General features: G+C 51.6%; 1 long non-coding RNA gene across 19 annotated transcripts; it reads right to left on the minus strand.

Moving 5' to 3' along the window:
• Window positions 1-5064: 5064 nt before the first annotated feature.
• Window positions 5065-41875, minus strand: LOC106028006 (uncharacterized). Of its 19 annotated transcripts, none has more exons than XR_010042872.1 (11): window positions 41392-41873; window positions 36209-36503; window positions 35846-35918; window positions 32103-35755; window positions 30500-30733; window positions 28454-30398; window positions 27961-28103; window positions 26247-26325; window positions 14881-16574; window positions 13555-13743; window positions 5525-12973 (listed from the first exon to the last, which is right to left on the minus strand). It is a non-coding gene; the product is annotated as an uncharacterized LOC106028006 (long non-coding RNA). The 19 variants fall into 19 exon arrangements; XR_010042868.1 differs by adding exons at window positions 38070-38272; window positions 38352-38441 and having other exon boundaries at window positions 5529-12973; window positions 32103-36506; window positions 41392-41874; XR_010042859.1 differs by having other exon boundaries at window positions 5065-12973; window positions 32103-34177; window positions 35590-36503; window positions 41392-41875.
• Window positions 41876-71232: the final 29357 nt, after the last annotated feature.

A 71232-nucleotide genomic window follows, 5' to 3' on the forward strand; every position in this document is an offset into this window, starting at 1 on the left:
CAAGGGAGGCCGGATGGGGTGCTCAGAGTGGGAGCCCCAATCTGCCTCTCATAGTCTGACTTCTGGTCCTGCTGTGCCAGAGCGATTCTCCCCTGCCGTGGTTCAGTGCAGCACCCCACACACACGGGACGAAATGCTCCCTTTCCCCATCCCCAGGGAGAGCTCTGGCAGCTGGGCAGGTGGGCAGCTGGGCAGCTGGGCATCTGGGAAGCTGGGAAGCCTGGAAGCTGGGCAGCTGGACTAGCTCCATCCTTTGGGGAGTGACATGGATTCTGGTGATCGCCCTACACCAATCTAAGTCTGTGCCCTGACCCCAAAGTCCCCAAGGTTCTTGGCCCCTTTGCTTGGGCTTGTGCTGGGGGCTGGTGCCAGGACCCGGGGCTGCCACCCCAGGTGCTGCGTCGGGAGCCTCAGTGCTGCCAGCTCAGGCCGTGCTGCTGGACCCGACTCCTGCAGATCCCTTGACCTGAGTCAAAGCCACATCTGTGGTCACCAGCTGTGCTTGAGGACCATGCCACCCTCTCCTGGGCACCACAGCCTCGTGATGCACAGAGTCAGGTCCCAGTGAGCAAACTGCCAAGCGAGTACACGGTTTCCGGTTCACTTCTCTGCATTATCCCAGGACTCTGGGTAAACGGAAAACAGTAGTGGTTCTCCCTGGGGTTTCAATTGACATTAGCTGTGTTTAAATTAGTAAAACAATGAGGCGGGGGAGGTGGGAGGACAGCTCACCCTGACCTTGCCTCTCTGAGTAGGCACCCACCTTACAGCTGAGGCACAGAGCTGCCCCTTCAGGTAGTTCAGGCACCAGCTGCGGCTCCACTGGTATCTGAGTCGGGGCCCCAGGCTATCGGCTTCACGGTGAGCAGCAAGCATCTGGTAGGTAAATGAACCCCAAGGCTCTGCTGCAAACACTGACCACAGTCTGGGGAAAGGTTTTCAGCAGATTGCGTCTGAAGCAGAGAGGCAGGCAGAGGGTGCAGAGTGATGACCATGGCTCTCAAGAGGGGACAGAGTGGCTCAAACCCAAACCCACCTCAGGCAGGGTGAGGTTTGGGACAAAATGACCCGCGGAATCTTAGTCCATGTTCTGTTGCTATAGTAAAATGCCTGAGACATAGCAGTGGAGAAAACAGAGGTTTATTTGGCTCCCAGGTCTACAGCTCGGGAGACCAAAGGCATGGCTCTGGCGTCAGCAGGGGGACCCCATGACACAGAGAGACAGAGCATGCCTGAGGGTGACCCTTTCATTCCAGACCCATCCTGCAGCAGCCTACAGCTACTCTATTCATGGGTAAACCCGCGGGGGCAGAGTCCAACAACCGGATCACTGCCCCAACCACTGCCTCCAGACACTGTCCAGACATAAGGGTTTTGGGGATTTGCTTCCCTACATGTGAAACCTGGGAGACGGGATCAAAACCATAGCACTGGGATGGGCTGGCATGGTAGTGCAAGCCTGTAATCCTGGCACTCCTGGGAAGCTGAGGCAGGAGGATCACAAGTACTATGAATACAACTTAGTGAGACTCTGTATCAACATAAAATGGGCTAAGTGTGTAGCTCAGTCCAAAGGCCCCGAGTTTAACTCCCAGTACCGAAAAAAAAAAATGCCACAGCCCCTTGTCTGAGTCCCTAACTGTAGCTGTGGATTGCAGACCACAGGGCAGGGGACCTGGGAGCACCTAGAGAGGAAGAAGCCCATTGTTGGATCTGCTGCAGGGCAGGAGTGTTTGGGGGACGCTCCCTGTGGCTTTAAAAAGACAATTCACGTGAGGGGCCTCCAAACAGCAAAAAGATTCCAATACCAGGAACACCAGAACCAAGCAATTTAACTCCATGTTTCTGTTGCTTAGCTGTCGGGTCATTTTAAAATTCACTTTCAATGTCATCAGTCAAGGGTCACAACCTGTTTCTGTGTAGCAGAAAGGCAGCGGGGGTTAAAGCAGTGGGGAAACCCTGGACATTTCCAGCCTTCTTGCTTCCACGGGGATTACTGAAATGAGACCGGGGGCGTGCGTCTCACACCCCACACCACCTGGGGAATTTAAGCCATGTGGTTCATCACGTGTTTACTAAGCCCCTACCCCTGGCTTGCTGGTACCAGGCCTCATGATGCACAGATGACAGGGCAGGGCTAGGACCACAGGGACCATGAACCCTGCCCTGCTGTCCATCCGGTAGCATCTGAGAGCCCGCCTGAGCCGTCGCTGTCCCTGCAACCTGTGTGTAGAGGGATCCCCTGCTCCCTGCTCTGCACACAGGAGTCGCCAGGCGCAAGGCATTCACGTTGCTTCTCATTTCTGTTTCCCCACACACAGATCAGGCCAGCTCTGCGTGCTCCTGGCCTTGGGCTGCATGGAGAGCCAGCCCAGGGTCCCCACCTTAGCCTCCTGGGCACCCTGTGTTCCCACCTCACCCACTGGGGACCCCCAATCCAAGCAGTCAGGAGCAGGATGCTGGGTATTATCTCCGAATACCCACAGAAAGTTTGTTCCAGAGCACAGCAAGCGGGGCTGCTGCCTTCAGGAGTGCAGGTAGGGAAAACCACCTGCGATCAGAAGACCCAGAACTGGGCGTTGCAGGGATTTAAAAGCAGAAATGAGGAAGTGTGTTTGTGATGGTTAACACCTCGATGTTCCCCACAGCCTAATGTGCTCATAGGTAGGACTTTTGGAAGGGGATTAGATCTGGAGGACTCAGCTGACTGGCTGTTAGGAGCGGCTCTGGTTGGAAGGCGAGATCCTGGAATACATGGCTTGAGAAGGTTGCTCTCCCTTCCCCGCTCCTCCTATCCTTCTGTTTCCTGTTTGCCATGGCGTAAACAGCTCTCCTCCGCAGGACCCTCTGCCTGCCAGCTCCCTCACATGACCAGCAGGAAGGTGGTGCAGCCAGGCTGAGCTCAGGAAGGAAAGCCCAGTGGGGTGTGTAATGCATACTCTGGGAGCAGGGAGCCCAAGATCAGGGTGACTTCAGATCTGCACCAGCTCGCTGTCAGTAGAGGTATGCAGGAGACAGAAATAATAGATGGGCCAGCAGAAAGGGAGTCTGGTCCCCCAGGGCTGAGAGGAGATGACAGTGTGGCCAGAGTCTTGGCAAGGACACTGGGACAGGGAGTTGTGAAGGGCCAGAGGGAGATGCAGGAGTGGCAGGATCCAAATGTCACTGCAAAGAGTCCTCAGGGTCAGTGTCCACTGCGTGAGGCCAACATGAATGCACACAATGCTCCTGAGCACCAGCTCAGCCACAAAGCTGGTGACACCACCAAGCCACTGGGAGGGGGACCAAGCCCCAGTGCACCCCCATCCATGACAGACACCAGAGCAGCCACCCCTGCTTCCAGGCCCCCAGAGTATGGAAATGCTATGATGCCTGTGTGTGTGTGTGTACATATGTGCTCTGTGTGTGTACATGTGTATTGTGTACATAGACATGCGTGTGTGTGTGTGTGTGTGTGTGTGTGTGTGTGTGTGTGGTGGAGGGAAGACGAGAGACAGGAAACAGGAAGGGTTTACAAGGACGGGAGGGAGAGTTGCCTGTGTCACTCTGGTAATGATGGCCCTGGTGTCCAGGCTCCTAACCCCAAGGTCCTGGAGTGCCAGCCCTGAGCAGGCAAAGTTGCACAATATTTTGGCTCTATCTGAAGGCTCTGGTCTCTGTCCCAGGTCCCTGCAAGCCTGGGCTTCCATGTCATAACCACGTGTGCCAGCCTTCAGGCACATGGCCAGGATTTTAATGGCGTTCAGTATTTCCTGATTTCCCATGAATCCCAACCAGAACACAGTCAGTCACTCATGTGTTCATTCAGCAGACATGGGCTTTCCTTTGGGCACTGGTGCTGCAGCAGGGTGTGGGCAGCCGGGCTCCTCCTCCCAGGGTGTGCAGTCTACCACAGAGGTCCTCTGCCCCTGACTTCACCACTGCGGCCACCCACTCACCCTCTGCACATCTGGGCACACTGACATTGGGACACGTGATCCTCAAAGTCAGCAGCAACAGGTTGGCGCGTGACCTGACCAACACCAGAGCTCAGGCAGAGCCAGAGAGGACTTGGGTTGGGCTCTCTGCCTCCACACCCCAGGTTGTCTTTCAAAGATGGCCCCTCTCTCAAGCTGCTTAGCACATCCCACCTTGCTTATGTTCCTGGGAACTGGCCTCCTCCTCTTCTTCCCCACTGGTGCAGACTAAGACGTTCCCTCTGCACACATTTCTGAACATGAAAAGGTAGAGGGTGGTGGAAGCTGCCTACTTTGTCCCCGGCTGTTCTTCCCTGGCAAGGTGACAGTGTCTGGATGCCTTTTCAGCACTGGTGTCTGGAAGTACTTCCTCTGGCCCTGGCATGGCCTGCTGATCTGATGCTCCTACCACGCATGGCTCTCTGTGTGCACCCTGCATCCCATCTGGCTCCAGACGGGCCCTGTGGGCATTGGTGTCTGCACCCATCCCTCTTGCTATGCCTCCAGGTGAGATCCCCTCAAGGATCCCCACCTTACACCCAAGACCAAAGTAGAAAACAGGGGACAGGGAACAAAGGGCATCCAGGCAGCCTTGGGGTTAGATTCACGGGAAAGGCTTATCCTGCAACTGCCTTCCACCACATTTGCAGTGAGGGTCAGAGACCACGAACTTTTCCTTGACCTAAGAAGAATCTAACAAATCCCAGAGTGACCCTCTCCCAAGGATTTCAAAACACCAAGGCAGAAATGGGACTTTGCTGATGGCTTCTAGTTGAAAGAAGAGTTTTAATATAATCCTTGCTGTCCTCTGACTGCCTTTCTGATGAGCAACAAAATGTTTGATTTTCTTCTAATAGATTTGTCATTTTACTTCAAGTAGCCACTACTATTGACCCATGGAACCTCAATTTCAAAGCCATTAAAATCCAATTTTCCACACTGTACCCCCAAGAGATTGACTAACTTTCAAAGAATAATTCATTTTCTTTAAGAAAAATGCATATCTTTCTGTATTTTCGTTTTTATTCTTTAAACTAAGTCAGGGAATATTGCTGTCAGCTCTGCTGTTATTACTCTCCCCGGTGTCTTCCCTGCAGAAGGACTTAAATGCTCCTCTGACAAAGTGTGATTTGGCCACTGTGGAGTGAGGGCTGTGTTTATGTGGGGGAACTACCACTTACCGATATGTTATAAAGGACCCACTGTCATGTTCGCCATCCAGAAAGCGGGACAGGAGGCTCAAGGTTATTTGCTTTGGAAAATAACAGATGTGTCAAAGATGAAGCAGGGGAAAATGCTCCCCAGGGAAAACATCTTCTTGTAGATTTCAGGGAGTCTGAGACCTCTAAAACTTTCCTCCCCCCTCAAGTGCTAAGCGGAATCTCCCTCCTTGCAGTTCTGAGGATGGGACAGCTAATGGGATGTGTCTGGACAGCATCCAAGCCCTAGAAACAGGGATCCTAAAAGTCTGTGGGAACCCCCTGTGTGCCATTCCCTGCAGCAGTGAGTGCAGTGTGCGGTCCACAGAGTCCCAGGGGTCATCAGCAGACAAATCAGGACAAATCAAACAAAGCCTGAGCTCCTAGTGTACTACCAGTATCAATTTCTCAGTTTTAGTCAGCATGTCACGGTTCTGTGAGGAATTCACAGCAGCTGGGCGGGAGGACTGTGAGGATGCTCTTTGCTGCCCTGCAGCTTTCTGTAAATCTAAAATTATTTCAAAATAAGCGTTTATTTTGGCTATGTGCATTGTATGTATTCCAAAGGTCAGAGGCAAGAGGATTCATCCTGGGCACACACCACAGATCAGCCTAGGATGTGAGTATCCGGGATGGTCACCCTAAAGCTCTGTGGTGAGATGTCTTTAAGTCAGCTGAGCAAAGTTGCCATCAAAGGACTTCACCTGGATGCTGTCAGGTCTCTCTGTGCACCCAGCCCCCATGTCCCGAGAGTCTTTTTGTCTCTGAGTTAAGGACCCAGCCGAGATGTGCTGCCCCCTGGTGCCTGGACTGGGTCATAACACCACCCATTGTACAGGTGTTGGTCCACACTTCATGCTCCGCCATTCTTACTGGGTTATTTCCTGCAGGTCAAATCCTGACTTCTAAACGCCTCACTCAAAAAGAGCCTCATTCAAAAGGAGCAGCTTTCAGTGAAATGAGGGGGTTCAGGTTGGTCCTGGAATGCTGGCATTTCAAAGAGGCTCTGAGGAGTTGCACATGATCAAAAAATGGATGGGAAGGGAGACACTGGATTCAGAATCTCTGTCCAGCGGGCAGCGGAGATTGAGCAGTTGAAGCGTGAGACCGGTTGGGGGAAGGGCCAGTGTTTGCAAAGGACTCATTTCACAAAGATTTGGCAGGTCCAGGTGGATTTAAAATGGGACAATACACCCAGGAGGCACTGGCTCTCGGACCACCATAAATCTTCGTTGCCCTCGAAAAGATGAGTTTTCTTCTTCCTCTTACTTTCCGTGTAAAATCGAGCCAGGACTGCAGCTCAGCACTTCACGACCCTCTTTGGCCACCTTCTGAGCCTGTGAGCAGCACCCTGAGGTGCTCAAGGGGCCAAGCAGCATTGGAAATGTGGAGAGAGGAAGGGTCGCCACCCTTCAGCCTGTCGGGTGACAGCGGCCTGTGCCCATCCCGCACATCCGGGAAAAGGACCCTACTGTGCCTGGTGTGTCAGAGTGATGCTGCAGCCCACTGCACACGTGGGTGAAGCAGGAGCCCTGTGGAGGCTCAAGTTCAGTCTCTGGTACAACCCAAGGAGGGACACAGCTCTCTGCAAAAGCTAAACTCTTCCTGCAAAGGCCCCCCAAGCAGGAGCAAGCTAAATACTGCAGCACCCAGCAGCCTTGCTTGCCTGTGCCAAGGCGGGGGGCAGAGGGAGGCAGCACCCCACAGCCGAAGAACCAAGAGAAGCTCAGGGCTGGGCAAATGCCCACAGCACCCATGAACAAAGGCTCCTCTTGGCAGCCGAGCACTCCCTCCACTCTGGGCTCTGCTGTCCCTGGCATGCAGTCCTCGCCTCTGAGTGCCCTGGGCATCCAAGTTGCCAACATGAGTAAAAGACCTCACCAGCATTCAAGATGTAAAAGCCTCCTCCTCCAAAGGGTTTCAGGAGGTTTGAACTAATAAAACATAAGGCAGCACAACTTGGAACAAAGACATGGAGAAGGGCTTTGAAATGGCTTAGAAATGCTTCCTGAGGGTCTCTCGGCAATTGCGCAACACCAGCTCTCTGCCATGTGGTCTTGATTAAGGGGATGGTGTGTGCCTCGAGGGGTCCTGGCTGCCTGCGGTGAGTACAGAGTGCATCCCACACACTCCCAGGAACCCCACAAGAGGCTCATGTTGCAGATAGCAGCATGGGGTCTTAGCGAGATTAAACAGATTACAAGCCTGAATCTGAGCCCCGAGTTCACACTGTCCTGCAAGTCTAGGAACACGGAATGTCCCACCATGGTGTACGTCTCCTCCCACACAGATAACACTGGATAAATGCTGGGAACAGAGTGGTTCCAGCTGGCCCTCGAGGTGGAGCATCTTGTGTTACCAAGCTCCTGAAGGGCGGGGTGGGGGGGCTCAGGAGGGGATGCAGGCAGAGCTCAGGATCCAGCGCCTCCGCTTCCTGCTGAGCTCTTAGAAATGTGCATCACGCTGCGTCTGCAGGCTCAAGCCTCTAACAAAGTCGGAAATTTAAATTCTCATTAGGCAGAAGAGTCTGTTCCCTGCTTGGTTCATCTGGCGAGCAGGGCTGGAGTGAGCACACAATCAGCTGGGAAGGGTTCGAGAGCGCTGGGAGTGCGCACGAGGAGGCAGCTGTGGCGGACAGTTCCGCACCCCGGTCCACTCTGTCAAAGCATCTGTTTGCCCACACAGACACACACATCCTTACAGCACTCACACATGCTTACACACACAGTCTTCTCCCAAAGCAACATGTGTGCATGCAACCGACATTCCCACGAGGCCAAGTCCATCAGGATAGGATGTGAGCAAAGATTTAAATCTGGTGCACAGAAATCCCCGGATCCCGGGAGGCCAAGTGTGCATAAGTTTGTGGGGTCCTCTGCACCCTGAGGTCGGCACCTGCTGCACAGGGAGGAGGACGTTTGCTGGTGAGTGGCCCACAGTGTCCCTGGCAGATGAGACAGAGCCTCAAGGTCATTCCCTGGGCCACAAGCACCGTGCAACCCCAACCTCCAGCAGGCAGCTGCTACCAGGCCAGCTATGGCACTGGCGCCCCCCCCCACACACACACACATAGGCACCTGGGCCCTCACACAGCCCTCCAGCCCCAGCCTTCCTGTCTGTATTCCACATCTTCCCTGGGTCTCTCTTCCACCCCAGCCCTGCCGCTCAGGGTCACAGGGACTGGGACCCTTGCCTGCTTCCTATTACCTGACACCTCTCTGAGCACCGCTTTGAAACCAGCCCTTACTCATAACCTGCAATGGCTCCCTATTACCTCCACCCACAGATCAAGCACCCCTTTCAATGCAGGATTCCCTTTCTGTCTTTCTAGCAGACAGGTGCTCCAGCTCAGCAATGGTGGGGACCTCCGTAAGCAAAAGGGACACCATGCAAAGTGTCTACAGGTACCAGAGCCCGCGTTCAAATCCGAAGTTCCCTACCCAACTCTGACACTGCTGGCTCAGGTCAGGACCTCATGTAGCCAGGCCCCTGGGAGGAGGCGTCTGCCTTTATTCCTGGGTCCCAGGAGTGGGCTCAGGGCAAAGTGAATTATATTCCTGGCTGAGGACGGGGGATTTGTAAACAATAGAAACTTCTTTCTCAGCACTCTGGAGTCTGGGAATTGCAAAGCCAAGGTATGAGCAGACCTGGTGTCTGGGAAGGGCTCTCTGGGCGGGGTCTCCAGGCAGAGCTGCTGTGGCCTCCAGTGAGGAAGGGATAGGACAGTGGCCCCCTGCCGCTCAGGCCCTTTTGACTGTGTGTCAGGATCTGAGTACAGAGTGAGCTCTGGCAACAGAGGGTCCAGCACTCAGACCTCGGCATCCGTGGAGGGAGTGAAGCCGGGGTCCCCTGCACATTGATCACCCCCAGAAAGCTCCATCTAGGCCTGAGTCACCCGAGCTCAGCTCCTGTGTCTTTGCCTGCTTAGATCCAGGCCTCCTTTGAACAGGGTGCGAGAATCGCAAATCCCCAGTGTGGACAGGAAGTGGGGACAGTGGCTCGGGGATGCTGGCTAGGCAAAGCCCAGGTGCAGATTCCTCCTGTCATCAGCTTCAGGCCTCACCCCGGGGTGTTCGGGGACCCTCAGTGCGGAGGACAGCGACATGCTAGGCAGCAAAGGGAGGTGGGGTCTCAGGCCTGGGCCCACTTCCTCCTCCCTCTGTGGTGGGAACACCTGTCTGTCTCCCTCCTGAAGTGGGAGTTTGTATTCCAGTGCTATTCTCCACAGCTCTAAATGAGCCAGGAGTCTGCTTAATATTTTCAGTAAGGATCACACTTGGTAGGACAAGTGCCTTTCGAACCCCGGCGCCAGGAGCTGTGGAGTGGCATTTGAAAATGGAGATGTTCGACAGGATTCACGGCAGCCTGGTAAATGTCAAACATTTTATCCACGGGCAAAGTGGCATGTTAGACATATTTTCCTCCAAACCTGATTAAAACAGAAAGTGGCTTTTGCATATTCGTTTCTGTTTCAGATTATGTGTGCAACACGGGGAAGACAGAGCCAGACAGCAGGAGCAGGGAGGGAGGGGAGGCAGGGAGCCCCCCGGGCTAGAGGCACAGGCTGAGGGTGTGCAGACCATGGGTAGCAGCCTGCTCCGGCCCGAGGGGGACAGGGCTCTTTGAGCAGAATAAATACCACATCTCGGCCGGGCTCCCACTCTGGCAGCAGCTGACCCCAAGTAGTGAAGCCGTTCACAAGGTCATGACGTTTGCAGAATTCTCATGGCACCCAGTGGCCTCCCCAAGGCTCCTGCTCCTGCCTGGTTGTGGACTCACAGCCTGGGCTCCGGCCCCCATCATAAAGCACGAGGTCAAGCTGAACCCCAATCTGAACCCCTGGGGAGGGCAGAGGAAGCCAGGGACTAGGCCAGCCAGACCCGTGTTTGCTCCTGGGCAGCCTGCCCTCTGACCGATGGACAGCAGTGTCTGAAACTCATGGGGGCAGGTGGTGATTCCTGACTGCAGCACAGCAATCCTCACCCTAACAGGTGACCGACCGGCCCTGGGCTCCACCTGCAGTCACAGGAATGGATGCTGGGATACAGTAGAGCTGGTACCCACAGCACCAGCTGCCCAGCCACCGCCGTGGCCTGGTGATTGGGGCCCCAGAAAGTGGGTTCTTCTACTCTAGGAGCCTGGTGAGCTCCTGGTCAAGGTGGCACAGACTCCGTACCTGATCACCCTTCTCTTCCTGCTTTGCCCGAGCCCAGCTCCTCAGATGTGCTCACCTGCAAGGGGATGCTGGTCCGCTACAGGGCTCCACTTACACTGACTGCTTCCCACAGCTCCGCCTCCAGGTCCATGCATGGGGGCTGTGCCCGAGACAGACACACGCAGTACATCACTAACACACAGGGACGTGCACGTTCCGAGCTCACTATCGAAGGCCTGCCAGCTTTTGTCAGCAGGCACAGCCAGGTCTGTCCCGACAGCCCCTGCAGAGCCACGGAGAACACAGTGGTGGAGGCTCAGCCTGTGCCCCTGGTTGCCAGGGCATCGATGGTACTGCTTTCCTATCGAGAATCTATTCCGGATCCCATGCCCAGGCCCAAGCCATCCACAAACACAGCATCAGGATAGTTCCTGTCAGTATAGTTCTTTGAACTGCCAGGGCCGAGGTGAGCCAGGGGAGGCGGCCAGACGCAGTCACCCAGCTGCCTGGTCCCACCTCAGCTTTCGGCATCTGCGATGTTCCCATCATATTAATGTGCGGAGTGGCCTCCTGGAAAGAGGAGCCTCTTTCTGTCCTGTGATGTTGGATGTGGACTTGCACGTCGCTCTCCCCATGTCCCATTAAGAGGGAAAATGATCTGCAAAGCTGCCACTGGCTGTCACTCGAGGGCTCCAGAGACCAGCAGGCGCGTCCGAGGAGGCTCCCACGTCGGAGATCCCGGGCTCTGCCTATACAGGATCAACTCAGACTTTTAAAATGAGCTTGAATTTAACACGAAAACGGGCTCCCCGCACACAAGCTGAGTGCATGAGCAGCAGTGTAGCCGGGCCCTGGCACCCTGTTATTTTCTCCTGCCTCCGAGCCCCGTCAGAAGAGTCGCAGGCTGGATTGCTTTCTTCACCTCTGGCATTTCCGGGCTCCAAGTCTGCTCCTTCTCTCCTTGGGGTAATTTGATTTTCCTGAAGCGTTAGTTATTTAAAGGGGGAGGCAAAGCACGCCCCCTCCTTTTCCCGTGTGCACGCGTGTGTGTCCCTCTCTACCGATCTGGGTGGAAACTCAAGCAGCAGAGAGACACGTCAGGATGAAGAAATTTCTACGAAGGGTTTTTGTTTTTACCCTAGTAACTCAGAGAGGAAATGGGCACAGATAACACGTAGGAGGAGGAGGTGCTGGGAAAGGCTCACGGCCGAGACAGCCCAGCCACCGAGGAGCACCCGTGGCTGTCACCGCGGCACGGGAGTCCAGCTGGGACCTGCATGATGAAAACAGAGCAGACAGAGGACGTCCAAAGGGGTCCCGTGAAGCTGTCATTCTAAAAACTGCACACATTCCTAATTACAGTTGGGTAGCGAACAGATGTCAGGCGAGAGGCCTCACCCCCTGAAATGTGCCTGCCGCCCTCTGTGGGGCTCACAGGTGGCTCTCCAAGCAGAGGGCTCGGGTCGCCTCTCATCCCCCTGGTGGTTCTGCTGGGGCCTCGGAGTCTTCACCAAGCATCACGGCTACCACAGAGCAGGCACGGGTGTGGTGCTGCCGCTCTTACAGGAGGGGCCAGAGGCTAGAGGCGAGGGTAACCACCCCATGTGGAATCGGATGGCCTCGGTGCTGCGTGCAGACTGGGCGCTGTGTCCCAGAAGGACCAGGATGGGGGAACTGGAAGAGACTCAAGCCAGGGTCCTCGAGCATCCGTGTCACCATGGGGCTGAGCCTGGAAACTCCCAAAGAAGGCCCTAGAACTCCGCAGGCCTCCGGGGAGGTGGGCGTGGCCTGAAGCCGTTCCACTAAGTGGGTCTTTCCTCTCCAGTCCTGGAGGACCTTGGCGGATGAGCCAGTGCTTTGCAGAGCAGGACAGAGGAGCCCGGGGGCAAGGACACTGATGGGAACCACAGCCAGCACCCGGGCAGCAGAGAGGATGGCGTGGGCACACAACCTGGATCCCTCCCCCAGGGGACTCTCTGAACCTAAGGTCAGAGCGGTGCTGGAAGGGGACCCCAGGAGCCTCCTCGAGTGATGAGCACATGGGCATCCTTCCTCCAGCTGTGCCCGACATCTGCAGGGACCTCGCGTGGCTCGCTGGCTCTGCGGGTGATAGATGGCTCTGGAGAGGGGCCAGCAGTCCAGATGGAGGTGGCCAGTTTAATATGCAGCTTCTAAATCTGTGCAGACGCAGTGTTCTGTCACTAAAGATTCACTCAGACTCATCTTAATAGGAAACAGTATAACTCAGCCAGGCCCGTAATGACAGATCGCTCTCCCTCAAGAGGAACCTTCCAGCAGGAGGCCTGCCTGGCCTCTCGTCTCTCCGTCTGCAGGGAACTGCATGGGGTTAGGATGAGGGACTCTCACGCCATCATCTGCCCAGCACCGAGCCCCCAGAGTTTCTCAGACAGAAAGGAACCTGGGTCCCAGGGCTCGGGGCGCTGCGGGGCTCTGGGACGTCCTGGGTCTTCCGTCTCCTCAGCTCCTCCACGTGCAGACGGAACAGCCGAAGGCAACACGGCCGAGTTGGAGCCTCCGGCTGTGATTCTAGCCCACCTGTCCAGAGCAGTCCAGGCCAAGTACTGAGAGGCAGCCGGGCGTGAGGGTGAGCTCAGCCGTCCTCGGCACAGCAGTGAGGCTCCCAGGCTCCTCGGCTTCCTTCTCTGTGAAAAAGAGGAAGCGAGTGTTGTTGGACTTAAAGGAAGGAAAGCATCTGAAGCGCTGAGGACCGTGGCCAGCGTCCGGCACTAACAGCAGCCTCGATGAGCACTTCCGGTCAGGGTGACCACAGCTGCTCTCGGGTGCAATTAGAGGAAACCGGGAGCGAGTGCCCGCTTAGCTCCTGGCACACGATGGCTTCTGCAGTGTGCACCTCAGGCCTCACTCAGGTGTGAAGGCTGGTTGTGCCTCACTGACACAAAGTGGTGGCCATGGTTCCAGCCAGTGTCACCTGGGTCATGTCTGCCTGGTGCTTCTAGAAGGGAGGAGGGGAGGCAGGGAAGGCAAGCAAGCAGCTTCTAAACTCAAGTTGTGGAGAGTGTTTTAAGAGGGAGGTGGGCAGTGAGGGGCATGGAGCCCCCCGGGGTGACTGTCCTGGGCTCCTCCTTGAGATGGAGATGACAGCCATGCACAGGGACACTCAGGAGCAGGTGCCGCCTCTCCCTGGGGCATCCACAGCTCAGAGGAGGAAGAGTGAACTCAGAAAGACCCTGGCCCATGGGCACCCGGGACTGTGGACACTCACTGGTGACATCTGACCTAATGCTTCCTTCAGCTGATGTGACCTGGCTCACGCTGGGACCAAGTCAGCTCCCAGCCAGGCACAGAAAACAAAGCCGTGAACAAGCAGACGGGAACAGTCTCTGTCCTCCTCGAGGGTGACCTTCCAGCAAGCAGAGACAGGTGAGTGTGACACACAAGGTGCTTCCAGTTCCTGGGAGAGAAGAACAACGGGTTGGACCTATGGCATTTTAAGAGGCATATCTGGAAAATCTAAAGGAAGTGAGTAGATAGGTATCTGGGCAAAGGATATTATGGGCAGATCGAGTGGCTGGTGCAAAGGTGCTGGGGTAGGAGTCACCTGCTCTTGGGACCAACAAAGACGTGAGTGTGGTTGAGCAGAAAAAGGATGAAGTAAGAGAGTTTGGGGGGACAAAACCCCAAACAGGAACCAAGAGCAGCCTGTGGAGGTGGCAGGAGGGACAGATCCCGAAGGGTCTGACAGGTGTGATGTGCAGGGGAAGGGAGGAAGCATTCCGGGGTCACAGCAGCAGAGCGACCTGCGCTGACGCCAGCTCCGGCCCTGTGCTGACGGGTGGGCGTGGTGAGAGGCAGTCAGGCCGGACTGCAGGCCACGCTGGGGGCAGGGGGACTCGGGCGGGCGGGCAGGCAGCTTGCGTCCTCTCCTGAGCCGGGCCCTCCCCTCCCCTCCCCTCCATAAACTCCGGCCTTTAAACTAAGGAGCCGAGGAAAACCCGGCCGAGCCACCATTAGACACTGTTATATTTTTTCCACCTAATTGAGCACGTGGTTAAGAATTTAAGACACTTTATGGCACTTATTAATCTATTGGCAGTCTTTAGTTTTATGACAGGAACCACTTAAGAGCCAGGCTGTAAATGCTGGTTACCGACTTCCAGACCCTCGCGTGGATCTCAGGACCCGCACCCGGAGGAGGCGGGAAGGGAACCAGGCCAAGGGAAGCAAAGCGGCTTCCCAGGCCCAGCGGGAGGAGCCGGGGCGCCTTCCATGCAAATCTCCTGCTGGGCCAGGGGAGCTTTCTGCCAGGGCAAATGCGAGGACAGGTGTCCCGCTCCTGTCCGGCAATCCAGGAGGGCTTCGAGATACATGGGGAAGCGCATTGTGGCTTCCCAGAAGCAGCAGGGACAGGGCCAGGGGCCCCACCGTGTCTGCGAGCCCCACCCCGCAAGCCCAATGGAACCCAAGGCCCAGGCTGCGTGGGCAGCGGCCACGGGGCAACCTCAGACTTAGCACCTAGCAAGGCATGGGAATCCCATCAGGGTTCCTTTGTGATGGGGACAGACACGGGAAATCCAACCTCCAAACTCACCCTTCTGGACCAGGGACGGCCCCTGGGGAAAGCCTCGGAGGGGTGTGAGCCATCTGTCAGGTAAAGCCAAAGGGTCAGCTCCAACTTTCCAAGCCATGTGCCAACGGCCACCGCTGAATGTCACTGAGGCGCCCGTGACATACCACCTGCCACCAGCCCTCTGTGAGTGGCGTCGTTTTGCTCTGAAGAGAAGACCAGTGCTCGGAGAGCCACAGCCCTAGGATGGTCCCATGAGGGCAGAGGCCACATGCTCCTGGCTGCGAGGTGGCAGTCGCACCTGCTTTGCGGAGAGGACTGGGACAGGGCAGGAGCTTTCCAAGGAAGGGACCTTGCATTGGATCGGTAGGATGCAGAGAGAGGCCACAGCGTGACAACCGTCACCCTGCCCCTGAAGCCCTCACCGGAAGTCCCTCTCAAGCTCTGATCCTAGCCTGGGGCCTTGGGAGCCAGGGACTCTGGCTAGAGCTGCTGATTGGAAGCCCCGTCCCTGCCCAGGCGACACCTTCCAGGGGCCACACAAGTTGTTCAGGTCCTGATCGTCCCTACAAAACTGCAGCTTATAGTTCGTCTTCGATATTGCCTCGAGGTCGGAGTAAGATGGTCCCATGTGCAGGCTTTGGCTGGCACAGCAGTCCTGCTCCCCTCTGAGTCGCTGACGCAGGGACTCGAGCCACGGATGCTTGGAGAAAACTCGGGGGGCTGCTCTGCACGAGACCCCAACAGGTCCCAGCCTCTTCGGGCCCCGTTTTCCCGGCCTAGCAGGAAGCTCCTGGTGTGGGTTTGTGCCCCGTGGTTAGAGCTCAGCGCCCCTGAGAACTTTCTCCCTCCTCCTCTGCCCCAGTCATTCTCAGACTTCGCCACAGAACTGTTCTATTTCCAGTGAATTCACCTCTAATCTTCCCCAGAAGCTGCTGGGCACTTAGGGAATTAATTCAACTGTGTCTTATCTGCAAAGTCACGGTGACCAGTGCCCCGTGGTGGAAAATCACTCTCAGGGCAGACACAGTTCAAGGGAGACTGGCGAACCCCGGGAGGAGGGCCTGCCGGTGCCCTCGGGAGGGTGAGCTGGGAAGAAGCTGTGAGGCGAATCCGGTTCTGACAAAGAGAAGCAGAGCTGTGCGCAGTGCACTGAAAACACGGTTTGGCAAAAACACTTGTAAAGTGCCTGCATCCACAAAAACAAAAGGAACTGTGCCAAGGGGTGGGTGCCCTCGCTGCTGGACCTGGGGTTAATAGCGCTTCCCGGTTCTCCTTCTGCCTTCCCAGGTGGGCTTCCGGGGACTCCTGGCCGTGCCTTTCTCCACGCCTCCTTCCAAGTCGCAGCCCTGTAACTCGCCACCTCCGGGTTGAGCACGCTGGACAGTTTCAGGCCAGCAGGAACTGGAATGATCCATCTTTGACTTCTTGGAGCGCAAGTTCAAGCGTATCCTGAGTTCATCCGGACGAGTGGGTGAAATCTCAGCTGGGTGCATCGTCTCGTGGGACTCTGAAGCGGAGCCTCCAGATTGATGCTCCTTAGGCAGATCTCCTATTGTAAGATGGCTTGGGTTTGGGTGGGTTGAAGGCAATTGGGTGTCCTCACGGTACAGCTGCCGGTGAGGTCCAGTATCCACTAGGGTCTGAATGCTGAGGCCTCCTCCAAATTCATGTCCTGCCTTCCTCTCCCCGTGGTGATGATTTCAGAGGTGAAGCCCCTTGGAGATGATTAGACTATGAATAGGTGTAGGGCCCAACAAGGGAGACCTCAGAAAGCCCGCCCACATCCCCACCAAGTAAGGACACAGCGATGCAGGTGCCATCGGGGGTCCAGAGCCCTGGCCAGACAGCTATCCTGCCGGTCACTGAATCCTGGCCTTGCAGCCTCCAGAACCATAAGAGGTAAATGTCTGTGTTCCTCAGTTGCCAGTCTGAGATGTTCTTACACAGTGACCCAAACAGACGAACATAGCACCTTTATATGGATTTGGGGTTTGTTTTCATGAACTGTTTTATTTTCTACCCATTTATCTCTTGAGTTATTTGCATTACTTGTATTGACTTGAAGAAAGATGTGTATTACAGTGATGATTGATTGTCAAGCTATTAATCCATCTTTCTAGTGATATTTTAGATTTCCTAATATGCGTGATTCTGGAAACTAAACCTGACCCACAAGGTCACAGCCAACCCCTCTCCCCAGCCTGAGTTAATCTAAGAACTGGACCTGAACTTCACTCCCATTCAGGTCCCCAACACACACACACACACACACACACACACACACACACACACACACACATGCACACACACAGAAAAGCCATCTCAGAAGCAGGACTTTGGGGACCCCAATTTTGGTCTCGTTTATGGGTGATACATTGTGTCAACTGGGAAAGCTTAGACATTTAAGTAAGATGCTCAGCAGGGAACCGAGATCCTCACTTTTGAAACATCTTCAGCCTGTGCAAGAGGAGGGCACAGAGGCGCTGTGAGTGCTACACCCACCCTGGGGGGAGCACGTACGAAAATTAAATATATGAGGGAGGAAAGAGAGAGTTGCTTTCCCTTCTGCTCTAGCCTTGCTGTCTTGTGCCGTCTTGAAGCGTTACCCCGGTGCCCTGCCACCCCGCCTTGCAGCCAGCTGATTATGAACTGAAACCTCCACAAACAGGGAGCCAAATAAACCTTTCCTCCCTTTTGGGTTTTGGGAATTTTGTTCCAGGCGTGAGAGAAAAGTAACCCAGACAATGTCCAAGGCCAAAGATTCAAATTCCTTGGAGGAAGGGTGAGCCCAGAGCCCGACTCTTGCACAGGCAGTGGACAGATGTTCCTCATGAGGTTCTGTGCCCTTGGGACAAAGGTCCCTGGGAACCTTTAATCTGAGCCCAATCCCTGCCATGCTTGCATTGTTCTGACGGAGGAAAACATTCTCTCTGCAAAAACAGCCTTGTCTCTGGGCTGCTTCACAGTGACAACTACCAAACTGCCCCATATCAGAGGTCTTCAGGGAGCATGTCCACTGAAGGCTGGACCCTTTTCTGAATGCTCCGTTGTCTTTGTGTGACGTGGTCAGCACTGGTGCCTTGACGCCATCCCTCCCAGAGCACAGCTCCTGGTCATCTGTCTCCTGTCCTGCTGGAGACCAAATTCCAGGTGGAACTCTGATTTTATTTGCCCTCTTTCTTCTATTCTGCCTTCCCAGGCTTCCAATAAAACTGAGTCCAAGCTAGAAAGGGGCAGTGCTGACCTCTGGCGACCTGTCGACTCACGCCAGTGAGCCCGCCACACCTACAGCTTCCACAGCCACAGATGCTCCACCAGTGATGGAAAAGAGCTGCATCCATACTGAGAATGTGTGGGCTTTTCTCCTGCAGTTACTCCTTTAACCATATAGGACACCAACTATTTACGTGGCACGTACACTGTATTAGTTATTATAAGGAGCCTAGAGGTGAACTGAAGTGTGCATGAGGATTCTGTGGGTTACATGCAAGTATCACCCTGTGCGGGATCAAGCAGATGGTGACCCACAGATTCTGGTTGTAGAATCAACCACAGGGGAGCAAGGGATGATTGTCTGCATGGTGGGGAGCTTCTCCTGGCCCTGGGGCTTTAGCATCACACATACTGTGTAATACAGTTCCTTGGACTGAGGGATGTTCTATATAGGATGGTGCGCTTGGTGTTAGAGCTGGGCTGCCCTTGCCTGGACAGACAGCTCCTGGGAACCTGACCCTTGAGAATAGTTGACAGTAACATAACAGGTATTCCGGATTCCCCCAAGCACCAGTCCTGAGCAGCCTGGGAGTAGGGAGCCAGGGAGAGGAGGGGGAGTGTGACAGCTTGCTAAGCTCCGGCCTCGGGGACAGGCTGCCGGGAAGGGAGGATGGATGGGGAGGGAAAGGCAGGAAGTACTCAGAAGGGGCCTGGTGAGGGTGGCCCTGGAAGTCCTTTGGCCACAAAGGATGTTTACATTTTCTGCAGAGTACAGTAAGATGGGCCGGAAGCACTCAGCACATCGAGGTTTTTGCATGGCGAGGAGATGGACGGAAGCCAAGGAGAGGGGTGGCAGGGAGCGAGGAGGGGGTGTGGACCCCCTTGGCGGTCCCATGAGAACGTCTTAACAGCAGGTAGGACGGGGCGGGAGCCCCTCGGGAGCAGCCAGGATCCAGATGCCCGAGCAGCTGTAGGAGCTCCCCTCATTTGGAAGATAAGAGGAAACGATAAAGACCATTTTCTGGGAGAATCGGTAATGCCCATCCTAATGGAGGCTGAAGCCTGAATGCTGTTATTCTAGCAGAGGACTTTGTTTCTGTCAGTGGTTTTTAACTAATTACCATAAGTACTGTCCATTTAGAATTTCGCCATAATTTCAGCCCTATTAGTGGTAAGCAATGCCTTACAGTCGCTGCAAGCCACTGTTTATTCATAGAAGGAGACAGTCCATCATGGGCATTGTCATATCCAATGGATGTTTTTTGTATTACATTGTGTGTATGAATGAGCCAGAAGTGATTTGCCAAATAGGAAGTGCATTTGAAAACGACGTTTGAATTTTAAAAGAAAACCACTTGGTACTGCTTGAGTGTGTATATGGGACGCGGTGCTTCATGGTCCAACTTTCATTGTATCTTTCAGATTTTGCCCTAAGGAAATGTGGACCTGTGGGTGCTGGTGGGCTGAAACTTCGGAGAGGGCTCACGGACAGTGCCCCCAAGTCACCAGGGGACGAGATCCGCTGTCTGCGTGTCCTGGGGGGCACCTTTCACTGAGCACGAGAGTCTCTCTTCCTCACCTTTCATCTGCAAAGATGTCAGTGCCCCAGCCTGTCAATTTGGAGCCATCAGGAACCCGAGCTGGCACATTCTGCGGAGCTGTAATGCTTGGTTGCCATTAGGATTCGGAACGGTTGTTTCAGAAGCTACCAAATGGAACCGCACATCTGCGGGGACCCAGGGAAAGATCACCTCTCTCCATCTAAGAGCGACACATATGGAAGCAGACAGATGTTTCTGGCAGAGAGGGCCAGCCTAATTTGCAGATTCTAAATCTGCAGAGACACCATGTTCTGCCATTAAACATTCATCTAGGGCCATCTTCATCGGAAACAGTATAACAGAACAATGTACCTGGGTGACGAATGGGGCTTTTTATGCATAAAATATTAAAGTGACAGCCAGTGACTTTTCTCCATCTGATCCTTCATGCTAAGTAAAAAAGTTCTGTGTTTCCTCAAAGCTCAGTCATGCGGAATTTTACCTTGTGCTCAGCCTGTATTGGATAAGCTGCTAGAAGCGAAATGGAACGTACAAGACCCCAAGACCACACAGGGCCCCTTGAGCAGCTCCCATCAGGACATCCCGAGTGTCTCACCAGAGAAAGAACGAAGCAGCCTGCATTGCAGGCATTAGAGCTGGTTTTGTTGGACTTGCTTTAAAAGCAGTTCCATTTTTAAACTCAAGAATGTTGGACATTCTCTGGATGTTATCAGGCCATTCTGAAAGCCTTCTATATGCACTACCCTTCACAAAACGCTTTCTTATTCAAAGGTATATTTAATTAAAATCCAGTTTTATGGTGCATGCTCTAATTATTACTCTTGGCTCAAGGCTCAGACCGAACCTGCCTTTTAATCCTGCAACTCAAATTCTTTGTAGTTGTTTTTTTCTTGGGAAACCTGAATGTTTTCCAAATAACTCAGGCCTTCTTATATAAATTGCATGCTGAATTTTTTTTTGTAAGCATAAAAATGTAAATGAATAGAACACTGCACTGGGAACTTTTTATAATTCAACCACATTAGGAGACTTGGCTTGCGGAAAGTGCCGTGCTTGGGTACGATATATGTGTCTGCAAGAAGGATATGAAATTTTGGTGGCAGGAAGTTCTGCCTTTTATCCGGCCAGGTCCCATCACGGAGGTCGGGATCTGCACCCTAACACACACACATATTTGTTGATCTGCACGCAGATAAAGTTCTGTTCTGACACATAAATTGTTTGACCAATTGGTGTACAAGATTTCACCTTTGTGGGTGTAGATCCAGACACAGAAGAAAGTGAGAATCCCAAAGTCAATTGACGGCATCTTGATGGGGGGTCAGAATGAGCATTTAACAGGACCAGACTGGACATGTGGCACAGTCCTGGCCCGGGTGCGAACTCCCCGAGAGCTTTCACAGCTCCTAGGAGACCCCGAGCGGTGTCTTTCCAGCTGTCATGTGAACACCATGCTGGAGGTGCTCCAGCAGGACACATTCTCTGCGGGGCTCTGGAGGCAGACGTCCAAGGTCACAGTGCTGGCCGTGCCGCTCTGAGGGGAGGCCTCCGTCCGTGGCTGGCAGGGCCACCTTGTCATCCCTGTGTTCCCACGTCCTCTTCTGCACGTGAGCACAAGCTTGGTACCTCACCTACTCCTCCCAGGAACACTAGCTTTGTGGGCTCAGGGCCCAGCCTCAGTGCCCCAGTAACCTTCACCACCTCTTCAGAGGCTGCATCTCCAAGTATGGTGATATTAGGGGTTAGGGCTTCTGCATATGGGCTTTTGGGAAGACATGATGTAGTCCATATTACCCCCTACAGACCTTAAATTAAAATCTGTAGGAGTAAGAGATCATGAATGTTTTAATAACTTAATTCAAGTATGCTTCACACACCATAAAGCGTGCATATTTAAGGTTTACGATTTGATGTACGTTGACAGGTGCGCGAGCTGGGGAAGTCATCATCGTGGTTATCAGGAGCAAGAAGACCCACCCACTGCGCCCATGCCCCCCACACACCTCTGTGATTCCGCCTTCCTGTGACCCTGCCCTCAGACAGCCAGCGGACCTGCTTTCTATCAGTTCACTGATGATTTCCAAAAGTTTCTATGGAAGAATGTTTGGGGGTCTGGCTTCTTCGTTACTTTGAAACTCACCTGTGCTGTCGGGCACACCCACCACTCATCCTTTTGCTTATTTTAAAATGAAAAAAGAATAAAGACGATGATACAGAACTTCAAACTAGAACTATAGGAGATTAACAATGGCTTATATATTGCATATTGTAACCTTCACAGCAGTGGCTCGGATGACAAGGAAGAGGCAGGAAAAAATGATCACACAGTAAAAACACAAACTGTTCTTTTTGATGAACTAACAGATTAGCAGGATAATATCTTTCTCTATCTTCTATCGGTGGTAGACATCTTGATGGCAGGAACCGCAGTGTTTACACATGCGAGTCTGATTTATTTCATTCTTTTGTTCTGCTAGCCGCTGTATTGCATCCCAGCTCTCTCTGGTGACTGTTACTGCTCGGCCCGTCTGTTTCTGTTCCTCTAGCCTTTGACCTGTCCGTGCCTTTCTATTTAAAGTGGGTGTCTTGTAGGCAGCCCGCTGTTGGGACTCGCTTTTTCATCAGAGCCGAGTGTGTATGAGTAAAGTTCAGCTGCTGGGCAGCTCGGACAGAGCGGTGTTACTCCTCACAGTTCCGCAAGCTGCTCACAGTTCTGCAAGGCTGAGGGCGGGGTTTCCTCTGCCGCCCTCTTGCAGGGTGCAGGGCTCTGATCTCTCATGCCTTCCGACATGGTAGAGGGCTCCCGGGGCCCCCTTGTAAGGGCACCCCACAAGGATCCTACCTCATGGTCCCCAGGGCCAAAACTTTCTTCTAAAGACCCTGGCTCTTAATGCCATCACATGGGGGCTTTAGGGCTTCAACACACAAATTTTACAGAAACACAACAACCTAGTCCTTAACAGTAACAATGTCTACGCTTAGTTTGATTTACTTTTAATATGAATGTTAAATTTTACTTTTAATCATACTTTTTCCCAAGCTCTTTTAATCATACTTTAAACCATACTTTTAATATTATTTTAACATGATTATTAAATGTAAATCAGATACTTTTGCTTGAGTTTATCAACTTTTATTTTGTGGGTTTTTTTGATCTGTTTGTGTTGGTACCAGGGATCGAACTCATAACCGCAGGCTTGCAAGGCAAGCGCTTATACCGCTGAGCTAAACCCCCAGCCCCTCAACTTTTGTTTTGTATTCTGTGTCTGGTATCTGTCCTCCCTCTTATTCTGCCTTAGTTTGGATTAATGCTACTTTATCTTCTTTATTGTCTTATTAGTTTAGGGTTTTTCTTTTAGTCACACTAGTGTCTACAGTATATAAATCCTTAGCTTATGATAGCGTATCTCCTCCACTTGGTGCTATAAGGTACCAAGTGTAAGAACCTTAAAATACCATACACATCTCCTCCCCTTCCTGGACCTTACACTATTCTGTGCATTTGATTTTCTTATCTCTAATGCCCCTCAGACAGACCGTTACTGTATTTTTGCAGCTGACCTGATTTTCAAAGAGATTTGCACAACAGCAGGTGCACAGTTACTCCTGTAGTCTCTGCTGCCCTCCGCCTCAGGACAAGGATCCACACTTCTGTCGGGTGTCAGATTTCTTTGGCCCAAGCCCCTCCCTTTGGTAATTCCTCAGTGTAGTTCTGCAGGTGCTGAATCATTTCAGCTTTTGTCTGTTTGGAAAGATCTCTACTTTGCCCTAATTTTATAGACATAATTTCACTGGTTACGTAATTCTGGGCTGGCAATTTTTCAGCAGGAATACGAAGATGACCGCGTTTGACTACAGATCTGCGGGAACCCTATTTCTGCTTCTCGGGTACACGTGTGTCTAATGTGCTCGTTTCTTCTAAGGGTTTTTTCCTGTATCGTTGCTTCTGAACATCTTAATCGTGCTGTGATTTCATTTCATTTGTTAACACATTTCCTGGGTTTCGCATTCCTTTGAGTTTGTTGAGCTTTATGGGTTTGTGGATCTAGAATTTTCACCAAATGTGAAAACATTTGGTCTGTTTTCTTCCGGTATTCTTCTGTCCCTCCCTCTCCTCCTCCTCGGGGCCTCCCATTGTACGAACAGTAAATCTGGCTTACACTCGTGGGTTCTCTTCTCTTCTTTTTTTTTAATCTCTACATCTCATTTTGGGTATTTTCCATTATTGTTTTCACGTTCATTAGTATTTTTTCTAATTGGCTCTTAATCTAATTATGAATTTTTCATGTCAGACAGTGCTGTCTTCCTCTCTAGGAAGAAGATGTCTTTAAAAACACACACCCTGCGTGCCTTAGCATTTTGAACTTAGGATGGCGTCCTAATAGTTGTTTGGATGTCTTTGTCCGCTAATTTCTCCATGTGTGTTAGCTCTGGATCAGTGTCAGTTACCTATCGGTCCTCTGTGTTTTATATGTTCCTCTCTTCCCCTAGCTGGCAATGGATGCTTGGAGTTTATACGTGCGTGTTTTACCCTCCAGGTGCTGGATACTCAGTCACACACAGTTCCAGCCTTTCTAGCCTGCTTTGGTGATCCCTTTGGAGCTGCAGTTGTTCTGGAGGTGAGGATTCCCAAGGCTTCTGAGAGCTTTCCCAGGCTCCTTTGCGGTAACAAGGCTTTCGGTCTCTCTGGAGGCAGCAGGCTTTCTTTGCAGCCCTGCGTGAGCACGGGGATTCTGATTATCCTCTGAGAACTCCGAGGGCCACTTAAGTGCAGCAAGAGTCACCTAATTGAGAGTAAATGCGGATTTCTGCTGGGCTCCACTCCCCATATGAACTTAGGATCAAAATGCTTACGTTAGAAGAAGTTGTTAGAGTCAAAGGCACAGTGCCACTGATCCCACTCAGAATCCTTCCCCTCTCTCCGGACACACTTAGCGGCTGTTCGAAGCAGTTCTGGACGTCCTTCGTGTCTTTCCGAGATGTGATTTTAAAAAAAAGGATCTGATGAACCCTGGGGCTAAGCACTGTCGCAGAGCAGAGGTTTATAAAAATGTCACAGTGGGTCCTCATCCAAAATACTCCCTGGCTCCGTCACCAGCCCTTCTGCAAAGTCAAAATGACTGCAACTGTAAATGTTTTGAGTCGATGTAGGGTGTGAAGGCAGCCACATCCACACACACCAAGAAAGACAAGCAGAGGACTTCCAGAGCTGCTTCAGAGTGGGTCAGGAGGGATGGGACAGGTGTGTTTAGATCACCGGGGCATTTTCAGTGGAGTCAGTGACAGTGTGTCTTACTGAAATATACTTTTTAAATTTAGAGATTCACCTTATTCTTTTTTATCATACTTCATGCATAGCTGCTTTTCCTGGCAGTGTGAAACCATCACAAGATAAGCTTCAGTGTCCTTGGTTTCCGTGCAGTTTGTCTGGGTCTTTAGATTTTGATTTCTAGAGCTGTAATTAACCACTCAAGGCAAATGACAGTAGAGATAACTGTCCATTAAGGGAGATTGGCATCTCACCATGCATCTTAGTTGCATGGTGTAGAAAACAAGCTCACAGAAGGGTGTGGAAATTTCTAGGGAATGAGACACATGTGCTATCCATCCCGGATAAAGCCATAGATGCCCTTTGGCCCTTTAGGCACCATACGGGTCAACAACTTGAGAGTCCCACGGGCTGATAGAGCCTTGGCATCCAGAACAGAATTGACACCTGAATCCCAGGGACACAACAACGGCGCTCCAGGACACGGTGTCTGAGCGAAGCTCTGGGCATTGGAGTCATCTCAACTCTGCCCAGGGACCTTCTTAGCAGGCAGAAGCACCTTCCTATGAGGATGACCTTAAGCCACTGCTGTTCTCTCCTCTCAAGATGCTTAAACAATTGCCTTTGGTGAAAGGAAATTTAGGGGACTTTGTCATTTTAACCAAACAGTCTCTTCTTTGAGACTCTCCATAGAAATAATTCACCAGTTGCCATCTTCGAGGATTTCTTCACTGACTCTCTATTTGACAAAGTTTCTCAAGCACCTGCTGTGTACTGAGGATTTTGCTGGACCAGGGAGAAACAGAAGTGCAGTTCCCGCTTTCTAAATTCTCTTTCTTCTGCAGAGAGGCATCTTGATGTGAGGAAGAGTTTAGGGGTGCCTTGGCTGCAGACGAAGGAATGCCCAGGGGCATCTATAAACCCAGCACCCGCTTCATGGAGGACACTGTCTCTGTAGAGGACGGGGCCTGGGTCTCCAAGAGCATGGTGTCCTCCCCCTCCTCACTGGCTTCGTTTCCCAGATCTCACCACACTGCATTGCCCTCCCAGCAGCTGGCTTCCTTTCTAGCTCCTGAGACACATCCCCACAGCACACTAGAGGTAGCTTCGTTGACAAGGGGCAACTGCAGCCCTTACAGCACCTCGAACCCCACAAGGACCAGTGCAAAAGTCCAGGAGAAGCGTTTACCATGCCACATACACCACACTGGCAACTTCTCACAGAACATTAAAGACCTCTCAACACTGGAAGAGTTGCTCCTAATCAAGTATCTTGGTTCCTTTTCACCTGTTGCTGAGACAAAGTGCCCAAAGTGAAGCAAAGAAAGGTTTATTTAGCTTACAATTCTTTGGAGGTTTCAGTTCGTATTCAGTTGGCTCCAAGGCAGAGCGGCGAGGCTGAGGGCCAACGGTTCATGATGGCTGCAAAGGGAAAGAGCAAATAAGACAAAAGGGGGAAAGATCACACCTTCTTCCACCACCAATCCCTGTGCTAGACAATGAACCTATCACAAATGCTAGATTCAGTCACCTGCATGATTGCATGAGGCTCGGGGCGCCACCTAGACACAAACCATAGCATCAAGTCAGGCATTGAATGAAGAAAATTAGGACCATTAGAGTGCTTGAATGTCACTGACAGTGAATCACTGAGCAAGAACAAACCACATGTGAGCCACTAACTGCTGATAGGGAGATCTTCTGACTGTTTTAAGTTAGGAAATAGTATTTGCTAACCCAGTTGATGGAATTTGAAGCCTTAATTGACTTCAGGCTTCTCTTTGTCTTGTTCAAAACAATGAACCAGTTGCCTATACATAGCACTACCTGTATACTGTCCATGAGGAGTTGAAGGAGTTGGATAACTAAAATCAAGCTACGCATCCATGCATCCATCCATCCATTCATCCATCCATTCATCCATCCATCCATTCATCCATCCATCCATTCATCCATCCATTATCCATCCATTCATCCATCTATCCATCCATTATCCATCCATCCATTCATCCATCCATTATCCATCCATTCATCCATCCATCCATCCATCCATCCATTCATCCATTCATTCATTCAGTCAGTCACTCAGTAAATCTTTGTTGACCGCATTAGTTATTTTAATTTTTGTACAAAGTGCACTGAGGATTCCTAAAAGCCTATCCAAGCAAGGCATGTGATAGGAATTGTGTGAATAAACAAAAAATGAATACATTTGGAATCAGAAGAGACTCACATTTACAGAACGTTTTCCCTGAGACCAGAGGTGTTTCAAATGAAAAAGGGATGGAGGACAGTGAAGGTGGGATAGGAGGACCACGAAGGACAGTTTATCTGGAGTCAAGAATACGCAGGAAGACGTGGAGGTAAGTCTGGTGAAAAGGTGGGGGCATCTCACAGCACATCTCTGCCTGGAGGTTGGCTACCCCAGAGAGAGACAGACAGAGACCATTCAGGACCCGAGCAGTGACTGGACACCAGCAGTCGCGGGAGGCGGCGCCTCCCAACATGCGCTTGTTGATACCAGAGCAGTTAGTCCATTTAGAGAAAAACAACCACAATCCCCCAATGCATGTTTTCTCCCTGGGATCGGGACTGGATCCATGTCCAGAACTTAGCATTCTTGGAAACCCAGCCAACACTCCAGTCTTGATCCGCTTGCTCCCTCTCTGGGTGGAAACTGCTGTGTGTTACATTTGACTTCAGGGGAATTTGGCTAAAATAGCCATGATATCCTCCACTAGAAAGCCCGTACCTAATAAATCTACTTCATTTTAATTCAGAAGGGATTTATTGGCCCTTGTTCAGGCAAACCCAGTTCTGCAAATAGAATAGCACATTCCTCTCTAACTACACAGTCTGGCTATGAGGCCAATTGCCAGTACCGACAAGAAAAACCAGCTTAACCAAAATAACCCGGTCCAGAGCCCTGTGGTACAGAGCAGAGATAAACAGCCAACGCGGCCTCTGTGATGATCGAGCCAGAGGTGGCATTTCAGGAACATGGAGAGCACCTCCTGTCCCACTGGACAGCCAGTCCCTCTCTCTCCAGTAACTCACCTTCCAGCTCCTGGGCTGGCTGCTTTTTTTTTTTAATGCATGGTGTTTTCACCGCTGAGGACGGATCTTTGCGAGGTGGCTGTACCACAGTGAGGGGATCATATCTGCTCCGATGTTTTGCTCTCCACAGCATCAATAACCCCCTAGGGAAAATGTGGGGAAAGGAGAGAACCATTTGTCAAAGACTAATTGTGTGGTCGGAAGACGTCTCCGGCTGCTGGTAAAATCGGCGGCTGCTATAAGGGTGGTCTGAGGTTTCAATCACTGTGCTGGTTAAATAATTAACAGAGGCCGCAGAGCTGGTCAGCTTCTGGCTCCCCATAGGGGTCGGGAGGAGGAGCAGAAGGCTGGCACCTGCACGCTATGGCACCGTGGGCCAGTGAAGGGACAGAGGGGCTTCCAAGTGAGATTTGCTTGGGAATGGACGGCGAGGAGGGCTCATCCTACAGCTGCCTCTGCAGGCGGCCCTGTTTCACGAAGCGTGCCTGCTTACCTGGGATACCTGGAGGATCTGGAGAGGGCAGCGCACCTGCCAGGTCTGCGTGCCACCAAGAGCAGCTCTGGTTCAAGGGCTTTGATTGTGAGAGGCCTCAGCGCTTGGGTTCTGGCCCTTCTCACCTGATCTGAGCGTGGGACCCATGCACAGATGTGACCGGATCCCTCTCGCCATCACTCCTGCTCCCTTTGCCTTCTGTTTTCCTGGTGCTTGGGGACAAAGTGGCACTCTGATCCCTATGGTCATTCAGAAATTTGCTGAGTGTTGAGGGACAGAGAGACAGAGACAGAGGCAGAGAGACAGATACACAGAGAGAGACACAGAGACAGACAGAGAGACAGGAGAGACAGACAGAGACAGAGACAGAGACTGAGAGACAGAGACTTACTTTTAAGTTCGTGTTAGGAAGCCTGGACGCTTCTACGGAGCCCTGAGTCTCTGAGGGGCAGCTGGGGCCCCGGGAGGCAGGGCGCCCGGGATGGGACCAGCCGTCAGGCAGCACCAGACCCCTTGGCCTGTTAATTACCCAGAGGTCTGCTGAGAGAAACCCTCGCTCCCTGCCTCTCTTTCTTCTTGGTAGTGCACAACAGGACAGAGACTATTTCAAAGCAGATAACCTCCCGGTCTCCCGATAAAGGCTCTCTTATCTCCTCCAACTTAAATTAATATTGGGTTTGGCGGGTCAGAAACTTGGTCTGCATCTTATCTTGCATCTTTCCTGTCATGCTGTGTTTCCTGAGGTCCCAAGGGCCTGCAGAGTGGGCACCACGGAGTTTCAGCCTCAGGAGTCGCTGATCGGATAGCAGCCAGGACTTTCCTTTGGGGCGTTTACTGTCAGGAAGCCAGAACCGCACTGGATGCTGGGAATGAGAACCCTCCCCAGCCCCCGGAGGATCAGCTAACCAAGTGCCCAGGATGAAGCCAGCGCTATGGACGGGTGTTCCTCGGCTGCCCCAGGGACTCATCTATGCCCATTGATGCAGGCACCTGGAAGTGTGTGGTGTGATCACAGTGCCAGGGACACGTCCACCTTCTGATAGTTATGTTCCATAAAATGTTAGGAAAATGTGTCTTCGAACAGTCTGTGTGTTCATCCTGTGCCAAGGACAGTCTCTGGGGGGAGTAGTGTGGCCACAGGCACTGATGATAAAGCAGACCTCAGATATCTCAGGCTCAAATCTCACTGCCCCCTCGGGAGCCTTCTGAGAGACATCATGATGTCACAACCCAGCTGTGAGCCGTGCAAAGGAACAGAGAAATGACGTCCTCTGGCGTTCGGAAAACAGGGAGGGGGTTGGGCTTTTATACCACAAAAATGATCAAAAATTTCCCACCTGCAGTCCAAGCATTCTGGGAGGCTGCGATGGGATGGTCTTAAGCTCAAGTCTAGCCGGGGCCACTTAGTGAGACCCTGTGTTTGCAACAGAAATAAAAATAACACAGGGGTGGGAAGGTAGCTCAGTGCCAAAGCTGTGGGTTTGATCTCCAGCACTAGAGGAAAAAAATTCCACTATGTTTGTTGAAATAATGTGTTTGCTCATTTCCTGTGCTTTTCAATATTTCTATAAAACCATAGTGAGATGCTTGTAAAAATAAGTATGCATATATATATGCATGTATATATGTATGTGAATCTGTGTCTATGTAATGTGTTCCAAAATACACCCCAGCACCCACACATACTGGTTTCCAGAGCCATGGGTCACCCCCTTTGGACTGGCTGTGAAGACCCACTTTGGGAGCTGTGTCTGCGGCTCCATGTCACCCATTGTCCACGCACACAAAGCACGATGCTGTGTGCTGTGACCTTGACCTTGGTACAAGCTCTCTGTGGACGCCAGCCTTGACGTTGCCATGGTGCCGCTCAGCACATCTGTTTCCGGCTCAGCTGCTCTCGCTCAAGCCTCCAGCTCTCCCTTTCTTCCTCCTTGAAAAAAGTTTACTGGGAGGCAAAATGATTCAAAGTGACATCTGGGTCCCCCTTGGCATGTGGGTGCCACCCCCTCCCTCCACCATGTCATGAAGGCAGCTAGAGTTCTGCACCTTCCAGGAAGGCATTTCCAGGAATCCTTTCTCAGAGGCTCACACAGGGACCCCGGCTGCCTGCCCCCAACTCTCCCTGTGCTGCCGGTGCAGCCAGGATGGCAGATTTAATGCTCTGGACCAAGGCTGAGGTTTTGATGTCTCCCACAACGTCAGAGGATGAGAGCAGTCTACACCCTGGACAAGCAGGCAGATAAAGGCGATGGGCCAGGCTTGCTGGTGCTGTTTAAGTTTCTGTAATGAAAAGCAAAACCATGCCTGTGGCCCATCCTCAGGCTCCCAGATGCTAGCACTCTTTGTACCTGGCATTGTTTGGAAAATCTGGGAAGTCTCCAACTGCATAAGAAAACTTCTCCTGAGGTGTTAGTTCTGCTTTCCCAAACTCTCATTATCTGCAGTTCTGAAGAGAATTCTTTGAGGAAATGATCCATAACTTCCAATTACTGTGATCAGAATCCTCCAGGGAAAAGGACATTCCTCCCAAATGGTGACCCCCAGCCCTTGCACCACCTGAAAAACTGACCCAGACCCAGACGGGGTGCCAAGGAAGGGACCCTGCAGCTCTGCCTTGGGCTCACTTCAAAATCCAGCTCCTTAAATCCAGAAGAAAGACCTGGAGCGAGCACTTGCACAAAATAATCAAATGCAGGAGGATTTATACACCTACACCATCCGCCTCAATCCCAGTTAAACTTGGACTCTGTAGACACTGAAGACAAGTGTGGAGATGCCATTGGAAATCAGAATGGGAAAGCCAAAATTCTGCTTTTAGCTGTGGAAGCCCAGGTGAGAAAAATGGCGTGAGCAGGGAAGAGAGCACGGAGTGGGAGAGAGAGCTGAATTGATTTCCTCCTCCTTGCACAGAGTCCTTTTTTGCTCCAATGCTGAGCAGCAGGAGTCTGAGGGAATGTAAGGACCCTGTTGGCTGGCGGCATGGAAAATCCAATCGCTAATGACATTTGCTGAAGGAGAAGTCACGGATAACTCCCAACTGCTTTGCTCCTTTGGACCTGACAGTGCCTGTTAAACACCGGGCCCCGCCCCAGGGGATCCAGGACCACGAGACTCTGTACCCTTAAAACAACCCCATAAATACCTGCTTAGTGGTCTTAACCACTTCAACAAATATTCCTGAGACCATTTACAGTGACTGCAGTAAGGGCTGAGTGTGTTCATGATGCACTTGTGTATTTAAAAGTTAAACTAGAACCCCTCCATGAGGACAGGCCCGTTAGTGTTCCCGCCTAGGGATGAAGCTGTCTGGAGGAGAGAGGACTGGAGGTCCAGAGAGCGACTCCTTTCCCCTCTGACCAAGGTTGGATGTGCAAAAATACAGAAACGGGATTTAGACGTGAAAACCTCAGCACCGTCACCGATGAAGGTGACCTGTTGAAATCCAAGCACAGAGCTGTGTGGGTTCACAGTGCAGACCACAGCCCTAGGCAGGGCCAGCACCGCAAGCCCTCAGGCAGAGGCCCAAAGTTCCCTCCAGGAAAGCACTGACACGAGAAGCCACCAAGGGTGAGTGGGGGACTGCGGAGGCCTTGCTAGTGCATGTCCCTTCGTGGAGAAACCCACAGCCCCAAGAAGGACACGGCCTCACCTCCCCAGAGTCCAGCGAGCAGCAGTGAGTTCCTGGAGAGTCTGGGTCACGGGGGTGGTGCAGAAACCCAGGCATTCAGGAAGCTTCCGGAGGAGTCACATGGGAGTACGGTCAGGCTGAGGGTGGGATAGGAGGGCCGTGGGTTTTTGTGAAGCCTCCGTCCCAACAGAGTGGACAGATGGCAGGGAAAGGCCGAGGCCACTGGCAGTTTAGCTCAACAGGGATCATATGGTCACATCAGAGTACATGGCACAAGGAGCCTCTCACGGGCAGGAGTCACAGGACAGGGAGCCCAGAGGAAGCCCTTGTCCCAGGGAAGAGGGCTGTCTGCTCTGGGTTTAGGATCAGCCCTAGGGAAGCTGCAAGCTGAGCGGCCTGTGTGGTCCAGCTCCCACCCAAACCCACCCATATACCCTGTGCTCTGCAAAACTGTGCCCTCCTGAGCTAGGAATGGAAATGGAGAGAGCCCGTCTGCAGAGCGCCCTAGTGCCCCCCACCTGGCTGTCCACAGCTCTGTTTCTGCAGGGAAGGAGCTCTAAAGACCAGGGGCCTTTCCTGCCCCAAAGGAGTTCCAGAGGCAGCAGCGGTGTGCAAGGCATTTTCCAGCTTGCTGAGGAGTTATTCCCAAGCAGGCCCTCTCCAGGTGCTTTTGTTCCCTGGGATTCCTTAAGCCCTTCAGCTTGAGCTGTTTTCCAATCTGCAGCTCAGGAGTGGTGCATTGGCTCCAGGTGGCTCCTGTGGCTCTGGGGGAGGCGTGCGGAGCTCTCACGCCATGCTGTTTCCACGCCAAGGCTGCCCGGTGCAAGCGAAGGGCACAGCGCAGATTATTCTCTCCCCAGCAGAGCAGCGGAACGTCCCTGCTGGCTGCAGAGTGCAAGTGTCCTCCTCCTCCTCCTGGGACCCTGCTGTTCCCAAGCACCGTGGGCCACAGATGGGACAGGAAATGATCTCCGCTTCATGCAACCTGCAGATGTCTGGAGGGTGTGTTAGTTTCCCGTGGCTGCCGAAACAAATTATCAGAACTGGTGACTCAAAACAGCACAGAATGATGATACCACAGAACTGCAAGAAGCTCAAATAAGATTCTCAGGGTTAAGTCTTAAAAGCGTAGCTCTTTCTGGAGGCTCCAGTGAAGAACCTGCACCCCTGCCTTTTCCTCCATTTCCAGTCTGCCTGCATTCCTTGGCTGCTGGCCTCCTCCTGTGTCACCAGCCCCAGGGGCACCAGAGGTCGCCTTCCCAAATCAAGGTCCCTTTAGCCACATCAGATCCCCACACACAGATGGCAAACATTAGGGCCCACTGCCTCTGGGGGTGAGTATTCGACTGGTCATGCTGGGTGAAGTGGACATGGCACCTGACTACACCTTGATCACACAGCTTCTGAACCCCTCCCCAGGCCATGCAAATGCCCGCTCAGTGACACAAAGCCAGGCACCCCAGAAATAGGAGGTTTCACATGGCGCAGCCCTTGCTGCCCCCAAGGCCACACTTGGACTAGGACGGTGAGGCGGGCACAGCAGCCTGGTGCCCCTCCAGGTATGAGGTCAGCTCCTGGTGAAAGGCAGCGGTGTGGGGAGCTTGTTCTAGCAAAGGCTAACAGCAGCTGCACTGCGCCTGGAGCAGGGTTGGGGCATCGGGGGGTGCACCGTCCTTTGGGGTGATGTTTTCCTGTGGCTCACAGGCCTGGTTCTCTGCTCTCCCAGAGACCGGGAAAGCCAGAGTCCCTGGGCAAGTTTTTCTCTTTAAAGACTTTTCTCTGTCACTTACACTGGAGGAACCAGGTTGGGGGCTGCTCCTGTTGCTCCAGAATTGCCACAAAGTCCCCAAAGTTGAGGGAAGGAGGCTAAAACATCTAAAGAGGATTCTGGGAAGCCACGTAGACACCCCTCCACAGGCAGCAGGCAAACCCCACCAGCGTGGGGAGACCCTCCCTCTGCAGCTCGCACACAAGCGGGAAGAGGCGACTGTGCTGCCGGGCTTCTGGTGGACGCTGTGCAGTGGACGTGCGTCACGGAGCACGTGAGAGAAGTGTGGCAGTGTGGAAGGAGGCCTTGTGACGTCACTGGGGACCACCTTCAGCAGGGAAGAGGAAGAGGTATGGAGTGAGACAGGAAGTCAGTGCAAGGAGGGACCATGCACTCCTTTTAAAACAATCAGAGAGAGAGAGAGAGAGAGAGAGAGAGAGAGGTGGCCAGGGTTCCATGAAAACTGCAAGGATCCCTGCTGAAGGTGAGTTGAACTCATTGTGATCAATGTCAGTGGGCCAGAAAGCAGTTAAATCTGCCAAGATATCCTGAGGTCCCATAAAAAGAGGGTTCAAAAAAACAGTTCACAAAAGAGAGTGAGGAAGAAAATCCATTTTTCCACAGAATTGAGACATCTGAATGAGCCAGGTTCTGATTTGTGGCCATAATTTTCCTTATCTTATGTTCCCTGTCTTCTAATTTCCACCTGAGAAATATGCTCCCCTTGTCTTCAGTCCCAGTGGTGGGGGAGGACTGCCCATCTCCCAGCCTCCTCCTCGCCAGCCTCATGCCCAGCCCAGAAGTAGGCAGCCAGGTGACGTGGCCTCACACAGCAGCGTGAATACCAGGATCAGGATCGAAGGCTTCTTCTGTGGGAGGGAGTGCTCATCTTTCCAGGGCAGCTGTTCAGAATGTAAATCATCGGCCTGTGGCTGCGACTCCCATTGAGGTCACAGGAGAGAAGCCCACAGAGGCCAGGGCACCTGGATGCAGCTGTACCTGACACTAAAGACCGCTGGTGAGCCAATAAATGCCCTTCATTGCATATGATGTCTGAGATGTATCCCTGCTACTTTCAATGCAAAAATCTTGTCGGAGGCAGGTACACAACCGTGTGGGAAAGAAAAGCACATCTATGGGGTCCTGCTGGGAAGCAAGCAGTGGGAGGCCGATGAGACAGAAGGAACCGACAAGAGACAGCCAGGAATCAGAGCAGGAGTAGGAAGCTTTTGCCACCCCTGGTTTGTGTTCCTGGGGTCCCAGGAAGGCTGGAGCTCTGGAAAAGGGGTCACGTCACGGAAGTCACTGCCAGTTCTGGAACCGTGGGGTGGAAGCAGGGAGAGGGGCACAGGAGACCCCAGGCCGCCTGGCCCTGCCACTCCTGCAAACCCCGCCCCCTGGCCAGAGCCAGACTAGGAGGCTGGAGCAGGAAGCAGAGTCTGTCCCTGGGGCACTGAGCACAGCACAGCCGGGTCGGGGGAGTGGCTGGGGCAGAATCGCAAGCCACAGAAGCCAGCAGGGGAAAAGAAAGGAACAGAGAAGTGTTGCTCCTTAGACCTCCTTCAGGGTGGGCATTCTAGGGCCCTGGGGCAGGGCGTGCACGGAGGCCTCAGGACCTCAGGAAAACAGCTGCGCTCCCGACATCCAGGGGCCGCCTGCTGTACTCGGCTGCTCCAGGGCTCAAGCCCCCTGCAGCTTTCGGAAGTGAGGTACCCATGCTACTCAGACAGGTGAAATCACCCTCAGACTCTCCGGGGGCTGCTGGCTTCTCTCTGTGGGTGTCAGAATCTCCCCGGCCGTGTATGTCACCGTCCCAGAGGCCGCGGCTCTCTGATGGGTCAGGAAGCACAACAGGGTGAAATCACTGGGATCCCAGCGGCCACAGGGCAGCACTTATGGGTGGCGCCTGCATGCAGGGGACATGGCAGGGGATAGAACGCGTTAGCCTCAGACACCCTTAATTTCCTTCCTCCCCAGGTTGATCTAATTCCCTCACTTGCTTCCCTCCGTGTCAGTGATAGCGATGTGATTGCCCAGCAAGAATACGTCCAGCATCTTCCACTGACACACTGTAAAATGTACAAACAAAAATAGAATTGGGAGAGATGTTAAGAGAAAGTGAGTCTGAATTAGAATTAATAATCATAATTGGCAGGGGGAGGGTGGTGCACAAAACTCAGCGTCTGCTCTCTGGCCCTCCAGCTTGGATGTTGATGTGGCCGGAGGGCCCTGTGTGGCGGGCGTCACACCAGGAAGGATGCTGGTAGGGAATCAGTGCCTCGAAGCAGAGCTGGAGATTCTCTGAGGAGCTGCAGACCTCAGGGAACTGGGGGGTTCTCTGCAGGGCAGTCGGGCTCACCATCCCCCCAGGCTCAGATGAGAAGGTGCTGGAAAGCCAGCAAGCTCCGTTTCCCAGCCAGCAGGAAGCAGAGTCCTCTGGGCCGCATGGCTGGGAACTCTGCCCCGCACACCTCGGGGACAGCACCAGCACTGTACTGAGCTGGTTTCCTGAGACGGAGATGTGGGGCACCGCACATCTGGCTCCAGCCTCCTCGGTCGGGTGTAAGTTTATTTTTTTAGGGAAGGCTTCTTTATCTTCCTCTCCCACAGCAGAGACCGTCAGGCTTTCCACCACAAATGGCCACGGGGCTGCCCTGCTGAGACAAAAAGACAACGTGGGGTGCATCACCCTGCATGCACCCCAAGGGCCACCTGCGTGGGACATGGAAGATCCAACGGCCAGCCACAAGCGTCTCCTGGCTTCCACTGGAACGATCCCGGCAACACTAAATCACAGGGCTGTGACACACGTTAATTCTAGGAGGCAGCACACCACTGGGATCAGTGAGAAGTTCTCCCCACTCCACCCCAGATGGGAAGCTACCAACCTAGCACCCATGAGGGAAGAGGGCCCCCAGAAACCCACTGACACACTGTCTCTGGAGCTCAGTGCGACATGCGCCCAGGGAAAACCCCAGACAACTGAAAAGTTTTATTTCAAACCATCAGCTCAGTCCCCCGCCCCCAGGGAAATTCAGCCCAGAGCAGCTGAGCTGGGCTCCATGCCCCACTTGGTCCTGGTAGGGTGGCAGCCCAAAGGGAGAGGTTGGCATCCCCAGAAGTTTGCATTCCACAGCCTGCCTGGCAAGCGAGTTAACCCATGCCTGATGGCAGGGCGCTCAGGGCAGTCGCCTCACAAAGGCCCAGCCTGCAATACCATGGACCTTGGTGACGAGGCTGCCATACACGGTGCCTGCACAATCTCGGGGTTTCCGTGGATCCAGCAATGGCACGAGAAGGCCGGGCACTCAGCTCAGGCTTTTATAAGGCTGAGGTCAAGGTGGTCAAGATCCAACTGCAGGAGGATCCACTTTCGTTCTTTCTTTCTATTATTATTATCATCATTATTATTATTATTATTATTGCTATTTTGTTTTTGTCAGATGAGGTCTCTCTATGTAGTTCAGGCTGGCCTTGGGCTCACTTTGTAGCTCAGATTGGTCTTGAACTTGCAACAATCCTCCTGCCTCAGCCTCCAGAGTGCTGGGGGGACAGGGGCGCCCCAACACACCCAGCAAAAGATCCACTTTCACTGGGGTGCCTTGGGGGGTCCATATCCTTGAGGCTGTGGCATCCATGACAGCTTCACGTGTCAGAGCCACCGGGTGAAAGGCAGGCATTTCTCCTGCTCAGAGCCACCACCCCACGAGGCCTCGGCCTGCTGTCAGAGGGCCCCGATGACCCGGCCAGGCCCACGCAGGACGAGTCTCTTTTTGATGAAACGTGAACCTAAATGCAATCTCTTCACTTTGGCCATCCAAGTCACCATGAAGACACGTCCACAAATTCACAGATCCTACCCACCCCCAAAGGGCAGGGGGCCTCAGGGTGGAGACAGCACGGCTGGGCCCCTTGGAGGTGTCTTAAAATTCTCCACACACAAACCCTCAGCTGACAGCAGTGATTCCTCCCCAAAGTGTGATCCCAGCCTCACGTGTTGGGGCGGATGACGGAACACGCCCAAATCCATGGTGGAACCAGAGGCAAGGCCAGCACTGGAGCTCAGGCCTCCTCCATCCGGAGTGCAGAATGTCCCTGTCATCCCAAGTCTCCCGTGCCAAAGCCACTTGCATGTCAAGCACCATCCTCTGCCCCTTTGAGGATGGAGAGGGAGAGGCAGCATCTGACTCGCCCAGCGGCCATTCCCCACCTGTGCTCACCATCAAGGTCCCAGTGTGCTCAGCATTGAACGTTCTCAATGAAACCGAGGCAGAACCTCTGCCGGGTGACAGGCCACATCATGGCTGCCCCACACCAGCCACGGCCTCTCCATCCACTGTGTCCTATGATATCAGGAATGTCCCCATGCAGCATCCACCCTGGCCTCTTGTTCATGACGATTGCATGAGGTCACAGAGCCATCCTTGAACCACACAGGAAAGTTCAGTTTTAGCAAAGGACATCGGCCCTGAGCAGGAGCCCCGGCCTCACCAAGCACTGACCCCTGCCAGGTCTGACTTCTTCCAGACTCAGTGAGGGTAAAGTCCCTGCGGCTGCACGTGGCTGACGGCATCAGAGGAGGAGCCAGAGACCTGGGGAGAGACGGAGCCGGGAAGACACTGCTAGGAGGGGCTCCTCGTCTCCCCCACATGTACTGAGCACCTGCAGCTCCGAGTGCGGCTGGGGACTGGAGGGGTGGCCCAGGGCCGCCTCTGACACAGTAGTAACGTCCTCTACTTTGAATGCCTGCTTTGAATTTCCAAAAAATATGTTTCTGGAGCAGCTGAGCAGACCCTGAGTGCGGGGCACAATTGAAGACCTGCACCCAGCTGCACCAACCACTAAGACAGCCACTCTGGAGCCACTGCCTAAAAGCAAAGACTCGGGATTTGAGGAGGCTTTTCCCACAAGCTGCTGACACTTTCAGCTCATGGTTCCCTCGCCTTTTTCCCCCAGGAAGCCTCTAGCTCAGCCCGGGCCGTTTGAACGCTGACTCCCTACTTCTCCCCACTTCGTCCGGGCCAGCAAGACCTCTAGAGCCCAGTGCCAAAGGTGCCTCTTTCGGGGGCACCCGGAAGAGGCAGAGAACCCAGGTGTGAGTCACACCCCCAGCGACTCAAAGGAGAGAGGACAGGAAGGGCCGGGCCCAGAGCAGAAAGCGAGTGCTTCTCTCCAGAGCCACAGAGTTAAACTCATTCCTTGGTCTGACCACAGGGCTCGAGAGGAACCTTCTTCCTCAGTCCACAGAGACGAGTAATTTGAGACAAAACCTGGACAGGCCTGAAGAAACACATGCACTGGCATCGGACTTGAGTCTTCTGAGAACACAACTGCACACGTGTCAGAGCCGGCTAACACCCTCGTCAGCACACGCACGACCACGACCCCAAAGCACATGTTCCTGTGATGTGACATTTGGTGTCAGGGCAGGCATGAACCCTGCCATCAAGAAGCTTAGAGTGCAGATGAAAAGCAAGATGAGTTTGTGGGAAAATTGTATGATAAGAGATTGAAATGCCATGTGTAGGCAATGAGAGAAGCGATAACCCAAAGGGAGATATGATTAATTGCCAAGCGAATTATTCGGACAGTCATGACAAGAGGTCAGGGTGGAGACTGATTGCTTCAGTCCAGGGTAATCAAGGAAGACATCAGCATCCCACAATTACAACTGAAGATGTGAGGCAGGGTCAGGGAGTCAAGGAGTTTGGTATCTGCCCCTCAAAGAGGATGATGCAGATGGGGAAGGAAGACAGGAGCCAGAGTGGGTAGTGGCTGTGCTCTTTGCTTCTGAGAAGGCTTTTCTGAAGAGACCCTGCTCTGAGGAGACCCTGCTCTGAGATCTAAGCAGAGTGGCTTATATAAGGTGCAGAGAACCAAGCTGGAGCAGGCTCCCGCACTTGGGAGAGGCCTCACCAAGCCCCTAGGTCTCCAGCAATGACTCCAGGAGAGGAGCACTTGTGGGGGAACAGCCGTGACCCAGCGTCAAATGCATCCCGGAAGCCAGGCCCCGAGGGCCGGGGGTTAAGGAGAAAAACCCGCAGAGTCCCCAGCACAGAGCCAGCTCAGCGCCCTGCAGACGGAGGCAAAGCAGCCCAACTCTGCAGATTCTGTGTCCTCCCCACGCAGAGCACTGACAAAATTCCTCAGAAACCAGGCCACCATTTATCTACGGATCACGGAAGCACACACGCCACGGAAGTACCTGCAGCTACGTGGGTGACCAGGTCAGGAGACACAGCCGTGATAAACGTGCTGAAGGCCTATTAGAGCACCGTGAATGGATTTGGAATTTCATCTAAGAAGTAAAAATAATTGTTTTAAAAAATGAAAATTCTGGAGCTGAAAATCGCGATGTCTGATTATTACAAAAAAATTACTGGTTGAGCTTCACAGGAGATTGAACATGAAAGGAAGAAAAAGGCTCAGGGAACTTTAAAAGAAGCATAATTTATCTACTGTACAGAACAGAAAAATGAATTTTAAAGATATGATCAGACCTCAGCGACCTGTGGGATCCGCTGAAGTCATCTGAATTCCAGGGGGGTGGACAGAGAGAAAGAAAAAGCCAGACAAGGAGGTGGGGAAGAAAAAGAGGAGGAGGAGAGGGGGCTGAGGGGGAGGAGAGAGCAAATAGCAGAAGAGAGAGCCATCAGGATTTTCCCCCCACAAATTTCATGAGTCGTACTTGACAGATCCAAGAATCGCCAGAAGTCCCAAATAATATTAACACAGAGCCAAGCACGCCCAGGGCTGTCATGATCAGACTGCTGAAAACCCAACCAAAGGAAAAAAAGTTTGAGCAAATGAATTTTAAAAGCAAGTTAGATACAAAAGATAGGAAGACAAGCTACGGTCGGCTTCTCTTCGGAGAACGAAGGCCACAAAACAGGAATTACAAGGCTACGGCACTAAAGACACCGTCAGGGCAGGGGCCTGTGCCTGTGCAAATGTGTCTCGGTCAGGAGAGTGGGACGGAGGCTGGGAGGAGATGTCCTCTGACACCGTGAGGCCCACACTGCAGGGGATGGTAGCAGGTGACATTACCACAGCCGGAAACACAGAACCCAGAAAATGGTAAAGACACGACGCAACAGTTCTTTACAACAGGGTTCATTCCTTCCACTAATGGTATTAAAAGTGTGATTGCTTACAGGGACCCCGTTATCACCAAGAAGCAAAGCTTTACCATACGTACAAGTTGAGAACTCTCGCAACAATGGCGTGAAGTCTGGAGCAGCAAACGTTACATTTTTGTAAAATTCTTACACTCATGAAAAATGAAGTGACCTGATACCTAACAGACAGTGTAAATAAAGGGTCTACACCGCAAACCAGAGCAACTTCTAAAACTCTAAAAGAAATAAAGAAGCAGAACACAGAAGCCCTACTGAACTTGTTGCACTGATTTTTTTAACATGGAACTTGTGCCCCGGTATCCGCTCCCCACTTCTCCCCTGGTAGGTTTCGCCACTGGAAGGAGCTGTGCAGAAGGAGCCATGCAGCCCCCGACCTCCCTGGCAGCCCCGCAGGACCGCTTACCTCCTGTCCTGACAGTGCCGGACGTCAGCAGGGACAAGTGTGCACCAGGTGTGTGTTCAGCCCTTGAAAGTGGGACGAGGCAGGGAAGGCGTGATACAGGGGACGCCAGCCACGGCGTGGCTCTGCGGAAGAAACCCTTTATTCCCAGCTGGAAATTGGCGTGAGGAATGGCATGGCCTGGAACCTAAATGAGCCCTGCAGGGCCCGTGTGCTGGTGGCTTGGTCCCCGGCCCTGGGGCCACCAGAAGGAGGCGGTACCTTAGGGAGGCAGAGCTTGGTGGGAGGAAGTGAGGCCCTGGGGGGCACGTTTGAAGGGAACGCGGGGCTCTCGGCCCCTCCCGGCCTCCCTTCCTGTCTTTACTTCCTGCCTGCCACGAACTGAGCAGACCCCTCTGCCATGCATCCTGCCATGGTGCACGTTGCCACCACAAGCCCAAAACAGTGGGGCCGAGTGACCACAAACTGAAACCACCAGCCAAAATAAAGCTTGCTTTCTTGTAAGTGGATTATTGCACATACTTGTCACATCGATGGAAACACGAGGAGCCCAGAGAAAAGTAAACTTGCAGGTGTTTAAGTCACTTTTATCTCGTGTCCTGATTAAGCCAAATTTAAATTCTAGGTGAGACAGCTGGCCTGTGTCAACTACAGGGTCCTCTCTGCTTTCTTTAAGACATATTCCACACTTCTTCTCTACACGTCTTATTAAGCATTTACTCTAACTTTCCACACACACACCTCCCTGTTTTATTAGTCTTTCACTTTTCAGAATCATTGAGGGTGAACCCGCCATGTGTTGGCAGAGCACCTCCTACCAGACAGAGCTGCCACAGGTAACAACTCTGGGCTTCCGATGGTGCAGGACCCTGGCTGCCCGGGCAGAACCCGGGAGGGACAGGACTTGCAATGGGAGAAGGTACGGAGTGGGTTTCCTTTTGCCTGAGATCAGCACTCATAAAGGAACAGAGAGATGAGACACAGAAGGGAACCAACATGTGACAGGCTCAAAAGACCAGAGAATGGTTGAGAAACTCGTTGGATGGAAAGATAGGGGTTAGGGACTCTAGAAAGAAGAAATTCACAAAGATTCAGGTGAGGCCCGAATTGCCGGAGAGCCCAGCGCTCTGTGTGTGTCGGGCAACGCCCACGTGGCCAGCCAACTCTAAGGGGCTGGACAGAGAGTTAACCTGCTGCCCACCAGGGGGAAAGATGTTGAGGGGCGGTGGAAATGTACCGTGTGTAAGTCTGTAGGATGATAGTGAAGCTTTAGGTGTTTATAGTAACAAAACGAGGTCTAAAATCAGTGATCTAAGACTCAAACAAAAAATGCTTTAAAAAACAATAGAATAAATATGAAATCAAAATCCATAAAAATGAGAAAGCAAGTGAAAATCAGCATTTGGTTTTTGAAGACCATTAATGATAAACCAGAGTTTGCCAATGAGTAGAAGAAGGTAACACAAATTAGCAGTATTATAAAAGGGTGTGTTTAAAGCAGAACCTACAGACATTACAAGACTAGCAAAAAGATATCAAGGACAAACTTTCACTGATAAATTAAATGAAATGACCAAATTTCTTAAAAACCACAATTGGTCATGACTGGTACAAATGAAACAGAAAATCCAGTTACCCAGTATCTATTAAGGAAACTGACTTGGTTGTCAATCAGCTTCTGACAGATAAAACTTCAGGTCCCGCTGATTTTACCGATAAATTCCACCATGTGTCCGAGGCGGTGATAACACCAGCCCTCCGCAAACCTGTCCACAGAATGGTGAAGGAGGGACTCACTCCCAGCGTGTTTTCTGAGGTCAGTGTCACCTAGATATCAAAATTTGCAAGTGCATTTCAAAAGGAAGGCAGCAGGAAAGAGAAAAGAGAAAGAGATTCTTATTTTTAATATAGCTGCAAACCGAAATCAACCATTTGTAATAAGGTAATGTGTTACCCTGGACTACAGTAGGAATCCAAGGTTGACTTAGAATTAGAGAATCGATCAATGAAATTTATCTTGTTAGTACAATTTGGGGTAAAATCAAATGATTTCTTAAATAAATTTACAAAAATAAATCCCTGGTGGCACTGAGCAGCAATTAATGCTAAATCTCATCGAGGCAGGATGGGATGATTTTTCACTGTGGGAAAAAGCATCCACGCTAAATGTGACCACCAGGGCTGCTGGCTCCTACGTGAGAATGAGGCAGAGTCTGTCCCCACCGTGTCCCAGGTCAGCAGTGTCCCCAGCCAGGGTGATGAGGCAAGAAAAACAGAAGCACAAAAACCAGGAAGAAAAAGAACCTCACCGTGACACAGGGGCATGGCTGCTAGAAATAGATTCTGCGGGAAGAGAGCTGAGCCCCCTCACACGGACACACTCAGCACACGGAGATTTGGAGCCACACAGCCGACAGCGAGAGCTGTAACTTCAATTCTAAAAGTCAGTTCTATTTAAAACCTCTTTGGAAATTATAAAGCAGCTGAGAACAAATTTAACAAAGATGTACAAGAAAGAATGTCAAATAGGAGATGTCCATGAGATAGAAGTCTTGATATTATTAACATATAGATTCTCTCAAAATTGATGTATAGATTCAGCTAAACCACAGTCTGCATTGCGTTGTGTAAGTTTTGACTGACTGAATGTGAAATCTGTGATTTTAGGACCCAGGGTAGTCAAAACAGGACCCAGAATAGTCAAAATAATACCGAAAACAGAACATAAAATTAGAAGACTTAGCATGCTCGACTCCAGGCGAGTGTGACACGGGTTAAACATCCCTGTTTCAAAAATCAGGAATCTGAAATAGTCCGAAATCTGAGATTTTTTGAGTGTCTACATTGTGTAACAGAAGGAAATGTTACTTTGTGCACAAAATGGTGAAAATTTTGCCCAGTGAACCTGCAGCCCATGTGTACATGGATGACACAAATGAATCCTGCCCGGACGTGAGTCCTCTCCGCAAAATAAACACACAGTGTCCGTCAGAAAATGTACACACACCCCAGCAGTTCGCCATGCTGATGGATTCCTGGAGCTCGTGGCCACCACTTCGGGCACCTTGTGCAATTGTGGGGCCAAGAATAACTGGTATCAGTCTCATGATGTCTCAATAAATTTAGTATCGAAATCTTTATGCAAGTGTTTCTTTCCCTGACATATACATTTTTGGTGGACTCTATATATGCAAATAATCCAAAATGTGGAAAAGCAAAATAATCTGAAACATGTCCTGTCTGAAGTATTTCAGAGAGGGGACACTCAGCCTCTACTGGCACGTGAGCAGAGCACACAGGTGAGGTCACTGGCAGTATTTCCAGGCGTCATGGAAATTTAAGGGGGGACACAATAGCCTTTGTGACAAGTGGTTCTGGAACAACCAGGTGTTCATTCTATCACATGGGTCATGATCCTACATCACACACCTTAGGCAGCATTTAATTTCAAGTGGATAATAGGTCTAATTAAAACCAGCTCCTCATGAAAGGGAAGCGCTCCTGAGCTTCCTCACGAGCGCAGGTCCACAGGAGGACTGTGTCACTGTGCACAGCTCCTCATTCTTACAACCGAAACTCAGAGGGCTCCCCGCTCCGTTCCCAGATGCCAGCATGTTCAAAGACACGAGAGCGTGCAGCTGTGTGCCGTAACCCGGATGAACTAAAAAACAAGAATAAATCAATAAAAGGGCGTGCTAAAAGAAAGGCTACACCAAAGCAAATATTGTACTTTTCTGTTTGTTCTAGAACAGGCAAAATAATAGTAAAAAAAAAATCAAAGAAAGGGAGGGGTGGACGACCTGGAGAAGAAGGAGGAAATTTCGGATGAGCGCAGAGCCGCCTGACACATGCATGTGTGGGGACTCACCCAACGACACACTCAAGACTTGTGCACTCCTCTTTCTTCTGGTATTTAAAGTGTTCTCCTGTATTTCTGGAGATTCATTATTCATTTAGGATTAATATAAAGCCGCAGTGCTAGTGTCTTTGTTACACAGATGATGCTGCTGCCGGGGGTACAGGGGAGTTGGAAACCCCTGTAGGCTGCTGGTGGGGGTGTAAAGTGGGGCACCAGTGTGGCAGTTCTTCCAGAGACCAGATCATGGGATTGCCGTGAGACCAACAGCTCTACCCAGAAGCAGGAAGGAGAGCGGAGCCGGGGTGTGGAAGGACCACCTGACCCCCCACCCACTGCACTGCTGTTCTAACCACAGCACCTGGACAAGTGGACAGAGAAAACGTGGCATGGGGCTGTGGAATGTCCAATGGGCAGCCTTTCTAAACAGGGAGATTCTGATCCATGTAACCACATGGAACATGGAAGCGATAGCCACAGACGCCAGCTATGATCCTGCAGTTGGATCCCAACTGCACAAACAAATGGCCCTAAACTTCCTGACCCTGACATGAGTAACCGCAGAACATCCTGGCGGTGACAGGAGAGGGTTATAGACGGATGAGTCTATCATGGCTCTCTTCTACCTGAAATACTCAAACTCATGGGAATGGAAAACGGAATTTTGTGGAATTTCAATGACTTAACAAAATCCACAGAAGAGGAGCAGAGCCCGGTGTCGGTCTGGGCTCTCCAGAGAAACTGAGGGAGACATTACAGTAAGCACCGGGCTCCTGTGACTGTGGAACTGGAGAACCCAAGACTCACAGCCAGCAGACTGGAGGCCCAGCAGAGCCGTAGTGTAAGCTCCACTCTGAGTCCAACTCTGAAGGCAGGTGAGGACCAGTGTCGCAGCTTGAGGACACTCAGAGAATTTGCTCCTGTTCTGCTTTCAATCTGGGGTCACGTCCACCCACACTGGAAAGGACCCTCTGCTCCACTCAGCCCACCAGCTCAATGCTAATCACAACTAAACACTGTCACAGACATGCTAGAAGCCTCATTTACCCTGGGATCTGGGCACCGTGTGGCCCAGGCAAGCTGGCATAAAATGAACCAGCTTGAGCTGTAGAGTTCATCTTCAATGCCCCCTGTCACCAGGACTGGCAGAGACCACAGGATCCCTGTGTTCTGTGGGCATCGCTGCCCCTCCCCCTCCCCTGCAAGCTGCTCTGTGGTCCCTCCCAGGAAGGTGACCCTGGATCTCCAGCCTGAGTTTCGCCAGGAACTGGATGTGGGTGTCCGCCCTCCTCTGGCAGTGCTGTGTGGATGTGTCAGGGAGCTGCTCTCCAACAGCCCTTCCAAAAGGAGCATCTGGTGCCGTCCAGGTCCGCTTCTTCCCAAGGACAGGATGACACCCACCTCAGTCGGACCCAGACTTCCTGACACAGTGTGGACCCAGTCTATCAAGAGACGCCTATCACACCCCTGACCCACCCCCAGCCCTGTGGGGTCATCAGCGTGTTGCAGGCCCTGTCTATCTCCCTCTTAGCTTTCCTGTTCCCCCACCTCCTCTCACACAAGGGTCACTCTCAGCCATCAGCCAGGGCCAGCAGCCTTGCTAAGCACTGCAATTGTCATGATGGCACCATTCTCCGTGCCTTCCAGTGGCTTCTGTCTCCCTTGCACAGGGACAAGGTTCCTCGGCACGGCCTAAAGCCATTGCAGGCCTGGTCCACGGCAGCCTCTTGGTCCCTTGGCTGATCCTCCCTTCCCTAGATGCTGGCTCTGCTCCAGCCGCACTTGGCTCTTGGCCAATTTCAATAGAGCAGCTGGGGCATCCAACAGTGGGCTCACTTCAGACCCTGAGCCTCTGGCCTTGACCTGGTGCAAATGGCCATCCATGCTTAGTTCCACCGTGGTACCAAATGCCTTTCAGAGAGTGAGTGACCTCTGCTCAGTGAATCTCTGCTGCTTCTCATCTCACCTTCCAGGAGCTACAGGAGCAAAGCAGGACTCGGGTGTCCCTCCTCCAAACAGGAAGTGGGCATCACCATCAGCCCCTGCTGAGCACCATTCAGGGCCCTGCATATCTCTGCTCAACCTCGTGTCTGTGTCTCCTCCATCCCCAACACCTTGGAGGAGCCAGCAGAGACTTAGGTGGGGATGGAGCTGTGCTGAGAGCCAAAGCCTCTGACCCCCTGCCCTCCTGTGGGCAGCCTGCTCAGAGCTCCAGCTCCCCTTGGGCCAGCACCTAGCATCCGCCTGAGCAGCGTCTCCACAGAGCTGGTGGTGCCACATTTCCCCGCGAGCCGCCTCCCTCCCCCATGGTCCTCATGCCTGCCCTCAGCCACCCACTCACCTTGAACTTCAGGCTTGCAAAGTGAAGCCAGTGCACAGGTTAACATCAGCACAGCGCCTCGGAATTCTGCAATAGGAGCTGCTCAGAAAGTGGCTATGATTAGTCATTATTATTAATAATAAAGTCACAGGGAGCAGAGTCAAAGTGCCCAGTGCCCTACAGATTGATAGATGGCCACATCCCTTTCCTATTTGCTAATGCCATTACTTTTATAGCTTAATCTTCCTGTAACCATTTTTCAATAATCAGGGGAGTTAAATTAAATTAAATGCAACTCTTTGCTATGAAGTACAGAACCTTGCTTACCTTGCTCTGTGGCAGGATATTGACTCAGGGCACTGAGTTCTTAGCACATTTCCAGGGCTCGAGCTCCAGGTCTCCAGCCTCCCCCCGACCCTCCCCCTAAACATGCTCTGACCAAACTGAATAAAGCTCACAGATTTTGAAACGTACTCGAATTTATATGACAAAACCTGGGCATTTCGATGGGATCCTCACCTTAAGTTAATGCTGACCAACCCGGAAATGGCAGAACCCTCATCCATCACAACCAAGGCCATATCAAAAACTGTGGAGTGACGGCCAATGTGTCCGGGTGTGCAGAAAATGCTGCCTCTCTGCAGCACCGTAAAGCTTTATGCGCTACTTGACACAACCCCAACCCAAGGCAGCTCTTTGGGTTTTGTCGCCAGGGTTTTGGAGCTGTGGAGTTCCTGTTCAAATAAAGGGCAATGCACACTGGGATTTGTCTGTGATTAGCTTACAGAGCTGCCGTGGGGAATGAAGAAAGAAAAGACGGCCCATACCTCCCTCACATCTGTGGTTGCCATAAGGAATGCTTTAAAGATAGTACCACACAAAGTGCAAAAATAAATCACGGAGGCTTACGGGCTCTGCGTCTCAGACAGTAGCACCATCTGCTTTAAGTAGCATTTATTTTCCTGAAAAAAAAATATGTTCAAAAACTGAATAATGTCCATGTATTCTAAATATTTGCTTTCCAAGATGCATCCTGGGAACGATATGCAAACATCCCAAGAATTCCGAAGGCATCACCAAATATTGCCCTGGAAAGGAACAAAGTCACTCTACAATGCGGCGTGCTCCATTGCTATGTAAATGGGAGAACATTATTATTTATTGCTTTTTCAGCTCCGACAGTTGGAAGTATTGCAGAATCAAAAGACATCTGTCGAGTGTAACGGCACTGTCTGCAAAGCTGCACTCAGCATTGAATCGTGTTATTTCTGGGCCCCTGGGTGCAGACGTGAACTCGCTATGAGAAGCAAACTGCTCTGAGCTCTTGCAGCCACTCACGTGGCACGAGCTAAACACTCCAGGAGGGTGTGCCAGGGTGTTATGTGTTAACTCCAGCTGGCGGCTGACATGTGGGTTCCGCTCCCCACCATCTGATTCAGAAGGTCGCATTGTACTGGGTGGCTAAGATATTCCGTCTTCCAAGCAGACCATCAGGAGCCTTTGGGGGCTGGTTAGTGGTTAATGGCCAAGGCGGTGGAATGGACAAGCCCAGCTCTGTAATTTACTGGTGGGACTCAATTTTCTTCATCTGTACAATGGTAATACTGGCATCACCCATGTTATAGAGTTGTTGAGAGAATCAAACCAATGCACATCAGGTGCTTAGTGGTTGACTACTGGGATGTCTGCTCATACTCTGTTCCTCTGGTTGACTTCAAAGGTGTAGCAGGGTTCAGAGCAAGCATAAGTGGAACCTACATCACAAGGATGATGGTTTATGATGTGAGTCCATCTGTGGAGAGATGCTTCAATGGCCTGTGGCTGCAGACTTTGAATTTTGCCCATGAGGTCTTTTCCTGCACTGTCCTGCTTTAGTCTTTGATAGTTCACATCTGCCAAGTGTAGCTGCACCAAACCCAAACACCTGGTCTTAACCCTCCCAGTGGGCACCTGCCCTCCTTCCCCACGCTGAGGACCCGACATGGGACAACAGGGCCGGCAGTGGCATCAAAAAATTCTGCCACCACCAGACTCAGTTTCCAGCTGCACAATTACAGGAGGGGTGATTCATTTTTGCTCGCGGTTTTAGAGGGTCCAGTCCATGGCCAGCTTGCCCCAGGGCAGAAACAGAATGACAGAAGCATAGGGCAGAGGGCCTCTGCTCCACCAAGGAGCACAGCACCTCCATGATCCAACCGCAGTCTAAAGCCCCAGCCCCAGACTCCTGAGACTTTGGGGGAAAGACTCCAATTCCGAACCATAATAAGCTCTCAGGAATGTGGGCTCAGAGGCCAGGCATCATATTGAGGACAGCCATGCCAGGGCAAGAGCCCAGGGGTAGTTTGTACAGAAGAAGATGGGCCAACCTGTAGACAGAGAGAAAAATGTTCTGGGGTAACATAAAAGGTCTCTGGGGGCAAACAGAGACTGGAAGCAGGAAGACAGGCAGAGAGGGATGGAACGGGGAGGGGGACAGGCAGACAGCACAGAGTACAAGGCAGGCAGGGGCTGAGGAGTTGTCCTTGGCTACAAGGGAAGGAAGAGGGGACAAAATGCAGGCTCCCAGGCCACCCTGCACACAGCATCGAGGCTAAGACGGTTGACACTGGGACCACAGAGCGAATGGTGATGATGCCGGGCTCTCACTTCAAGCCAGTGTCCCCCAGTGGGGAGGGAGGACTGTCCCTTGGGAGAGCTTGATGTCCATTTCTGAAGAGCCACTTACTGCTGAGAACTGAGCCGGGGCCAGACATCCAGCACAGACTTACTTAGTCATACGTGACGGGGACACATTCTGAGAAATACTTCACAGGGTGACTTTGTCGTTGAACAAGCACTACACTGCCCTCGTGGGCCCGTGGGGCAGAGTCTGTGTATGGTCTAGCCTGATGCCGCAGGGCTGGATAAACATGACAGTACCACAGTAAATCAAGCTTGGGCAGAAGACAAGCTCAGGAGATGAGGCAGGCAGGAGACGCCACGGCTTCGGGCGGTGTAAGGCGCAAGGTCTCTTGCAGTACGCTTTTTTTTTTCTACAACTAGGGCTGCATCTCAAATGAATGACAGGAGTTCACAGAGTTGGATGTCACCCAGGACAGTGTGTGGCATGGCAGGTGTGTTCACACCAGAGCACCGCAAGCCGTGAGGACCATTGTGCATTGTGACGTTTTGATCGCAACAACCTCACAAAGCAATGGGAATGTGTCCGCTCTGTTTCAATCTCCTGGGACACTGCTAGTGACAGGAAGATGGTGTCGTGTGCCACACAGTAGTGCACACATGATCTCCGGCCACTGGCAGTGTGCTCTTGCCTGTGACTATGGTTCAAAACACAGCAGCTTGAGTGTCAGGACTGCCTGAGAAGCAGGCAATGAATGACCTTGATAGTAGTTTTCTCCTTGTTGTCTGGGTCAGGAGGCAAACCTTTGTTCCCACAGCTCAGTTCTGGACATTCCTACTCATGCTATGAGCAAACTAGCCAAGAGGCAGGCACAGGGTACTTTTGGAAGCAGCACTGCTGGCCTGCATCACAGGACTCACTCAGAGGACCTGTGTGACCGTGGAGCATGTGCTAACGCTCCTGGTCAGATTCTGTTTGATTCTCTCTGAGGTTTGCAGATTCCTCTTTCTGGAGCACTTCCACGGCTTAGAGTCCACCTAACAACAAATCAAGAAAGAGGGAGGATTAGATTGACTCTCCGTTGGCTGTCCCACAAGTATTGGTGCCATGGTGCTTCATCGCCAAGGCAGGTGGAGGGTACTGGCTGCAGCCTGGGTGAGACCATGGTGGGAGGCCATGGTGGGAGAGCAGTGGCCCACAGCCACGCCCAGGAAGTGGTGGCGCCACCAGGTGGAGGAGGAGGCTCCTGCAGGAACATCCAGGACCAGGATTCCCCTCTTCTGGGGACCTGAGAGAAGTGGGGGGAGGAGGCCACTGCCCACACCCCTGACTGTACAGATGAAGACTTGGGGAGACCGGCGGCGGTGGCATCTGCAGCTCAGACAGGGTACCCTGGCAGAAGCAAAACTGATGGGACCAGGGACAAGGAAGCTGAGGAAGCCATGCTGAATGCCTAACACTGTCTGACCAGGAATGGAACTCTGGGTGCCCCATAATTCTCCCTAAATAGCTCAAAGTGAGACACACATCTAAGACACGCGGGAGGGAACAGTGCCGTACTCGGCAGGTGGGGATGCGAGAACTGGGAGAGAAAAGGCATGGACGGCTGACCAGGACAGCGACACTTTCCTAAGCAACACCGAGCTGAGGTGTCTACATGTCCCACTCGGAGACAGTCGGATGCCGAGGATGGAACCCTTCCACAGAACTGTTTCTATTTTTTGTCTCTTGTCACATAACCTCATGCACATGTGATATCTGTTAAGGTCACTGTGCGTGTTCCATGATAAGATCACGGGCTCTGAGGACTTTGAAGCTGGACAGGCATTGGGCGTCCGCTGGAGGCACAGGGCAGGGTACCTGTCTATAACCAGGTGGCGATGTCGCAGCTCTGATGCCAACCGGTTCTGGGATGCTGGGTGGTTTGCTTAGCTTCTCTGATCCTAAGATAACTTTCTTATACGTTATTTGAGTATTAAGTGAGATTTGCTTATTCTATCCCAGATACAATACCAGTTGGTCAATAAACAATGGGTACTTTCTTCCCTTTCTCCACCCCCTTCTTATCATCACTGCTGGTAAATCTCAAGCGAGGACTCAGGGTGTTTGTGTCAGGAATCTGGAGACAGTGAGCCCTGCTGTTGTTTTCAGCCTGGTGCACTGTCAGGGTTGCGCAGGCTGGCCAGCAGCTCCCTGGCTCTGAGATGGAGTTCATGCGTATGCAGTCTTGCGTTAACAGCTGGGTGAACTTGTGATGGTCCATGAGCAGGGCCAGCATCGGGGCCACATGGCTCAGGGGCCCACACCGGAAAGGCCATGCAAATGCCCCTATCATCAGCTTGAAGCCTTATAACTTTCCCTAACAGAAGACTCTGCATTTTCATTTGCTCTGGGCCCCCCTAAGTATATCTGATACGAGGTCGTCTATGCCCACTTCCCACAACTGGGGAGAGCAAAGTCCAACAAGCTAAGGAAGCAAAGAAGCCAGATGGTGAGAACCAGCTCATGGAAGTTCGCTGAGCTTTGTAAACCTTGTACTAAAATACATATACAGTACAAGTCACCGCTCAAGGCCAATTCAGCAGCCTTGGATATATTCACATCGTTGTGCAGCAATTCCCACTACCTCCTTCCTCGAAAATTTTCATCACCCCCAAGAAACCCTGCATTCATCATCAGCCAATCCTCACTTCCCTCTGCCCTGGCTCCTTGCCCCACCCCACGAGCACCAACCTGGTTCTCTAGGGAAGGGTGAAATTTACATGCCGGCTGAACGGGCCCCTGGACAGCTTGAATCAGCATTCCCGGTGTTATCTGGGCAGCTGTTTACAGGAGAGATCCGCATTACACTGGTGAACAGCCCACTAAAGGGAATCTGCCCTGACCGATGTGTGCAGGTGTCACCTGGTCCATTGAAGGCAGGAACAGAATGGAAAGGCAGAGGCAGGGTGAATTCTCTCCCCTCCAGCTTCCCTCAGACACTGCAGCTGTCAGACCTGGACTCCAGGACTTAAACCACCACCTGTCCCTCTGCCTTCCATGTTGGTGTGGGGCTCCTCCGTGGCCGGCTGGGAGGCTCCAGGTTCTTGCTCCGTTAAGTTAGAAGTTATCATCTCGAGAACACGACTGCTGGTCATTATGGTCCTCATTAGCATCACACTGAAGTTGTGCAAAGAAGCAAGCAATGGGGAGGAGGAGGAAGGGGAGAGGAGGGGAGAGAGAAGGAAGGGGAGAGGAGGGGAGAGAGGGGGAAGGGGAGAGGAGGGGAGAGAGGGGGAAGGGGAGAGGAGGGGAGAGAGGGGGAAGGGGAGAGGAGGGGAGAGAGGGGGAAGGGGAGAGGAGGGGAGAGAGGGGGAAGGGGAAAGGAGGAGAGAGAGGGGGAAGGGGAGAGGAGGGGAGACAGGGGGAAGGGGAGAGGAGGGGAAAGAGGGGGAGAGGTGTGATGTGAGCTACACATCCCACACAAACAACTAGCAAAAGCTAAGCCTGAATCCTGAACCACTGCTCCCAATCCTAGTGACTCCCCGACACCCCGAGGTCCAAAGGGACAGAGGGGAGCGGGAGCAGGTGGAGAATAGAGGGGCCGGGCATGACAGAGGGGAGGGAGCCGCATCCTGGGCACTTCACTAGTCATGTTAGGGCCTGGACCGCAACCTGCAGGATGCAGAAGCCTTTGAATGAATCTTCCGGGATCCAAACAGTTCTGTGGACATTCTAGCTGGAAAGAAAGATTCCACAGAACAAGAGAAGCCAGGCTGAGTGGCTGCAGACTCCGGGGCAGTGCTGGGCCCTGGCTGCGTCCTTTCCCTTCCAGGGAATCAGGGTTTGTATCATCTTAAAACAACTACAGTGCTCTGGCTGGAATCCTACTGTGGGTGCCGCCCAGCATTTGCAAACAGCAACTCCTTGGCCCTCATCCTTTATCCACCTGTGCATGCATCAAATGGAATGGGCATAGCGGGGTGCCCACAAGTCACCCTCAGAATTCTATCTTTCCTAGGCCCAAGAGGAGCAGAGATGACGGCCATGGAGGATAGCACTGTCCCAGCTGCAGGGCGGGTCTGCATCATTGGCGACAGCACACAGGAGCAAAAGCCACCTCTGGTCACCAAGGACAGGGGCCTGGAAAACAGACAATGTGCTAGCCAGGTGGCTCCTGCAATGAGAGAGGTATTTGCTATCATTTTCTGGCAGGAGAGACAGATATCAGGGAAGACAAAGAGGTTTTCTGCAGCCATCTTTTCTTCTGAGAAAACCCACTCTGAGCCAGGCTGATACTTTCACAGCCCTGGAACCTGAGGACTTTTCTTAAGAATAGCTGGCTGGCCATGACAAATGTCCTTGAGAATCACAGAAATGTTGGGGTTCAGAGAAACACCACACATGGGGGAGACATGGTTAAAAGGGAGTTGTGGGGATGGTTGTCCTGCAGATGTGATTTATCGGATGGAGAATGCTCTGATTCTCTGTGGAGCAGGATGACCTGACAGTCAGGGGGCATCTGTCCCAGCTGTGGGATCGTACACTCAGGAGGCTGCCCACTTACATCCCCACCTCTGCCGCCAGCCTGGCCACTTCCTGCCTTCGTGGCCTCTGGAAAATCACTTTTCTCCTCTGAGATTCAATTTCCACATTTGCATAATGTCTCTAAAGCCATGTAGCTATCGTGACAGCATCTAATGTCTCTTTGAACATTAAATGAACAAATACTATAAACCCCTTAGCAGAGGCTGGCTGTTATGGTTAACATCCAGATGTCCCCCCCCCCACCAAAGCTTCCTGAATTCTTAGGTGGGGATTCTGGGAGGTGGCTGGATCGTGGGTGTGTGACACTGGATTAGTTCATTGCTTGGTCTAACACAGTTCTGGGAGTGGCTGAATGAATTTACTGAGGATAGAAGTCCCACCCTGAGTGTGGGCGACACCAACCAATAGGCTTTTAGGCTGGGTGAATCAAAAGGGGAAGGAAAAAGGAAGTTTGCTGTCACCTGTTTGCCCTGCCGTGGACTGTTTCCCCTGTGCTGTGCCTCCCTGCCTTGGCTGACCATGGAGCTGTCAGACACTGGACCCCAGGACTTAAGCCACTACCTGTCCCTCTGCCTTCCATGTTGGTGTGGGGCTCCTCCGTGGCCAGCTGGGAGGCTCCACTGTGAGCTAGAACGAACTCTCCTCCTTTAACTTGTGTCAGGCATCAGATTTCCACGACGAGAAAGTAACTAAGACCCTGGAGCACTGTGCGGGCTGAGGAGCACCTGCAGGACAGCCAGAGGGCTCCTCGAACACTCTGTGTTAATCTAGTTGTCCTTTAATCTCTAATAATAATGTTGTACACTTTAACTTATTACTTTTTAGAGTCAAATCTATTTTGCTGTTTTCTTTTAGGTATGCTTCTAGAAATGAAATTTTGGTACTTTTTTGCTTTAATCTGAATTTTAATTCCTTCGTAAATATTGAAATTATATTTTTATCCCCCTACCTTGGTGCATCTAGGTGTATATTTCTCTCCCTCTTGAAATGTGCTGTATGTATGAATACAATTTCTTTCATTTCATATTTTTCTTCCAGAAGTTTGGAATATCTGTATCCTAATTCTAGTAAACTACTAATTGCCTTGGACATTTTGGTCTCACATACTTCCACATGCCATTTAAATTATCTACACATTGGGCTTCACCTAGAAGAGAATCCATGCAATATTCAGGTGTGTGCATCTGATTTATTTCACTGAACATTGTGAGTCTGAGGTGCATCCATTTTCCCACAAATGGCCCAAGTTTACCCCTCTCGATGGCAGAGTGGCGCCCCATCGTGTGTAATAACACCTTTTCTTTGTCCGTTCATCTGCTGGTGGACATGCAGGCAGCCTCCAAATGTAGACAGTATTAGTTGTGCCACTGTAAACATGGGTGTGCACGCACCACTGACACATGATGTGCCTACTTCTGGCAGTAGGATGTGTAGAAGGGAAATAGCTGTGCCAAACGGGATTCCTAGCTTTCCTCCTTTGAAGGAGGCCACACTGACCTTCCTGGTGGCTGTACTAGTCTGCCTGCCCCCGGCAGTGCAGGAGGAGGAAGCACAGATGAGGGCGCCTTTCTCCTGGCAGCCTCCACTATGCGCTCTCATTATTTCATTTACTAGTAACAGCCATTCTTTCTGGAGAAAGATGGGAGATCCAGCGTTAAACATTTACAGATTCTAGTTCCAGATTTTGTAAATGTTTCTCGAAGGCTCCTTTGAATTCTTAAGCTACAGTTTTATGCTTGGTAGAGGCAGCAGCACTGGAAATATTTTGAAGGCTGTGAGTGCAGTCATGCTGTGCTCTTCCCTTTGCCTGGAATTTTTCCTTGCTTCCGTCTTGCAGGAATTCAGCTTCAGCTGCTCCGTTGTACACGCTGGGCGACTTTTCCTGTAGATACATTGTACAGTTGGTGCAAATTTTTAAAGCTCTGCATATCTGAAAATTGGTGAATCCTCTTTTTCACAGACCGTTTGATTTAACACACAATTCTAAATTAAATTCTCCCTGAAACTTTGGACATATTGTCTCAATCATCTTTGAGATTCTATGCTGAAAATTGTAAATCCGATGCCAATCTAATTCTTACTATTTTGAAAGTAGCCTGTTTTTTCCTGCATGCATTTTTAGGACTGACTTTTTTGGGAGGCTTAATTTCAGAATTTTGGCTGATACTCAGGCCAAAATGCAAGATAAATAGACATGCTTGGCACTGTGGACCCCGGCAGGTGACATAACTTGGGGTTCGCAAGTCCCTTGTATAAAATGCCATGATGTCTGCAGAGAACCCTGTACGTACTCCTGCATGCCCTAAACCTTCTCTAGGTTACTACAGTGTCTGGCAGCAGATCAGTGTTGCGGAAATTGTTGCTGTATTGTATCATGTAGGGAACAGTAACTAGGAAAAAAGAATATGCATGCAAACCGCACGCCATTTTTTTAACTATCTTTTTGTCCACAGTGGGTTGAATGTAAAAATGTGGAAGCTGCAGACTTCCAGGGCCAAATGGACATTTAAGACGTGCGTTCACAGAGCACATTAAAACAGAACGCGCTTCAAAGATGGATGTTAACATAAAAATGCGCGTGTACAGTTTTTGCTTAGCACTCAGTAACTTCCTTAGAGTCAGTTCTGTCTTAACACCAGGCTATATTCTTTTATTGCTTTCAATCAGACTTCGATTCTCTCTGTGATCACTTATCTGGATCACCCCGCACTGGGCAATTACTTGAGGTTCTTTTGGAACTACCGTCTACCTGTCTGCATTTTTCCGCCTTGATTTCTCTCTGCCTTCTCACCCTGCGCACTGACAATCACCTCACTTTATCTCCTGAGATGCAGGGAGGGACTTTCTGTCTGATCACAAGAAGTGATTTGGAAGATTCAAGAACCAACAAGAAGGAAATAAAACTTTCCATAATCCTGTGTCTTTTTCTCTTTAAGTTTATTTTTAACAGACACATTAAAATGCTTTTAAAAAGTGCATACACATGGGATAGTACATGATGTTTTGATGCCTGCATACTTTGTAGTGTTTAAATTAGATTTAAGCACATTTATCTTCACAGACATTTACTTATTTATCTGTACCCATTCTTTTATTTTCAGTTCTGAGAGTTGAACTCAGGGACTTCTCACTGGGCTACATTCCCAGGACTTTGTATTTTATTTTATTTTATTTTATTTTAAGTCAGGGTCTTGCTAAGTTGCTAAGCTGGCCAGGCTGGGCTTAAATGTCAGCTTCTCCTGCCTCAGCCTCCCAGAGTGCTGGAATTACAAATGTGTGTCCCATACCCAACTCAATATGTACTGTTTCTTTATGATGAACACTTTCAAAATCCTTTCTTGTACTTTTAGAAGTGGGCAGTGCATTCTATCATCACCCCATCATACAAAGCACCCTGGAACTTCTTGCGCCTCTCTGATCACTGACACGACACCCCATGACCAGCATTTCCCACCCCTCCCTCCCCCACCCCGGTCTCTGGTGACCAGAGCCCTATGGACTGCGTGTCTTAGATTTCGCATCGGAGCAACAGTGTTCAGCACTTGTGCTTCTGTCCAGGGTCCCTGTGAGAGTACTGTTTTACTCCTGTGACAAGTGGTGGGTCTCAGGCTGCATCCCAAGTGCTTCTTGCAGCCGTGGAGGTGCGGAGCTGAGGGCCAGACGTCCGTGCTGCGTTGCATGTTGAGCCGGTGACCATCAGGCTGAGCAGCACAGAGACACAGAGGCCTCAGTGCCCCGCACCACCCTGCCCAGCTGATCGGAGCTGTTCCACCCCGCCCACATGGCAGCTGATGTCCAGTGGGGTCCATGCCAGGCGGCCACTCATATAGCCCCATCTGTGCGAATGAGGAGCACTGTCCAAGACTCAGTCTCCAGGAAACTGGAATTTCTGAGGACAGGATTTCCATGCAAGATAAAATTTAACAAGGTCTCTAGAGAAATTATTTGGGGTCAGAAATCTAAACTTGCCAAGTAAACATACTGTCAGAGACTACAATGGAAAATTTCCTCTACCCCCTCCACCTCCTGCTTGAACATTAAGGACCCGAGCAATGCTATTTCTCTTCAAGCTTCAGACAGACTGAGCATTCATAAATATGCATTTTTTCCAACTGGAAGCATTAGGCCTTGTTACATCAAGTGGAACTAACTGAAAATTAATGATGGTTTTCAGAAAAAAGCAAGATTATATACACAGAAGCAATTAAACACAAACCTATTAATTATTTAACAACTTGTTAATGAGAAGAACTTCAGCATTCGAGTTGCGGCTGCTCGGCTCATCTTTGCCAAGTCACTTCCATATCAACCCTTCAACGTCTAGCTGCAAGGAGCGAGAAAATTGGGGAGATTTTCACACACGCTTGCACCTTGCAGGAAGGAATCTGAGACACCAATGACAGAGAGATACCAGAGAACTGTGTTAGAAACAGAGTGAAGGAATCATCTCCAAGTTTGATCCTCAAACCAAGGTGCAGAGAAGTTTAATTTTACCTTCAGAATATTTGTTGCGAGAAAAGTAAATGTTAAGGCCATGTCTACACGTGCACACTGGTGCCTGTATGTTAAGAATTTTAACACGGATTTTAAAAATTTTAAATTAATTGCACATATTTTAGGTATGCTCAGTACACAGAATGCAAGGTGTTTGAAACCATACAAATCTGTATCTTCACTCACCTATGGAACCCCAAGCCTAAATCTAAATTATGCAGCCACTGAGTATCCACATTCGCTGAATCACATGATGGACGTTGAACGTCCCCCAAGTCCTCCATGTTATCGGACCCAAGCTGGTGTTATTGGCAGAGGCACGGTCTAGCAGGAGGTCCGTAGGTCCTCAGGTAGGTGACTCTCTGGGGCCTTTCAAAGGTCCAGAACATGGTCCCATGTTACAGCCCCGCACACAGTGTTCTCGGCACCAGGAGTGACCCCATGAAAGGCCCCAGGGACAAGAGGTCTCTGGCTTCTCCCAACTTCCAGTTTCCTGCCCTTCTCCTCTCTGCTCCCAGAACAAGCCCTGGGAAGCAGAGCTCCTCTCCGGAGGGAATTCTAGAGCAGGGAAGAAGAATTCTGCAGAAAGGAAGAGGATTCGGTTAGAGCATCAGGAAAAGGCCATGATGACCTCATTTCCCCAACATGTGCCACTTCCACTGTGGCCACTTTTGCATCCACCTCTGCTGCCACTAGCAGGCTCCTGTTGTAGCCAGAAAGTGCCCAGAACCTGCCCAAGCCCCAGGAGATCACTGTTGTCTGTCCAACTCTCTGCTCCAGCTTGAGTTTGACAAATGTGGGCCTTCCCTGAGCCTGCCTGTGCCCTGCCCTCCCATCCCCCACTCTGTTTTTAACCCATATGTTTCCTATGAGTTTTCCACATAGACAAGTCTATATATACATGACTATGCATATGCACATGGCTATGCGCATACACATACATACAGGTACCTGCATGGCCACACACACACAGATGACAATGCATGTGTCTACACATACACGTTACACATACATGTCTACACCTACACATATACACACATCTATACCCACTTACTCACGCCATTCTGCTGACAAAGAGAGGAGGGGCTGTTCCGTTTCCTGCCATGTCCCCTGCCCTAGAGCCACCCTACCCTGGAGCTGGCACTGCACACATGCCCGTCAGATCAAAGAGTTTGTCTGAGGATGGAGTGCTTTCATAAAACATTGACGAGTGGGTGATTATTTATTAACGACTGGATTATCAATAAATGAATGAAGATCGATGGCACTGGATGGGGCTGGAAGGCAGCCTAGCATCACAGAGAGGTTTGCAGGGCTGGAAAAGTATTTCCAAATAACATCCAAACAAGAGCACCAGTGACTGGCCAAACAAGGACCACATCTTCCCATCATGGTGGGCACCACCTGGAGCCCCAGGCTTCCCCCAGGTTCCCATCAGGGCCCCAGTCTTCTGAACACAGGGTTCCAGGGCCTCAGTCCCAGGGCCCTCAGCACAGGCATCACCCAGGTGCTCATGGGAGATGTGGGAGACGGAAACAGCTCCCTGAGTGCCACTGCATGTATGTCACCAAGGTCCTGGCCCCGTGTCTGCCAGGTCACCACAGCTGCACGCACCCATGCTCAGACCTGCCCGTGCTCAGAGCCAGCAAGCGAATGCTGCCACATGAACCCCACAGAGAAAGAGGGCAGCAGGCAGAACCCCAGAGAGGCTGCACCCGGAACTACCCCACCCAGCGGGGAGCCCACGGGTTCTGTGGGCTTTGCCCACCTGGCAGGCACACCTCGAAACCCAGACAGCAGCCGAGCCAGCAGGCAGGTGGGAGGTGCTGGAGATGCACACCTTCCACAGCTCGGCAGACAGCCGTGCCAGACCAAACGGATGGATGGATCAGACAGGACAAGAATTTAAAGCAAAAAATAATAATAATAATAATAATGTCCTTGGATTGGTAACTGTGGGTACTGAAGACAGGAAGCAACCCCAAACTCATTCGGAAAGGAATCAGAGGAGGTGGTAGGTTCCAAACCGCAGTGTTCCGAGGTGGGATGTCAGGGTGCCAGACACAGGCGGCGCAGGAAGGTCAGGGGGGCAGCTTGCCCACCCCAGTGCGGGGAAAGGGCTAAGGAAAGGAGGGAGCCAGAGTGTGTGGGGCTGCAGGGAAGGGTGTGGCAGTCCACACAGCAGGAGCCCCACGGGAGAGGGAGGTAAACACAGAATGCAGAGATTTTGAAAGTGAAGAAAACACAAGAATCCCACAGACAGAAAAAAACGCATTATCAGCTCCAAAAGGCTCACAGAAAGCCTGCTGGAGAGATTTAAAAAGTAGAATAAAATATAATTGTGACCTAGACGCATTAGCGTGAGTTTAAGATCATCAAAGGAAAGAGAAGGGTATAAGAATGTTCAAAGGGGAGGCGCAGGTTACCCACAAAGACAGACAGGCGAGCTGTCCTGTCCAGGAAGGTGAGGCACAGGCGCACAGGGTCACTAAAGGAGGGGTTCACAGGCTGCAATGTATAAATATCACACCTAGGAAATACACAGAGCTGGGTAAAAAGTTCTGTTTCTGGCAATAGAACAGCGTAGAAAGCCTTAAAATCTCTCCATCTAAAAGCATCTGGAAAGCTGGGTGAATTACAAGCATCAACTGAAGGAAGACTTGAACTCAAAAGACAGTAAAGGAAGCATTAACGGTCAGGAACAGAAGAGGCCAGGCTGGGGCTGGAGAACCTCCACACCGAGAGCGAAGGCTGTGGGGTTACTAACCACGTGACCATGCTGCCAGGTGGCGAGCCAGAGAACTTTCCTGATAAGGACCACCTGAGCAAGGTCTCAGCATGGAGTGTCCCGGGTGCAAGGTAGACGTGAACACAGTGCTCTCTGGAGGGAGGAATCTTAACCCAGGTGCCTAGAGGCACCCTCCGGCGAAGGTCAGTGAAACCTGAGCTCCCAATTGTAAATCGCAAAGCATGTCGGATAACCGGTTCCCATGCACACAATCATCAGAAACCAAACTCGGCATAACTCGACCTACACAGACGTCATACATCTTAAGTGCTATGCATAGAATATATGACATACGTGTCTTCTATGAAATAAAGGATATGAAGACACGGGCATATAGAAGAGATGATCAAAATGCTAAAACATTGCAAAAAGACCAAATGGAGGAAAATTAAAATATCTAAAATTAAAAGCACACTGACTTTTTTAAAGAGAGAGTTGGTAAACTGGAAAATCAATCTGCAGTAATTATCCAGAGAGCAATTCAGATGAGAAAGACAGAAAACATGAGCTTCTAATGAGAGATTAAAAGATAAAAGACATCAAGAACAGGCTGAAAAAGTCTAACAAACGTTTAATAGGAGCTTCACAAGGAGAGAAAGAAGGCACAGAGGAAGAAAACTGTCAGAGCGATGCTGGCAGAAGATTTTACAGAACACATTTAAGAATTAACTCCCAGGCTGGGCACAGTGAATTCCAGGCAGTGTGAACGGAAATGAAGTCCGCACCTAAGGAGTTTGTGTTATGGCTTAGTTTCTCCTCACTGGGATGCAACCCTTCCACCCACCCCTTGAAGGAAGAAAGGTTTATTTCAGTTTACAGTTTGTGGAGGTTTCTGGCCATTGTCTGCTGCATGTCTGCTGCAAGGCAGGAAGGCAGAGCTGAGTAGGGCTGTTGCTCGTAGATTAGCCGGCAGGAAGCAGAAAGAGGGTGAAGGAAGGGGGTGATGAAGTGAGTCCTTCCAGGTCCTGTGCCCAGCGACCCACCTCTTCCCGTCAGCTCCCGCCTCCTGATAGCTCAGTCAGCTATGAGTCCCCTAAATCCAAACCCTTCCGACAGCGCCACCTATGAACCCATGAGGCTTTGAGGCTCACTTTCAATGTAAACCATAGCATGTTAAAACCAAATGATATGAAAATCCTAAATCGATTAGTGACAGTGAAACACATCACAAAACCCAGTCACATCTATAGCATGAGAAAAGAAAATGAAAAGACAAGAAAAGAGGGGGAAAGGAGAGGTGGGGGAGGGACAGAAGGGAGGGAGGAGAGGGGAGGGCAAGGGAGGAAGAGAAAGGAAGCCAGGTAAATCCTTCGGGTTGATTTCACCTTGACATTGTCTTTCCAAGACACATGGCGAGTGTGTGCATGCCTGTGTGTGTATGCGTGTATGTTGTGAAATAAAGACCTCTCCTGACAAATGGCAGGCAATGTTGCTGTGTGTTTCGTGTTCATAGGAGCGATCTGTCAGGAGGAGGACGTGACCATGGTGGGGTAAAGTCCTTCTGTGAGTGGCTGCGGGTGGGTTAGGGCAGAACCTGAACCCTCCATCTATCCTCCCTAGAGGGAACACAGAATTCATCAGTATGCGCAGAGCTGTAAGATCAGCCTTCAGAGCTTCTGGTTCCTTCAGGAAGAGGGAAGATCACCATCAGGAGAGGGAGGGAGCACTTCAGAGGAAGATCTAAAGGTCTGGAGAGCCAGGGCAAGGTGCGAATCAGTCCTCGGGGCATGAGAAGTGGGCCAGGGGCTGAGAGTGGGTTGCTCTGGGCTCCTTGGGGACAAGTGTGGGACAGCTGGAGTGGAGATGGTCAGACGTGGAGTAGCCAGAGCTTGGTGACAATCTGGTGTGGGAGCCAGAGGGTAGGGATGTCCTGATGAGGCTCTGGAAAGCCAGACCTGAGTGCACTGGGTGTCTGCAGCATGAATGTGCCTGAAGACAGACACCAAGCCATCTGCCGGCGCCTGCAGAGGTGGGTGTGGACAAGGATGAGTGACAGGGGGAAAACAGTGCTAAAATAAGCACGCGCTGCCCCCACCAGAGAGGCAGGAACTGCGGGTGGTGAGCAGAGGCACATAATTGGCCAGCGAGGTGCACCTGAGGCCCAACGGTAGAACCCAGCAGCCGCGTGTTCGGCCTGTGAATAAACTGGGGAAGATCTACCCTGACCGTGCCTTTCTGCTGGTGCCTTTGTTCCCAGCCTGAGAACCACAGTGGGTGCCCGAGGAGAGGACCAGACCTGCATGTCCACTGCTGCCCACTGGTGGCGCCGGCTCCTGCAGTCACGCAGGGTCCCCTCTGGGTCCGGCCTGGCTGTGTCTATTTGTGGTTACTGATCCGCTGCTCGGCGCTGATTTGGTTTTATTTTTTCCTACCGCTGATTGAGGCGTAATCAGCTGGATCGACAAGGAACTATGCAAACTCGCTGTTCAAATGCTGTAAATAACTCAATGGGCCCCTTCGCGCGGGGTTATTTCTGTTCTACACAAAAGGGCTTATGTAACTCCCATACAACTCAATATGTGAGTTGTTCGCAGGGAGAGAAAAGAGGGGAACTTAATGCCTTTCTCCCTGGGAGAAAGCCCTATATATAGTTAGTGCTCTGTTATCTGGGTGCTGGAGGAATTTTAATACCCTATGTGCACCTCCCTCCCTGGGCGTTCTTTGTTCCGTCTCTTGTTTTGTGGCCAGCAGCCTCTCGGCTCCAGAGCTTCGACCTCCTATTGCCTGCAAAAACCCAGCTCCAAACAGAGGAACTCAGAACCATACCAGCTATTATTGTTTCTCGTGGTCCTAGTGAAGCATGGGTCCAGCTGTGTATCCTTTGGTCCCAAGTGAGAATGACCTGAGCATCTGCTTCAACCAGGAGCTGAGCCAGAGCCAGAGGTCCTGCTGATGGGGCTACCCACCAGCCAGGGGTCCTCTGAGGCTCTACCAGGGATATCTGGCTGGCTGCCTGCTGGACTCACACCTGGAACACACATGTTGTCCCTCCCAGGGACCCCACTGATAATGCGGGTGCTGGGCAGGAGCGACAGTTTGCAGGGCCCAGCAGTAGTGGTTGTTGTACTTCCAGGGAGTCCTGTTGACCACCATGTCCTGCCATGTGCCCTGCTTCATTGTGTACGGAGGGGTGAGGTAAGAGCCCACAGTGCAGGGAGGAGGTGAGAAGTGCAGGAACAGGTGCCCTCAGCACCCTCTAACACTAACAGGCCTGATGTTCCTCTGCCACTGCACTGTTCTCCCCAGCCTTCTGCTTGCATCATGTCTCTCCTGAAGGACAGGTAGAAATGTGGCCTCTCCCCGAAACTGAGGTATCCCTGGACCTGCCCCTGTGTGGTCTGCTTCCTGATTGGCTTGTGAGCTTGCCTGTGAATCCACAGCATCTCCCTGCTGTGGAGCCTGGCATGAGTCTTGGAAAGGACTGGAGGGAGACAGGTCCTCAGTCTCTATGTGCTCCACAAGTTGACTGTGACCATTCCGTCAAAACCAATGCCCAGCCAGTGCAGGATAGAGGCCAAGAGACAAATGTTTACAGGCAGAAAGGCAAGTGCTGCCAGGGGGTCTGGGGGCTGGAGTGTAGGGAAGAGCCCCAAGGGAGCAGGAGGGGCTGTAAAGCCATGTGGGCCTCACCATCCAGCAAGGCTGACCCTGGCCTAGGCATCATGTAGAAAGTGAGAGTGCTGATCACCTTGAGCTCAAGGCTCTTTGGTTACATGGGCCCCAACAAAGCTGCTCGTGGCTGGGCCTGGGATGAGACCTCAATAAGCTAATGAAATCGGTGCTGAGACCCAGTCCCAAGTGCTGTGATGGCTGGAGACACCCTACTGGGCTGTCTTGTGATCGGTAAATTTGTGGTCTGTCTGCCAGAGCCTGAAACTTAAAGGGGCCAGCCTGGTAGGATGCAGCAGGGCCTCCAAGGACTCAGGTACGTGAAGCTTGAGCCAGGTGTCTGTTAATCATCAACTTGACAGGAGTGAGAAACATCGGACTGATCAGTAAAGCACAGATCTGGGTGTGTCTGCAAATGACTGACAAGCAAGCAGCAAACCGTGGTGGAAGACCCACCCCGGATGTGAGTGATGCTGACCAATAGGACTGTGACCTGGAGTGAAAGGAAAGGGAAAGGAGGAAGTGTGTCTATTCTGAAGGACTCCAGCCATCTTTGAGAGGATCCACCCTTTGCAGCCATCACCTTTGGACCTCAGCCTCCAGTCTCTTCAGTGTTTGACGCAAACCCACGCTTGCGACTCTCCAGGAACCTTTCAGGCCTTTGACTTTGGACTTTCGCTGTATCCTTGATCTCTCTTGTTGTGTGGCTTCCGTCTTGTGCTAAGCAACTGCTGGATCCTCCTAGCTCTTCGGTGTGCAGATGTCACTGTGAGCTCTCCAGCCTCTGATCCCAGAAACCTACTTAATACATTTCCTTGCATAATTATGCATGTATTTTCTCACTGACGCTCCTCTCAGTGCTCTGTGGCAATATTAAGAGGTGACAGAACCCGTTAAGAGAAGGGCCCAGTCCTGGGTGATTAGGTCACAGGCTGACCCCTTGGAAGGGACCTCTCAAGAGCAACACTTGTTACGAAAGAGCAAGCCTCATCCCTCCTACCTCTGGTCTCCAGTCGTGATCTCTTTTCCCACACCCCACCATGATGCCACAAGGCCCTCACTAGAGGTGGGACCAACGGGGTCGCCACATGCCAGACTTTCACCTCTGAAACTGTAAGGCAAAGAAACCTCTCTTCTTTATAAAGTGCTCAGTCTTTAGTACTGTGCTATATCAACAAAAAAATGGATGGGTTCAGGGATTATGTGTATGGGGGGCTCTGGAAAGAACTGGCCCTGAAAAGGGAAAGGAAGAAGAGGAAGAGGAGGAGGACAAAGCCAAACCCAGGTCAGGACTGTGTCCTCCATGGTCACTCCTGGGCCACTCTGCACTCTGTGTCTTCTGCCCCAGCAGCAGCTCTGGGCTGCTTGCCTAATGGCTGGGCTTCCTCAGTCAGCCCTTGAGCAGATGCTGAAGGTGCTGACTTCCTCTCCTGTTGCTGCAGAACCAACCCCACCACCAGCCCCCGCAAACCCTCAGCCCCAGGCTCCTCCAGCTCTAGAATCAGGGCAGTGTCCCTAGGCCATCCACCCTGCGCAGTCATTGCTGTTGGCAGTGGTTTCCAGTGGGCTAGTGGCCCCCACCCTCACTGTCTATTGAAGTCCCAGATTCCCTCTCTACCTGGGATGCAATTTGGGGGATTATGCTTCTCTATAGCAATTCATCATTCCAGGTTTAGGGAATATTTATTTATTTTGTCACTCATTCTGCCTTATTTGCCTTTCAAGCTGAAGTTATTACCTGGTTCCAGGGCTGCCACACACCTGCTGTCTCCCTCCTCAGGCTGCCGCCATTTTTCATTAGCTTTACAAGGCCTGGGAAATGTGGAAGTGGAGAAAAGCTGGGCTGGCTGCAGCCGCGCCCACGTTCCTTCCCCAAGTGACCGTGTGCAATCTGAGGCCTTCCTCTGTCCATGTGCTCCCAGCCAAATGGGCATCTGCGCTGGGTGAGTGGGTTTCAGGACAAAAGACTCCTGAGACCTCCAAGGAGATGCTCCCCCAAGGATACCCCATTTCCACTGAGTACAGAAAGTCCCAGTTGCAAGAGGGCACTGTCTGCTCTGGAACCAGGAGACTTACACAGTATAGCCAGGCCTGGGGCAATGGCACAGAAGTCACCCCAGGAGTGTCCACGGGTCTTATGTGAGAAAGTCCTGAAGGGACAGAGCTAAATTGTCCTAGGGAATTTGTAGGGGGTGCCTCAGTGAGAGGGCAGGAAGAGCACCACGTTCCCAGAGGCTGGGGACCATGGTGTGTATACCGAGCACTCCTGGGGAGTGCAGTTTTGAACAGGACCAGGAACTGGGAGCTTGGTCAGGGTCCCCAGACTGAGGCTGGGACAGGGGACAGAGAGCCGAGTTTCCTGGTCTGGGGTTGGCTGTTGAATGGGCCACTAGGATAACTGACACTTTTTCTCCCAAACTTGTTGCACTAATCCCTGATCCAGCTCTATGGCAAGTCCTGGGATAGTTACCACATACAGAGAATGGCCCATTTTGGCTCAGAAGTTTGGAGGGTTCTGCCCTGTTGCTGTGGACCCATGAGAAGTGGTCCACCATGGTGGAAGCTTGCAGTAGAGACAAACCACTCACCTCAGGCCCAGGTGCCAAAGAGAACAAGAGAAGTAGCTGGGATCCCAACACTCCTCCAAGAGATGACCCCAATAACCTGCAGATCTCCCACCAGGTCACACACACCCCAGGAGCACCATGATGTGTATCAAGGACCCCCCACCCATGAGGACATGTTGGGGGCATGAGGGCACGGGTTCCCCAGCTTCCATTGCCTCTCACTGGCAGATGAAGACCTTGAATGTTGTGTCTTCAGGATAGCTTCTTGGGGGCCCATCCCTCCCAGTTTGCAGAGCCCCCACTGGGTGCCTTCTGTCTTCTTGGCCCATCTGGGGCTCCTGTCCCTGACTGTATCCTCTGAAGTCTTGTACCTCCTTCCACTGGAATTTCCTACTGGAGACTCCATCCTCCCAGAGGTTAGGGAGGTTTGGGGGTGGTGTGTGGGGGAGGAGAGTTGAGGTACACAGCCAAGCAGGGAATTGTTCCTCTTTCCTCAGCTCAGCTTGCAGATGCCAGGTCTCAGACTAGGATTAATCAGGATCAGTGATCTTTGAAAGGTACAGAATGGAGCCAGACTCCGTCTCAGATACTTAATGATGCTGCAAATTTCCACGCAATACCCAATTTTCAGAAATAGATGGGACCACGTCCCAGTGAGCAATTGCAGGTCTCTGGTTCCCCTCTAGATCCAATCTCACATGGCAGCCAGAGGAGCCCAAGGCAGAAAACTCTGCTCCCTGAATCTCTGACTTGTTACTAAGTTGAACCACAGGGCATGGCTACTTCTGCAAGCCCAAAATGGTCAACCAGATGGCTCACTTCAGAGCAGGAGGCTCACAAGATTTTCCAGGGAGTCAAGGCAGGAGGATCAGAGGCTGGAAGCCTCAAATGGCTCATGTTCGACTTCTTCCATCCTGGTTGCTGAGGAGCAGGACACAGAATCAGCCACTGGGGGACTCAGTACCTGCCAGTCATCCTTGACAGTGGCCCCGGGAGGCCACCTGGGAGATCCTTCTCTGTTGATACGATCAGGCCCCAGCTCCTGGTGAATGCTAGTTAGCTTGGCATCCCTGGCTGGGGAGGCATCCATCAGAGGGAAAGTTTTCATTTAAAGTTAGCATTTGCCTTCTGATACTATGAATTTTTGAATTCATAGTCATTTCCCTGTAGGTACATAAAAGTAACTGATGAAAAGGAGCTGAGAAGCCAGGGGATCCCCCCAAGAACAAGAAAGGCGCGCTCACCAGAGAGCCCCGAGTATGTAGGCCAAGCCGCCCTGTCTAGAGCAGCACCGGGGAGATGAAAGGGATGTGGACAGGAAGGAAGCAGCAGGGAGTGAGGGCTGCCTGCTGGGCCGGCAGGGCACCGCTCTCAGCTGGGAGGCCGGGGCCTTGGAGCTCAGGCGAGCCTGGGACTGGGCTCCGCCATGTGGTGGACAGGAAGCAGAAATTTAAGCTCACGTTGCAGGGTGGGGAGCAAGGGGGATGACTCTCATCTACGAGGGAAACAATGTGTTTAGGTAAACAGTGTTGGGACAGCACTGGGGTTGTGCAGGCCAGGAGAGACAAACAGCCCCTAGGGATGTGGGAGCAGTTGTTCAAGATGAGAACAAGGATGCCTTAAAACCAAAATTATTTTTCAAAGTCTGTTCAGTGCTATCCCAGCTCCAGAAACATAACAAGTGTTTCCAATTTGTCTGAGTCTGGAACCAAACTGTCCTCAACTTCTGAAAGGTCGTGGAGGACCCCAGGCCACCTTCACCCAGTTCACCCCATCCTCTCATCTTCATTCCCCCTGGGCTTCTTTCTGCTGCCCTCAGATGACCATGGACACACAGAGCAATGAGCAAGTGGGAACAGAAGTGAACAGCAGGTGGGTGTGACCATCACATGGGGCAGTGGACTGGCGCTTCCCCAGGACACAGGCTGTGAGCTTGTCTGCACTTTTTTCTTAGAAGAGCCATTCCCTGTTCGAAAGATGGGGTTAAATACGATGCATCAGTTAGGGTTCACTAGAGGAACACGTTTAATATAAAAATATAGGTACACGTGTTGTGGGATCTATAATATACCACATATCGCATAATATGCGTGGGCTTACAACGGCCACGAGCACAGCCAGGCATGGTGGGACACACAGAGGGCTGTCTGAGTGCTGGGGAGCTGGGAGCTTCAGTCAAGAGCTGAATGACAGCCTGGAGCTCTTAGCAGAATCCCACGCAAGTCTGGACTGGAGAGCTGAAAGGTCTGCGTGAGAGGCTGCACAAAACTCAGCGGAAATGGTGAAGACCAGAAGCAAGACTTTCCTCTTCTTACTGTGCAAGTGAAAAGGGAAGAAACTGCTCAAAGGGAAGAAAGGAGAAAACAAAGAATATATATACATGTATGATAGATAATTATACCACTACTCTCTGTTTGTTCCTAAAAAAGAATGGCTTCTGCTTTCATTATTTGATCATTTTCATGCCTATATCTTACAATCTAAGCAACTTCTTGAAAGATAACAATATGTAATATATTAACCATTGTTAATCTCCTGTTATGTTGTTTTGAAATTCTGTATCATCATTTTTGTTCCTATCTCATTATTAAAAGAAAGACTTCTTTCTTCTTTCCCTTCTTTCCCTTTTTATTCCATCCAGGCTACAATCCTATTGGTTGGTGTTCCCCACATCCAGGACGCCTTAAAACCAAAATTTAAGGGATGGGTCTTCCCTCGTCAGTATATCAACAAACCCAGCACTGTGCTGAGCCAGTCCACTGGGCATCCTTCCTTCAAGTCGACACCACAGTGAAGCATCACACACGGCATGCCTCCCCACCCCCCAGAGCTCCGTGGTGTGACAGCACTTGTGATTTTCACACAGGAAAAACACCCTACTTTCCAAGACCACATAGTCCTCCTGAGCTGGCAGCTCAGAAAGAAGAGGCTGTGTGCTGAGTGCAGGAGCAACTTGAGGGGCAAGAACCATGTAGGGGCTGAACGCTAAGCTGCTGCAGGAGGCAGAGGAGGCAGAGAGAAACTCCAACTTCCTTCTTCCAAACCTGCACAGAGGTCGCCACA

This window comes from Cavia porcellus, unplaced genomic scaffold (assembly GCF_034190915.1).
Source record: "Cavia porcellus strain 051 isolate PalLab524CR breed Dunkin Hartley unplaced genomic scaffold, mCavPor4.1 scaffold_25, whole genome shotgun sequence".
Classification (NCBI taxonomy): domain Eukaryota; kingdom Metazoa; phylum Chordata; class Mammalia; order Rodentia; family Caviidae; genus Cavia; species Cavia porcellus.